This window comes from Hippoglossus stenolepis, chromosome 8 (assembly GCF_022539355.2).
Source record: "Hippoglossus stenolepis isolate QCI-W04-F060 chromosome 8, HSTE1.2, whole genome shotgun sequence".
NCBI lineage: Eukaryota > Metazoa > Chordata > Actinopteri > Pleuronectiformes > Pleuronectidae > Hippoglossus > Hippoglossus stenolepis.
In genome coordinates this window covers 3,479,443-3,551,531 of record NC_061490.1, presented here as the reverse complement: position 1 = coordinate 3,551,531, position 72,089 = coordinate 3,479,443, and the positions used below count along the sequence as shown (strand labels likewise).

The 72,089-nt window shown below is 41.3% G+C and overlaps 2 protein-coding genes across 3 annotated transcripts; one reads left to right on the top strand and one right to left on the bottom strand.

Moving 5' to 3' along the window:
- Nucleotides 1-28,708: 28,708 nt before the first annotated feature.
- Nucleotides 28,709-30,762, bottom strand: LOC118113919 (transmembrane protein 74). Of its 2 annotated transcripts, none has more exons than XM_035164043.1 (2): nucleotides 30,547-30,762; nucleotides 28,709-29,916 (listed from the first exon to the last, which is right to left on the bottom strand). In XM_035164043.1, the coding sequence occupies exon 2, from the start codon at nucleotides 29,847-29,849 to the stop codon at nucleotides 29,004-29,006; it is 846 nt and encodes a 281-aa protein (XP_035019934.1). In that variant the 5' UTR covers nucleotides 29,850-29,916; nucleotides 30,547-30,762; the 3' UTR covers nucleotides 28,709-29,003. The 2 variants fall into 2 exon arrangements, with proteins under 2 accessions (XP_035019934.1, XP_035019936.1); XM_035164045.1 differs by lacking the exon at nucleotides 30,547-30,762 and adding an exon at nucleotides 30,316-30,531.
- A 10,366-nt stretch (nucleotides 30,763-41,128) lies between these two features.
- Nucleotides 41,129-56,185, top strand: trhra (thyrotropin-releasing hormone receptor a). Its single transcript, XM_035162792.2, has 2 exons — nucleotides 41,129-42,373; nucleotides 52,649-56,185. The coding sequence occupies exons 1-2, from the start codon at nucleotides 41,564-41,566 to the stop codon at nucleotides 53,066-53,068; spliced, it is 1,230 nt and encodes a 409-aa protein (XP_035018683.1). The 5' UTR covers nucleotides 41,129-41,563; the 3' UTR covers nucleotides 53,069-56,185.
- The last annotated feature ends 15,904 nt before the right edge of the window (nucleotides 56,186-72,089 follow it).

Genomic DNA, 72,089 nt, shown 5'->3' with positions numbered 1-72,089 from the left:
AAAATGTGACGTCACACATGTCAGAACCCTTGGAAGAATTGACCTTAGTCCGAAAAGTGAAAGCCTTAATATCACTCTATTCTATTCTTCTCTTTCCTTCATTGAATTTTTGAATCATGCATGGACTGAATACAGGTTTGAAAAATATGAACAATGTGCAATTAATCAAATGAAGAAAAATTGCGTCTCGTTGGCAAAGACCTAAGTCTCGACAAAGCTGAACATTGTTATTCACAGGGCAGCAGTAGAAGGTTCTTAGTTCGATTGAACTGGATCTCCTAATGTTGTGGTTAAAGTCAGTTGGATGAAATCATAATTTGAAAACCAAAGTGGTTTCTTTTTTCCATTGATGAAGACTGATGAGACAAAACTAACTAAAATCATCATGGTGCTTTTTGTCTAGGGCCTGAAACACACTTTAAAAGTAGCTGACTGCTTTTATGAAAAGTAAACCTTTTTATACAAAATGAGTAAAATGTTTTCACAAATGATCTTATTTCAATTTGACTTTAATAGGGAGAAGGAGATTGCTTTTTTATGACTGAGGGGGTTGAGGGGTGTTCCAGGCAAAGAGGAGTCATCCACACTGCAATGTGGCTTCCTGTATCTTCTCGACATAATAATCCTTTACCACTCATTGATCTTTATTGGTCTTTTTATATTGCCTGTATAACACCAGTTGTAATGTTTAATTCTCCAACATGTGCTGGAGACTCTTCTGAATCTATTTATTTTGTCACTACTGTAGATTAGACTTTAACGTTCTTTCCTTCAACGGTTACGGATTTATGGAGGAGCCACTGTAACATCCACGAGACATTTATGAACCCCAGTAAAATGTTATTTTGTTCTGTCTTCTCAATGGTCAGACCACAAACCATCCAATCGTAGCATTAACAGTCAGTATTGACCTGTTATTCTGCTGTGGCCTGCTCTTGTGGCACACTGTCAAGACTCCGAACATTTGCTTGGATGAAGGGATCAAGCGTTTCTTATTCTAAAATTGTCCAACTTCCACTGTCTTTTAGTAGCTCAGGCCCTTTGCGCTTTTGGCTTGAACAGCAGCAAAGTCTTCTGTGAACCAATGATCAGACGAGGTCGGATATTTTAGAGCATTCCATGTGGTGTCGGCCATGTGTGTTTGTCTAAGATAGAATCGTAGTTCAATGCGTTTATGTTTATTCTGACTGAGGTGAAATTTGGAATTCAACAGTCATCCTGACCCACTGACGTTCATGATTTTAACATTGAACAGAAGATTGAACTCGATAAAGTTCTCAGAATATTACATTTCAATAAGTAATACCTTCTGCTCTATCATTATTTAATTTAAACGCAATGTTCTGTCAGATTGGACAATAGAAAATATGTATTTAAGTTGTCAATTTGCATGAGTTTCATAGTTATTGACCGTTACTTTTGCCGTTTGTTATTGCCTTACTGCTACAGACTCTGTTTTTTGCTTTGAAACCACACTGAACCATATCTTTGCACAGCTCTGGCTCCAACATGACATGACTGTAGAAAAATAGCACTGGGTCTCCATTCACATCCATTTCAATCAAAAGGAACAGCCTGTGCTCTCGATCCAGCTCCACAAAGTTAAAGAACTGCTTGGCGCTATTCCTCTCCTTCGAATGATTGACAAGCAACGCATCTCAGCCTACCTCTGAGTGAACGAATGTTACATAATAAAATCAGCTTTACAGTTGTTTCTATCTTGGGGAAATCCCAGGCTATTCTTGTCCATTTTAAATGGCATCAAGGGCATGAAATGAACTGTTATCGTTTCCAATGAGCAATAAATCCTGTGAGTGTGGTGTCCTAAAATTTGGCAGAAAGAGTCCAACATCTTAAACTGTACAAGTGAGAAATACATTTTCCCACCACAAAAGGATTACATGACAAGAAACAGGCAGTGGTTTGACATAGAAATAGCACAGTGGAAAGTAAGGCTGTTGTGGTTGGGGCGGTGGAGGGCTATGTACTTTTGCATTTAATAGCAGTGACCCAGGTTCAATTCACATCTTGGTCATATCAGGAGGGCTTCAAATATAAGTGTTTTTTATTGTAATTAACTTTAGTATTTATTTTTTGATATTTACCTTACTGCCCTGATCAATGACTGAAATCGTTAATTTATTATATGCCGGGCCTTACACCCAGGTCACACAAGGTGCATGTGCAGTGTCTGACGGCAGTAAATTGCCGATCTGCTACGAGAGAGAGAGAGAGAGAGAGAGAGAGAGAGAGAGAGAGAGAGAGAGAGAGATCACATAGGAGAGATAGTCTACTACTCATCACCTGTTGTTCTTTACGTTAACATTTACTGTAATATAACTACATCCTATAGATATCTGATATGACTGTTTTATTTCCTCAAATAAAAGTAGCCTATGCACTAAATGCCACATTATGAAGCCGTGCGTCTTCCAGTCCTGCATATTTTACAATAAAAGCCTTGTAAAAACAAATTAATGGATTCAGTCAGCTGAAACACACGAGTGCTTTTACTTTGAAACAGGTACAGGAAATGTTGCAAATATTTATGTTTATGACATATTAGACAGACAGACATTGAAACTGTGGTGAAAGATCATTTTCACCATGTAATGTGAATCACGTGCATTATGCGGGGAAAAAAATAGGCGAGACCCTAACTCTCTAGAAGAGTGGCTCATGGCACAGCAGTGTGTCTGCTCTAACCCAATAACATGGGCGCCAAAATGAAAAGACATTTTTGAGATCAGGTGCGCTTTGGTATTGAACGTGCATGCATGTGGGGGGTGGAGCTTCTGAAGGACCAGTGAAGGGAGTGGTGTACTAGCTTTGGTCTTGAATTCAAATATCAACAGTTATTCCCCCACAATCGCTTACCCCACCTTTAAGTGTTGGTCGATAGTTATCAACAATCAACTAATTTTGCAAGATAACAGGTTCAGGAATTGTCCAGTGTCATATGAATTTATTTCAATCAAGCATATCTCACAAACTGTTCATCTAACCTTCTATTGTAAACCACATACATGAACACTAATGAAGCAAATTTGAGTTCCTTTTCATGAAAAACATTGACTATAAAATCTTCTTTGCAGATAAACCAGGTAGGATGAACCCAAAGTTTTCTAACTCCGCTCTGCACCATAGAGTGAATATAAAAATCTCTGCACACAACATCCAGCATGCAAACAATCTAATAGTGACACTGCATTGGAGGGCTCACTGATGATAAGGAATAATTCTGAAGTAGCTCCAGAGCTTTAACGCAGGCCAAAGAGAACAGCCCATTCCAAACAGGCAGATTTAGAATGGACACTGCACAAGTTCTATTATAAGAAGCAAATTATTTTCACGTTTTTGATTCTTCGGCCGTGTTATTGTGTCCATAGACCTTTTGTATTAATGATGCCAGTTATTAAACAGAGCAGGATGGTGAAATGATGACAAGCACAATGAAAGGCAAGTGGCGAGGTGCCTGGTCCGAGCCAATTGATCTCACTATAATTAGAAAGCTACAAGATTTATTCACACAGCTGTCACATGTGACCGTAAACTGCCAGACAGCCGGTTTATTAGAAAGTCCCCAGAAACATATTAAACACCTTCTTGCTCCGCTACAATAAAATGTATTGAAATAAGTTGCATTTTAATAACAAAATGTGACCAGAACACAAAAGTCACAACATGAGGAGCAATATGCTGTGAGATGTAATGTATATAACTGACACCTCCCACTCACCTCTTATCTTCCATGTTTCCAACCTAAGACACACATTTGGCACTGCGTGAGTAAGGTTAGTCTTTGGAAACTGTGTTGCCATGGACACACACTGTGACAAGTACATTGCCATGTGTTCTCTCCTCAAGGCAGTGAATCAATCAAGCTTACATGCAATAAAAGCAAAAGGGGTGCGATTATTATCGCACTAAATATTATGTTGTCACAGCGCCATTTTTTTGCTCTGCTGCCTCTTTTACTGCTGGTCGCAGATGAGTGTTTTATGGCCCCCATGGCCCCTAGCGCATGATCTTTATGCAGTAATGGGGCCCTCGCATTCCCGGTAGACTACTTTTTAAACAGACTGACATTGTAATTATGCCTGACAAAGGGCTATGACGCAGCAAAAAAGTGGTGTGGCTATCTCCTCCTGGAAGTCTGGGGCCACATAACTGGAAGAAAGACCTCTGCACCAGAGCTCACACGACTTTCACTGATGGCTCGGCCAGCGAAAACCATCCTGCATATGTTTTTTTTTTAGGGTTTGAAATAACAATGAAGAACAATGGAGGCGCCAGGCCGCAACCCACGCTAATCTGGACAGACTTAGTACAGTGTTCAACTGACTCGCAGCACCCTACTGCAGCTATGTGGTGTTTGTATTCCAAAAGAGTGAGGAGGACGAATGAAAAGAGTGTTAGCGAGTTATGGGGTGGCTTATTGGATGCTGGTTGGAGACCTTGGCCTCAGCAGAAGTCGGAGCTGTGAGGTCATCCACACAGAGGGTGGGATTTTACATGCTAGTGGCTGCCGCTCTGTGGGTGGTGCACAGCGAGGACGGGGCCAACATATTAGCTGTCATACTTGTACCCACGTATTGGATTTCTGTGAAACAATATTTGGGTTTCCCGGTGACTCCTCCTGTCCAGCATTCGGTCCAGATTGTTTGCTTGGCCCCAAAACCCAAGAGAAGCATGTGAAAATATCAAAGATAGTGCCTCAAAACCAACAAGAATGTATAACAATACCCAGAGGCCAAACTTGTGTTTCCTTCTATTTCATCCGTTAAGTTTCTGTTGCAGCCCAACAGAGTTTGATTTACAGCATTTGTAATTCATTCTGAAATGACACTCAGAAAATAAATGATTATGTTTTCTGAGTGAAATAAAGCATGTCAGCGTGATGTGGAAATTATAAATGACTTTCGTAAGTGGTTACTCAGGAAAAATACATGTCTGTATGTGATCCAAATATGGCAGTGTTACACTTATTTTCTCCTCATAAACAAATAGGTAGAGAGGCAATAGACTGCCACAAGTCATGCACTAAATGTGATCTATGAGGAAACCTCATCTGAGGCAAAGGCAATATGGTAGAGGTGCACTGCTCCAAGTCAAATTACAGATGTGATCAGGCAGCTTTGGGCAGTCATGTCTCATCTTACAGAATGTTAACGCTTATTAGACGGAGGGAGGACACGGACATGGTGTGAGTGTGCCGCTCTACCTTTCTAACTCTCCAGAAACTATTCAGCACACCCCAGGGTCACTCCTCAGTAACTTATAGTCACTTCAGCAGCTGAGAGCAGTTGGATTTCAGTGAAAACATATTCATGGCTTCCCATGCATAAATCTCAACAGAAATGTCAAGTTGTTGATGCTACTGCAGTAATCTTCCCAAAAGAGAGTGAGTATAGTAAATTTTCAAACAGGATGCCAGGGCTTTATTTGACCCAGAGGAGCCTGGCCGTCATCTGGCTGGTCTGAGGACTTTCCTTATTCTCCCTCTTGTCTATTTTCTCAGTTTTAATACAGAAGCATTTTGGATTTATAATCAGCCTCAATTTGCCATGTTATCTCTGTTTTAGTGCAAGTTCAGTGGTTCTTCAAATTGTGCCACATTATTTGTTTTCACATTGCTTTCCTTCTGTGCCTGCGTGAAATGTCTCCTCTCGGATTTCTCCTCTGCTCTTGGATTTTTTTCTTCTGCACTTTATTTTTTTTTGCAATAAAATAACCAATAGAATGCCTTGAAATTTGTCAAATGCTATTGAGGGGTTTTAAATGAGAGCATTACAAAATCTAAAAGTGAAATTAATAAGTCCTGTTCTTAAACTGAAAGACCATGCCATGAATAAAGAAAACCTATCTGTGTAGGGGCATAATGGCTCTGGAGTTAGAAAGGGTCATCCACCGATTAGTCAAAGTGTCCTTGGGCAAGACACTAAACCCCAAATTGTCCCAGACGGCTGTTCCGACAATGCATGAATGGTATGTGATAGCAAAAGTGCTGTGTATAAGTGCTGCATGGATATGTATGTGAATGGGTGAATTGTACTGTAAAACTTTGAGCAGTCAAAAAGACTAAAAACGTGCTATTTTAATACATCCAGTTACCATTAACATTTAAAATGTGCAGTTTGGAAAGTAAAACTACTTTAAAGCTTTATGTCTCTGTACACCTCAAAAGGTCTTAAGGGATGCTAACTAGCCACTGCTAGCATGTTGGTAACACAGTGTTGAAATTTATTGTACTTTGACTTTTTAGTTTGGTCCATGTCCCATCCACTTAAAGGGCACATATTGTGTAAAATAAATTTTCTGGGCTTTTACTATCCGTAATTAATTGAAGGGGGTCAGTAGGGACCCTCAAAGTATGAAAACAGTCACTCTGCAGACTTTCTCACTCAGTCCATTCGAAGAAATATGTTATTGAAACGTCTCGTTTCGTACTTCCTCCCCCGTATGATGTCATTCGGGATCGCACTCGTCTCTCAGCCCCACCCAGCCGGTACCAGTCCAGCCTCCGAACCCACCACCCCTCCACACCAAACTCGACACCACTCAGACTTGTTGCTGAGCTAGCAGCTTGTTAGCTACCACACTCTAACCACAACAAACAACACTGAAGAAACACTGCAGCGGGGAGGGATGCAATGAACAGAATGTGTCCGTGCACATTCCTCCTAAGAACGTTACTGTTCGAGACCAGCGGTTACGCTTTATTTCTTCTGACGTGCCGTGTCGGTGTGCTCACTACGGAGTAAAGTCTACGTTACTCCGTATTGAAACTCCGTTGTGAAACTCCGTTCTGTAACTCGGGACGTTACTCCTACATTGGCCGACTGTCCTGCTAAAACTTGAACAAACATGAGGACGGTGTAACTTACCGTTCAGAAACATCCTGTTGTAACCAACTGTAAATATGTGGCTGGTCTTCTATAGCTGCAAACATACCAACATGTCTTTCAGCTGTGTCTACAAGAGAGATCGTCAATGCGCCAGAATGAGACTGGTGAAAGTGCAGTCAGCCAATCAGAGGAGGGGCTCAAAAGGCAGGCGAAAACATCCTGTTCTGTCTGCAGCTCCAGAGAGTGGCAGAAGAGAGGACATGGAAATACACATTGCAGCAGTTTTTTCGACTTTAAACCACTGATATATCATCTTAGGGGTACCAATACCTCAAATTAAATCCCAGAAAGGTGTAAAATATGGGGCCTTTAACATAGACGAAACAGGATTTGTAACCTATACTGCAGCCAGCCAGCAGGGTGTGATCAAGACAATTTGGCTTCACTTTCATGTCGTCCATTCTTTATTTACAGTCAATAAACGGCAGTAATAACGAACCTTATTTGCAATTTTACGGTTGTCTCTTTTATAATGGTGGTCTGTGCCATATACAGCTCTCTACATTAACTATAAGTGAATCTTAGTTATTGTTAGTGACACCTGGGTTTCTCCTACTATGTAAAGTCAACATGTCTGCTGTGAACATGGCCTGTAGTTACAACTGGCCTGTCAGCAAGCTTGTCACCACAGCTGAGTTAGATGTCCAATCTGATTTCCGTTGCGCTGTGATTTCAGTTTTTGACAGAAATGCCACCCATTAAGTTTAAGACTGTCAAGAAAATGATGCAACTAGACAAATCATCCCAGTTGTCAAAAGCTTTTATATTAAAAACTACCGTAAAATTCAGCTTCTGCTCTGTGAGTTCCCCAAGTTGCCTCTGCTGGAGCCAAAGCCATGGTCCAGAATAATTTCCCATATTCTCTGTAAACGTTCTGTTAATGCTACCTAATTAGTGCTTGCTTATTCATTGAAAGAAAGTTCTGGAAATGGTGTTGATTACACTCGTTTGAGAAAAACACAACAATGGAGTACATAGACCTTACCCTCACCCCCCAACCAGTAATAATGTCAGAGAATTACCTCAGTACTAACTGACTGACTGTAAGCAGTAATGGTCATGGTCAGCAGTCATAACAGAACCATAGCAAACCTCCAGTCATAATTCTGCCTCAGGGGGCAACAGAGGCAATAGCACGAAAGCAGCCACTGAAGATGATTAGAAACGGAACCCCGACAAGGTCACGGTGCCACAACACACTCAGCCCATTGCTTTGGGAAGTGGGAGATGTTGAAACAGATGTTTTTCATATTGGCTTTGTGGCGTTCAGTTGACGAGTGCTCTGTTACATTAGCACAGCATGCTGTACTGCTGGAGGAATCGCATTCAATTTCATCTCTCCCTAATTACTCACAATAAGCTCTTACTTGCTCAGCGTCGATTTACACAGATCCCTCTGAGGACCTGCACAGCTATAAGACACTTCAGCCACCCCATACCCTGCTCCGACCTTATATCGGTGTGTATGAGTATCCTCTAAGGTCCATTAAAAAGCCCCTTCAACAACATCATTTAGACAATTTATATTTAAGAGAAAGCTACTTGTGTTTCATTTTTTGAGCATAAACCTTTCCCATGAGAAATAGAATTGGAAACCAAACATCGGAACTCTAAAATAAATAGCCTTTTATGATTAACTTTATTGACCTTAAGTGGAGTTAGTACTTTCCGACCTGGACATCGTCAAACCTGCTCAGTGCGTGATTGCCAGGATATTTTATATTTGTCCTGCTGTGCCCTCGGTACACCTGGCTGTATAAATAAGACAGGATTTGTACTTGGTTTGTTAATGATGTTTGGAAGCTTGGTATGGTCATGAAAGCAGTAGTAAAGTAATAAATAATGAGCAGGTCTCATCCAAAGTATGCACTCTCATGTGGATGGGTCTGACATTGTCCAGAGCTGTCAGTTAAATTTGTGTTTGTCCTTTGTCTCCTTTCTCTTATACATAGTACATGCTCTCTCTCTGTCTCTCTCTCACACACACACACACACACACACACACACACACACACACACACACACACACACACACACACACACACACACAGAGACAGACTGAGAGTGCTGTCCAAGCCAGGAACAAATGAAAATGGACAAGCAGTTAACAATATTAAAAGGAGTCAAACACAGGCTGTCTCCATTGCCCTATACCTCTGTCTCCCTCCGTCCTCGGTTTCAATGATAAAGTGTATTGTTCCCCAACTACACCAATGCTTTCACTGCACCGAGGCCAGAGCCTCATCCATGTTCATTTATTTTGAATCAGTGTCCAAGGCACATATGACATGCAACACTTGGCAGGAGTTAATGGCTGTTTTGTTATTGTAATAAATGAGCGATTTAGCCACTCAACCTGTATCCTGATTGCTTTTTCCCAGACAAATTCTTTGGTGCAAAGAAAATGATGCATTTATAAACCATCATGAGTTGAATTTGATAGTAAAGCTAAGAATTGTATTCAATCAGACATGACAGGACGTCTGTAGAAAAAGCCACGATGGAGTTTGCATTGAGGCAGATTTAAATATAAGGCGATAGACAGCGTTTCTTTTATTCTGCTTGTGAGGCTTAAAAAAAAATGTATGTGATTTTTTATAGACAAACAGACAGACAGACGGACAGACAGACAGATAGCAGTGCATTATTGATCCCAAACTGGAAAAATCTTTAGAGTAGTGCAACAGCTTATGTGATGATATAATTCAGCTTCAAGCACTGACAATGCTCACATTATATTTTGTTAATTTAATTCACACAAAAGCAGAAGTGTATAAACAATTCAACAGTTTCCCTCTGTAACTGTAGGTTTAGCAAATTGGCTGCTAGCTTTCGCTTCATATTTACTGCACAGAAACGTCTATGATAATCATGTTATCAATATTTTTCAAACCTGTAGCCAGTCAATGTAAGCTTTCACATTTGTGATGGAATGTAGCTTAACGATATTGCAGCTTTTTTTTTTTAAGACCAAGTTCAAGGTTTTGCTTCTGATACAGATCTAACTGATCAGGGAGCGTGTTGCTGCCAATGTCACATTTTGAAGCAGTAGTAGCTCTGATACAGTTTAAGCTCCTGAACCAAGCAGAGAAACTCACCAAGTTCTCCTCTTTATCAATATTCAATACTCAAGTATTTCATCTTTTTTTAAGTGGCACCAGATCAACACTCTGATTCCATCCTTCTTTACCAAAGGCGAGATGTTTTAATTTGATCTCTATAATGTATTGCAATGCATTGCTGTTGATGTACAGATCAAGGCCTTAAGATTCATATAGATCGAACAAATATAACTACTCATTAAACCCTGGGAAAGAAAGTACGTATGTGTCTTTCCCAAAAAGATAAACTCATTTTGAATTCATTTCAATTTCTTTCTGTGATTGACATTGAGTGAATGGATGTATGGAGCGCTCACATCTTTAACTTCCCTCATGTCTATGCATGCTTCAACATTCATGCTTCAACATTCATTTGTGTCCAGGAAGAAATATTACCAGGTCCAACCTAGTTAGATTGCCAGTGTGACCTTTATGTAAGAGTGATTATACAGGACTGACACAAACATGATGAATTTCTATCACATTAAGTGTCGTGGTGCATGTCTGAATGCAGCTTCTTGAAGATTAGCTGGGAGGGGACATGAAGAAGGAGAAGTTGAGTCAAAAATGAAAAAGGTTTAATCAAGGAAAATAATCCCACTGACCACTCTATAAAGGCCAAAAGAAACAAAGTAGACACACAGTGGAAATTGTGCCGTCATTTGGAATAATTCAGAGTCCTGTCTGTCTATGAGGCCATTAGGAACAAGTGCTACCAGGCTCCATGTGATCCCAAAATTGTTGCACTTTTAAAAAATAAAACAGGATGAAACTGCAACCAACTGCTCGGTCATCTTTATATAATGTTAAACTTTCCCATTATCAGGTACACTTGTACTAAGCACGAGTGACTCATCCTTTTTACAGAGAGCATTCCGAGCGCACGTCACAGCACTCCTCCCCTCACCATCACCATTTCTCCCCAGAGGAGGGTTTACATTTCAGTTCAGTGTGAAACGCCAAAAGCCCCTCAAGCCACACAAATGCTTCTTATTTTCCCTGCAATCTCTCTATGTCTTTTTTATGAGCCTTTTGCCAGAGTAGGACGGATCGTTGGGTTTCAGGAAAGAAAAAGCCCAGCAGCTGCCAAGAAGCGATCGTTGGTTGAGAAACAATGGCACGCCCTGTTCGATTCTCACTGCTCCTCGAACCCCAGACGTCCTCTTTGCTTTAATCCTCTGTTCCTCTTACTTGTCAGATCACAGTTGCCTCCTCCAATTGGTCGTGTCAGCTTTGGCCCAGGAACACTGAGACAACCTGACCAACATGGTCATGCCTCTTGCCAGAAGGATGGAGAAGAAAGCAAGGGGGGAATGAGAGAAATGCTTTAATTGCTGCAAGAATCTGGACAGTTTTGGAAAAATTTGCTTGAGAAATGTGTGGGTACTAAGACAGAGGCGAGGTGAAAAGTGGCAGTGTGTTCCAGAGGACTCGAATTTGCTGCAGCTTCCACTTGCAACTTGTGTGGCAGATACTTTTCTGCTGGGCCCAGGCCACGCCAGGACAACGGTGGAGAATTGAGAGTAATTTTTAAAGTGTGGGTGCACATGTGTTTGTCGCAGAGATGGGGGTGGGGTGGTGGTGGTTATGTAGATGCAGGGGAAAGCCATGGGTAATTGATGTTGACAGTTGTGGAAGGGGACTACGTGTCCAAGATGCGAAGAGAAACAATTGAGTAAAGATGACTGAGCGGAGCCACTTCCCATAGATATGAAGTCAGCACACCACAGCCTGCTAATGGTTTTCAAGGGTATGATTTATTATTTTCTTTTATATAAGTAAGTGCGTGTGAACTTTTTTAAGGCTTGACGTAGCTAACTTGGAGTTTGGGATCATTCTGAAATATTTGGAAAATTCAAATCTTGGAGAAACTGGAAATCGATCTTGGAAGAATCATTCACACAGTAGCTAGGCTGTTAGTACTTTCTACGAATGTAGTACATGCAGAAAGCTCCTTCAGCCCCAATGGTTTGGGCTTACGCTGAGAGCTGTGAAAGCGATTACCGCTGTGGTTTTTGTCCGCATTTCAAACATCTGCAGCCGTTTCTTTCAATGTTCGATTCTGACAGCAAATATTTGAATAAAGCACAAAATTGTGTCAGCAAATACCTACACACTCATTCACATTGGAGAGGTTTTAAGCAAAGAGACATTTGCGCCCATTTCAGTGAGTTTATTGGATGGGACGCGTGGGGAGAGCAAGATTAATGGCTTTAACTTTATCTTGGCAAATCAAATTCCAATAAAGCTCAAAGAGAAATTAAAATCCGGCCAGTGCGAGCACTAAACTGTGACTTGATTGATGTGTGAGGGTAAAGTGGTTCCAAAAGCCTGCAGGTGATTCTTTTACAGCCCCGGTATCCAATTCAAACTGGAAGTTTTATTAGCGGCCAATTGCTACTACAGGGATGTTTGTTTCCTAAATAAAGCGCTGCTCAGCTGGACGTGCGTGTCAGAGAGAAAGATTTATAATCTCCTGGTTTAACATTTCCGTGTATAAACTGCTGTTCATGTAATAAGAACTGCTTATTCTTTGCTAAAACATAGGTAATTTGAAGAAACTGAGCCCAACAAGCAGGATCAGATTTTGAACCTCTTTTTTACTTGGCTGCTGCTATAATGAATTTAACAGATGCAATACTGTTACATCAGAGTCAGAGTCATTCATGCATACCAAGTACCAACAACTGACACGGACACTGACTTTTGAGGAAAATTTAACAATTACTTATTTTAGATTCAAGTGTGGTTGGTTGCAAACATTTCGAATAACTATTCTTTTTTTGAGGAAAGTTCAAGCAGTTCAGTGTTTTGTTCTGGTTTTAACATGTAGCTCCATGACGCTTTGTCAGGGTAAATCTGAGGATGCCAGTGTGGGATTAGAACTACCGATCAATCTGACCAAACAGGACTTTGCACAAAGAGAAGCCAGTGTTTGATAACTCAGACTTCTCCAGATAAAGAAACCAAGTCATGTCATTGTGTATCTCTAGCTTTAAGGTCAAAACTCCAGCAGAAGAGTTATGACCATTTCAGGATAAGTTCATCTCTTTATCTTTATTGTTGCAGTGACTCATTTTCTGCTCTTTCTTTCATTCCTGCTGTCCTCCTTGAATCAATGCTGTTTGACATTTAACATTTGCATGCTGGAGCGTTATACAGTAGGTAGAGTCAGGCCTGGCTCTCCTCCACCTTCTTCCCTGCTGGATGCCCTGCTGGCTGTGGGGTTCAGAATCAGGGCAACTAAGTGATGGCTGCACTCGTAGAGGTGTTGATAAGCGAGGACGAGAGCAGACCAGAGGGAGGCCTGATAGATGGAAACCATCACGGGTGAACGACCCCTTCTGGCTTGGGTCAAAGAAGGCCAACAGAGAACCCAAGTAGATAAATATGGATGACCTGACAGGAAAACATGATCGTCACCTCTTTCACCCCACTGAGAACTTGGAGCATTTTGTAATTGGAAAACCCTTTCGGTGGAATACTAGTCGGTTATCACAGTGAGACACCAATCAGCCACAGTATTAAATCAGGTATCTTGTTGTGGCTGCTCTGAGTCATTTTGAAGCCATGGAAAATAATTAAAATGAGAAAGAAATATTTTATATCACATAACTAATGGTTTAAACTAGGGGTGGGCGATACGTCTTAAAGTTAATATCCTGGTATTTCTTCATTCTAAAGTTTTGAGAGGAGAAGATTGTTATGTCTAATTATATTTTTCCATCTAAAGTCTTGTAGTATATGGTGTGGCAGTGGTAAATGATGCTTGGAGTGACACTGGTGTGGTTTTGGGACGTGCTCCACTGGTGCGGGTTGCCTGGACACTGGTTTTGGCCCGGGTGCAGGTTGCCTCTTCATATGCACAGACATGATGTTTTTATTAAGTGGTGGAACCGGTTGCTTGTGTTTACACCTGTTGCCATCTTGACACAGCATAACAGAATGTTGATACCCTAGGCAATTGGGACCTGGTCCGGATTTAGACAACATTTTTAAAACGATATTCAGATTCAGGTTGAATTCTGTGACATTGTCTACTTCATTTTCTAGGAAAAACAAGCAATAACCTTTTGTGTCAGGAACAGGCTAACACAAAATCTTTGCAGCTTATAACTGCATCAGGCCTAAATTTTAAATTTCAAGATTCAAGACTTTATTTATCATGTGCACAACAATTACACACAGCAGTCGTTGGCAATGAAAAGCTTGGGTCACAGGCTCCCAAACTGAAAATCCCAACACTCGGGTCGTGCTTGGTTAGTTTTCTCTTGGGCTTGCGACCCGAGCCGTACTCTTTTGCAGAATACTGTAGTTTTGTCCGTGTAAGATGATTTATAACCAAGTCAACACAGTTTCTCTCCTGCTTTGGTGTCCCCACCTGGTTACGACATTCCACTCATCTCTTCAGGTTTAAATTGCTACATTTTACGTGACCCCACCACACTTTGATTGATCAGTTGGGCTGCACCCTTTCTACCATGCACCCTGCGTGAAGGCCGCGACTGATAGGCTGATATAGCGATAATGTTTTGCTTTTTAACCTGCTAGAAGATATACTGTGTATTGTGTTATAAAGCTTTCAGAGCACAACTAAGCATTCGAAGAAAATAAGATGATTTAATTTTACAGTATATTGATTAATCACAGTGATGAAGGTATTGCACAATCCAAGTGTGGTGATGACTATGACACAGCCGTACCACCCACCACTATTTTCCACACTGATCAACCACAACATTAAAACCAATAACCTGCTTATAGCTTTAAATACAACTGCTCAATGTAGGAAAACCGCAACACACACATTGTCAACTATATTGGCATCAACAACAATTCCATCGATATACCAAACAAGTCCCATGCTCATTTTTAGCTTTATAGATTTAGTAGCATTTCAGCAAAATACCCATTAACCCCAGTGAGGGGGCATTGGCCCAGGGAGATGTGTGGAGATGGAGATGAAGTGGATACCCATGTGGTGGCCTGTGGTTGGGTGCCAGTCAGGCCATCAACAGGAGAAGGCTGTTCCCACGAGAGGAGATATCAGCATGGCCTGGTTGGCTGACAGCTCCATGGCCCTTATTGAAAAATCAATGTCCATTTGTGCGTCCAGCTCACCTGGCTGTCTGCCAGCTTGGCTGAAGTCACCTAATGAAGCCTGATCCCGTTACCTGATTCCTGATTCACTGAGTCAAAGTGACTTTGCAGCTGAAGTCATCCACCCATCAGGGACCTCGGGGGTGAGTTCAACATGAACCATGCAGCATGTTGTTGTTGCTTCTGTTGTTTCACTTTGCATTCTCCTGCTCTTTTTACTGTCGAGCAACATCCTGACATGCACGTCTGCCTTTTGCATTGATCGCACACAGTCAGGGTGAAAGTCGCTTGGCTTCATGTTTGTTAACGCATCATGTAAATGATACGTCATTTTTCATTTGATTCAGATGTACTCAGTGTTCATGTACAGATTTTATATCTAAAGATATCTACTTTAGTGACACTTTATCTCACATCATCGTGCAAGTTGTAATATTAACAAGAACCTTTTTTCGTTTTGGTGAAAGCTTCAATATGTTTGATTTAATAACACAGGAGAAATATGGAGGCCTCACTTAGCCAAAGTTGGTTCTTCAACGGTAATTAAATTAAATTAATTAAACTCTGTAATCCTAGAACCGCCTTTGAGTTGTCCAACAACGTGAATGTTCATTCAGGTTTTTCCAATCATTGAAATCCATTCTATTTGGCAACAGTACATCAGTTAAACACTGTTGAATGGATTGCTTTCTAGAATTCCTCTCATCCCTGCTCATTTACTGGCCATGAAGTCCTCACACACTGGCTACCCTCACACTAAGCAGGCAGCCTGGCCAGTTAATGACCAGGAGGAAAGCAGGACTGCATTGTGGGAAAGCAGTGAATTCGCCAATTGACCAGTTGAGCATATTAGTGCATTATTCTACATTTGATCTGGAGTTTTAGTGACAGAAGTTGAGTATAAAACTAGAATCTTTTTCCTTTTCTGTAATGTTGATAAGATGGGCTGAGGAATTACATTCTCTCAGTCACTGTGTTGCTCAAGCATCGGAAAACTTGGGTAACCCCTCTGTCTAATAGCGTACCGTAAATGACTCATACCAAGATGGATTGCTAAAAGCAAAATGCTGCCTGTATCCTAGACTGTACACTGTGCAGTATACTGTAACTGTGGTCATCATTTCAAGCTTTGTGGATAAACCACCATAATATCACAGCTGAGAGTGAGGCTTTTCTTCCAGTCACTCCACTCACAGTTTACCATTAGATGGATAGCTGGACTACACTATGGTATTGTGTATTGTGATTCATTTTTAGCCCATGCAAGGACTGTGGTCTAATTGTGTCCGGGAAACCTTTCCTGTGTCTAAACGCTCGGCCACTCTGACTGATCATTATGCTAAATGTCAGCTGGCTTTAAAGTTGTGGCTGAGGCAGCTGAGTGGCAAAGCCACCCTTCTTCGGTGGATTACTGCTCTCTGTGAAGATTCATCTGTCCACGGATGAGCGGCCGACAGCGGCAGCAGGCTGTAATCCTTCAGGCCACAACAGCAAGGCCTGATCCAAGGTGGAATGAAACATGCAACTGTAAAACCCCAATCAGAATTAAAATCCCAGTAACTCTACTGGACTGGGGCAGCAAGCTGATCCGGCGGCTGGTGATTACTACGGTACATGACGCAGATATACAATTTCTCTCCGTCCGGCTGGGTGCTGCGTTCTTCCTTTCAGCTTTGGAGAAGTAAAAGGGGTTTTGATGATGGAGTGTTTAGCAGAGCATTCCCGATGTACCTTCACTAAAGGGTGAGTCATATCAATTGGGGGGAGAGGAGGAAGGAGGAGTGAGGTCAGCGAGGGTGAGGAGGAGGGAATGATGAGGAGGAAGTTGCTGGAGGAAGAAGAGGAGGAGGAGGGGAGGAAGGCTTTGCCGAGGGCATTGCTCATGATAGGAGACACCATCGTCCAGGCGGGAGAGTGCTCTGCCTTTTAAGTGGCCGATGCTCTCAAAATTGAGCTGGCATTCATTACCAGAATGACGTAGTCCGTCTGTACACCGTGTCTATCCCCAGTCTGACCCTGAATTCACACTGGCCCCTGCTTCCGCTCATTGAAGGGGAACTGAAAGAGGAGCAATTTTGAGTTGTAGTGTACATTAGGAATTCTTCAACATACATGCAACTCCAGGTTCCATCCAAAATTCCTATAGATACTGGGAATTAACCCACTCGTTGCTTCCAGTTCCCCCCGAACGCCATCCCTGCCACTCCGACTCTCTTGTCCCCCCCTTCCTCTACACCGTGGAGCCTCATGGAGGAGGCAGTGTGTAATGCAATTTGGTTGATTAAAAGAAAACATTAAAGCACTACCTTATTGAATTTGACGGCACGTACGGATCCGGATCTCACCGGCCACTCTGTTTTATTGGCCAGGATAAAGGGGATCACGTCATTCCCCATCACCTCCCACCTCCACACCAGCCTCCACACCCAGCGGCCCCGCCTTCCTCCATCCCTCCCAGCCAAAGGCAAACCTTGGCAGGAGGACATCCTGGCAGGACAGACACTTATTTAGACCCCCTGTCCGACTCCCCGCCCTTTCTCATTGCGCCTCTCTAACCTTGGCCGCCACAACAGAGAGAGAGAGAGAGACAGAGAGCGAGGGTGACAGAGCAGAAGACATTACAGAGAGATGAAAAGAGAAAGTGAGAGAGACCCTTGGCATTCGTAAAGAGGAGTCACTTTGTTGGTGTAAATAAATAGGCTGATAGGTCATTAATCTCTTGAGCTGATGGGTTAGAGGTAGTCACCTCGGTCACTGTCTGCCCAACATGACTCATCCCTTGTTCCTTACAGGTTCCAAGTCCCGTAGTCTATAATTTAGTCTTCGGTGTTCCTCTTGAGGGGTGGGGGCTGGGAGACGCAGAGATGGACTGAGAAGGGGTAGCCTTCAATGAATATCAAATACCTGCCAATCTCCTCAGCGGGGGCCAAGTATGCTCTCAGCTCGCCATACTCAGTCCATTTATTAGAGTTATGGTGATGGGGCTGGTCGGCCCGGTCATGTACGGGAGCAACAAAACAACTTCTGAATGGAAGTCCTGTGTTTAGATGACATCATCTGTGGCTGCTTCAATTACACTGCAAGAAATGAATAACAGCACACAAGGGGTGACGTAATGTAGCGGCACTGTGTTGAGCCACTGAATTTAAACTTTTAATGCGAATTAGTCAGTCAGTGCATTGTTTACTCCAAAGAGTGCATTACATCATCTATAGCACAAGAAAGATAAAACAAAAAACTTTTGTCTGCAGGAGGTGACAGCAGGCTTACTTAGCAGAATTTGGAATTGATGTTCACATTGAATGAAGGTCAATGTATTGTGATTGACTACTGTCGAACAGCATCTGTAAACATTACTGTTTTCTCCGGGAATAATATAGTAAAGTATGATTAAATGAATGAAATGCAGTAATTACAACGATCTGCTGAGTCGTGTTTTCTGTTGCACCACGCCCTGTCCACTAAAGCTTACATCACACAACACTACTTTCAGCATGATTTGAAATTCGCCAACTAAAGCCCCCGATCAGCGCTTGATCGGCAGTCGCCTATCACTATGTGTGAACTCTTCCAAGATGTGGTTAGAGAGGCTCGGCGACGCATCACAGACTCTGCGACGTTTCCAGCCAATCAGAGTGCAGACGGGTTGGAGGTGGTGAAGGTATATGAAGTCGGGAGGTGTCCCATGCGTGTGAGGGACATGGTTACAGAGACTCAGTGCAGTTGTTAACTGCATCAGGTTCTGGTTGGGTTGGGGCTCAGTCAGTTTTCTCCTTTGCTCCTTTAGTCGGGTTCGGACAGAAACATATGTCCTGAGCCTAATCTTTAGAACTGACGTCCACTGAGGCGCATCACCTCTCCTCCAGCCTGATGTGTCCCTCTGTGAGCAGGATCTCACAGAAGAGCTGAAGGATCATCGGACACACCATGTCTCTTCTAGTGTGTTTTTGTGATCAAATATGGTTTGGGGACCAGTCGGCGGTTTCTCCTGGTGAAATATCTTGTAGTGTGTGACCTCCCCACCGGCCGTCAGTTGTGTAGTGTGAACTCACAACGACTGCAAGACTCCCAGACCTTTGTTGAACCCTTGAATTTTTGTCAAATGAGAAGAAATAAAACTTAGGCAGACTTTTTAATCTTGCATGTTTTGTGCTGCTGGTTTGTCACCAGTACATTCAGGAACCACCTGGGTTTAGTTTGGGGTCAAGCTACCTGATGTTGGCAGCTTGGTGGTTGTTCCGGTTGCTTGTTGAAGCAACGGCCTGCTCTCTATCGCTGCATGTGAAATACTGATGTGTGGGAGAAGCAGAGTTGTTGGAGGCCACACTGATGGAGCTGGATGGACTAACAACACCAATGAGCAGAGTTTGGAGTTTTAGATTACTTCTCTACTGTTGAGTAAGTAACATTATACTTGTATGTATGATGTATACGTAATTGTTCAGAGCAGTTCTCATATGGTCATCATGCTAATCAGGAAAATCTAATTTCAGCTCCATTCCTACGTTGTTATTAAACTAAGGCAGAATTGCATTTCGCCTTGTTGCTGGCCTCTTCATGCATCTACAATGAACTGGAACAACATGAGCCCTGGATGTTGAGACCTTCAGTTTGAAACTTTGGCACTGAGACATTAGCCTCTCCTAGAGGACTAACAGCTGCTCCTGACTAGACCCACATGTTCTGCATTGTCAAGGGGTTGGAGGGCACACAGCATCAATTAGCAGAGGAGGAAAGCTTTATTAAAGCAAAATTCCAAAATCATTAGGAGACCGGAGACACCTGCGATTCCACGCTTGACATGTCTGACAAGATTTATTGGCCACGTGGACGACTTTTTCGGTCACGCAATTACACGCACATGCATGATTTCAATTCCTCGCTGTCACTTTTTTGATTTCCCTCCTCAACATTACAAGGTGGAGGGCGAGTGTGGGGACGGGAAATTTGAGAGAGAGGGAGAGGAGAGTTGCAAAAAAGGAGAAGAAAAGCAGATTTGAAGGTTAGGATGATGAGGATGCACTGCCTTGCATCGGTGCACTGTGCCACTGGGAAACTTGAGATGTGAGCAGATATGATTGTATGCTAGAGTTTCCCGCAAAGAGCCCCCCTCACGGCACAGCATCGAGTCGGGGGGGGGGAGGGAGGTGAGCAGGGTGGAGGTATTATTGCGTTAGGACATCAGATCCAGGGCATCATCATCTCTGAGGTATCAGTTGCATAACACTTTTGGTCACCAAGACAGGAAAAAAATGGAATTGATAAATAAAGGAGATCATGCTTGGAAATTAAGAGCAAGTACCAAAGGTCAAAAGACAGGGAAGTCAAGAAGAAAGTGGTTGATGTTTGGAGGAGTGTTTTATAACCTCTCATCATCATAGCAGACTGCTGGTGCTGTGAGGGAGCACAGGCCTGAATGAATTATTCAGTTTCTGGCTGGTTGATCTCCTCCGGGACCACCACTCGCTCTCCTCGAATGTTAGAGCACCACTTGACGGTAAATGCTCACTGGGACAAACAAGAGGTCCTTAAAAAAGACCTGTGCACTTAACTCTCTCATGGACAAACACACACACACACACACACACACACACACACACACACACACACACAGTCCCCCTTCTCTGCTCGCCCCCTCATCTTGACCTCAGCCAAGATCAATACAGTATTAGCCAGATGTTGCACAACACCACGCTGGGGAAGGAGGGCTTCTGAGAGGAAACCTGTATAGGAAGTTGTGTGCCTGCATTTATGAATGTACTCATGGGCATGACAACAGATTGAGGGGGGGTGACTCTCACATCGGTGAGAGCCGGGCAGGGAGGCTCGCTTTAAACTTTCACGTCATTGTTATTTTTTTTTTTAACCGTGTACTTTTTTACAGAACCACAGTGATTTACAGAGCTCAGTGCTGTAATCCAGGGATTTCACACAGCCTATTCTCACAGCATCTTACTCTCAACGCTGACAGGGCAATAAGTGCAGCACTGGGTACGTGGGATTGTGAGGTCCAATGCTGCCATCTTCAGGTTGTCTACAGCCAACAGGGTGGAGTGCCTCTCGTCTCCAGTGCATATTACTGCATGTAACTGATCTTGCTTTCAGGGCTCATGCAGATACTGGTACAAATTGACTAATTAATAAACGTTCATGAAGATGAAATGTTCTTTCTGTTGCAGCTGGCTTTTGCCATATGTCATCATAATCTACAGCAAGTGGATGAGGATAGTTGTTGCTGTTGTTTCTGTATCATTAGTGGAACGGGTCATTTTCTGGCTCTTGCAGGTTAAACAGAGTTGACATTACATACAGGAGGGCACTGTCAGAGTTTCAACTGGTACATATCAAAGACCTCACATTACCCCTGTTTATTATGTCTCTGTGCTGGTTTTGCAGTTTGTTTTTACCCATAAATGTGTACATGACTATTCAATTGATGCACAGATATATGTCCGGGACTTTCTGCTGCTCACTGAACCATTAAACAAGACAATACAACACAACACAACCTGTAGCTCTCGAACCAGTCTGTGGAATTCTCTGGCTCTGAATCCGAGCACAGCAGTCAAGGCTTTCAATTGACTGTTAAACTTGTTTAGTCCATAGAATCTGTTATTACTCATATGTCTTTTATTACTACATTACTGCTGTTTAATCTTTAAACATTATGATTATTTAGATGACACTGGTGGGCCTGGTTATGGTATAGTGGTATAATACTTCAGTTATTTCCTTTTTCATTTTGAACTACATTTTGTGGATAAAAAGTTCTATATACAATAAGTAAACTATTATCATTGTTTTTGCACCCCCCCCCCTAAATTTTGTACTTAATATTACAGTGGTTAAAAATAAGGATTTTAATTTCTTTGATATTTATGGTTAAAATATCGAATATACGTTTTAAATCCCTTCTTAAAACTTATTTTTATAGACTTGCTTTAATGTGATGTCGTCTTTTTACGTTGTTGTTTCTCTTGTAAAAGCACTTTGTAATCTCTATTTATATAGCACTTTTAAAAACTAAATGTATTATTAATATTATTATTATTCAATAATGTAGTGATATAACACTCACCATTCATTCAACATAATATAACTTATAGGTTAATTTTTCTACTCAATATTTAAATGTATAACTTAATTAATAATGGAGATTTCTCCATGGTACCATCCATTTGGTGTTAGAATGTATCGCTTAGCTAATCAATCAAATGAATCTTGAGGACAGCAGATCCCAGCTGGAAGTATAGTGTAAAATGTCCTACATGCATGTAGCTATATGTGCAAGTGTCTGTGTGTCTACATTGTGTTGGTGCGTGTGAAAGTGTGTGAAAGTGTGTCTTACACCCCTCAGCATCCTCCCTCTCCACATCCTGCTGGCTCTCTCCACCAGCCTGTATCATCTCTCAGCAGCTCAGATCCTCGCTGGTAACCCAACACTGGAGGCAAATGAAAACGCAGCACAGACAATCAGCTCTGCAGCGCCTGCTTCTTGGTCTGTTGTCTGTCCAGAGCCTGTCCTCTATCTGCCGCCTTGGTTTTAGTCTAAACAGAGCTGATTGTCTAGAGACGATTTCTGCTCTTGAAGCTGAGGGCTACAGCACAGTGTCTCCAAGGACTACCAGCAGGTAAGCATCTAATAGATTGACTGGTACAATATGTGCAGACATTCACAGTTATATACTGTAATTAAAGATGGATGATATGACAGCTTCCAAAACACCTGGATTGCCCCCTGTTGGCTGGCCGCAGTATAGGTCATAAACCCCACCTCCTGAATGTTAGTGGATGGGACATGGGCGGGGGGAATAAAAGCCTGAGTTAAATAAATGTTTTCAAAAGATGGTTTCTGTAATTTTTGTTAGTTCATCTCACTGATGTTTGCTCAAGTGGTTATTTGAAGGGTCAGGTTATGATTGACAACTGAAACTGACTCACAATGGGTTAAGCACAAGCATTGACAGGACCTAGAAACTACGGCTCCCCTCCATTACCACTGTGTAGATTCCTGACTCTGAAAGAAGTCACCAGGGTGAGATGATGATATTTTGGTTTAATTTTTGTACATGGGAGGAGGGGGAGACGCATCATCCCTCTGTAAGCTTAGCTGAAAGAACAACCTCGCAGAGCTGCTATGGAGTCCACTGATGTGTAACTCAACCTATACGGTAGTGGTTACTGACAAAAGTCAAACACACACAAAATAGGCTACTTTTAAATATATATATTTTTTCCTATCTTTATTCAAGAGCGTGCTCTCAGTTTGAGAGCAGGACTTATTGATTTCACAGACACAATTTCATTTGTCAACACTGCACCTGGTTTTCCATTGGTTTGGCAATTTTAACAGACTTGTTGCAAAAAACCATCCAAGAGCAGAGGAGATCATCCAAGAGCAGACGTTTTGTGCACATAAATAGCCTGAGTGTGATGAGAAGAGCTGAAGCTGGAGGTCAGAAAATCTGTCAAAGGAACAAAATATCTGAGTGGAAGAGTTTGGTCTGAGCACATGCAGGGTGCGAGCGCAGTTTTGAGTGGCAGCCTTACAAAATCTGAAGGTGGAACCAATAAGTTCTGCTCTCAACCTGAAAGACGATGCTCTTGAATAAAGACAGACCCCCCCATAATATGTGTAGGATTGAGCAGCATGCTTTTCCACTGAGTTGTGTTGTGCAGTTGCAGATAAACAAGCTGTTTTCTTGTGTCACTGGCGTCTTTCTAAAGGCCATGTCCACTTACAGAACATTTACTGCAGCAAAGTAGCATGCTGTCATTATTTATTGCAATTAGGGATGGATGCATAAGCATAATGGGGAAACATGCACGCACAGGAGGCCATACATGACGAATAACTGCATTAGCAGTTTGATACAAATTAAATCAATGGAGCCGAGCACAACTGATTTACAACAAGGGGGTAAACAAGAGGTGAACTGAGCTTGTGTTTTGTTTCTGCAATATAACCACATCTGCTAAGCTGGGGAGGCATTTAGCTGAAAATATAATGGTTATATTATTGTTATAGCAGCCACTGTCTGACCACATCACTGCCATTACAAAGAGCCCATTTAAAATTCCCTGTAGTGGATGATCAGGGAGGCCTCCCCGGAGCAGTGGAGTGGTTTTACTGTAAGACCGATCACCTCAATTTCCTCTCTGATCTACCATGGCAGCCAAAGCGCTGATAGTTCATTTGTCTGAGAAAGTGTTGTTAAGGTGCAAAGCGCAACACAGGAAGGTGCCCGGCAGACGTTCTTGTGTCGGGTTATGGTTGGCCTGACTGCCGTCTGCGGGATGAGGCGGCCAAAGAGCCATAAGTGGGGTTGACCAGTGAGTGAATGACGAAGCGTTTCCGAGGACTGTTTTAGAATCAGCCATGTCAAACACAGCTGACCAGAGACATAAATTGATTTGACACAGAGCACCAGTTGTGGTCTTTTCTTGTAAGAATAGGGTATTTGTTCAGTCTCACTACGCGGCCATGGAAACTGCTGAGCCGCTGAGGATTGCAAAATAGTATGACTGGAGAAAAAGGATGAGACAAGAGAGGACTGATGAGGAGGGGGTATCTAATAATAAACTGACTTAAAGGGAACACACACAAGCAGAATATACTAATTTCTCGTGAGCTTTAATGCCATGTAAAAAGGAAACCACCGGAAAGGGCTCGGATGGTGCTAAACGAGGATGTTTTTGTGGGCTAAATGATAAAGAGCCTAGCTAAGTGCATCCTGGCCAATGGTTTTTGCAAACTATATTTACAATACAATGAACTCACCAAAAATCCACATTGACTAAAAATATCCTGCCTGAGTAAGGCTATGGAGCAAACAACCCAGAATACAATCATATCCCTGAGGAGTTTGGCTTTTGTCTTCCCCTCCAAATCAATTGGAGTGGAAACTTTTTTTTTGTTGGCTTCACTGTCCACTGATAGCTGAGGGCCAAGCTCACCGCAGACAGGAATATATCTAATATGTATGACAAAAGAGGGCCTGTCTTTTGAACTTGTAGCTCAAAATGTGGATGCACACACCACACAGATGCGCTGCACACATATTCAAAAGGAAGAGTTTTGACGTTTTTGGTAAATATGCTCAGCCGATTAGCTTAGCTCAGCAAAACGACTAGAAACAGGAAAACAGCTGTGGCTCCGTCCAAAGGAAAACTAAATCTGTTTACCAGTATCTCCGCAGCTCAAGAACAAGTAACCTTATTTATGTTATATTTTGATTAATTGTGGTTCTCCATGTGGACCTATCTCATGACCTTTGACCCCATGGAGTAATGTCATCACCTTTAGGTTTCCAGGCAACCAGCAGAGACTACAGGACCTCACTGATCCCAGTCCAGACATATAGCCCGTACCATAACCCCACATGAAACTACAAGGGCACTCAGTCGAGTTCATACCAGCACCAAGGCCCAACAGTCTACTTATGAAATGACATTTAAATTCACTAGTCTGGATTTTTATTTGGATCTGCATCAAATTTCACAAAATGTGATCAGAATTAAATCGTTTTTTTTAGACCATCATCACAGAAACTGTCTGAAATGAATTTTCAGGTCAGCAGCTCTTTAATCTAAGGTGATACACAACAGTTGTGCAAAGTTAGGAATATACACAGAGTTGTGCACACACACAGAGTATTAGCATTGACAAGGTGAGGGAGTGCAATAACGCCTTTGGGAAATTAGCTGATGGCAGCAGCTCAGCTGCTCCTCGGCCTTACCTGAAGGGATCGACTTACGGAGGAGCCAACCAAATATCAATAAGGGGTGATTTAGCTGTGCACTGCTAAAGGATAAAGAGCTTATGCATGAAACCTCAGGAAATAAACTTGAGCTTGGCGTGTAAAATGCTGTCGCTTCAAGCAAATCCCTGATTAAATCCCCCCCAAACACATCTAGTTGGCTGCATGAGGGGAAGCCTGGAGTTGGCTGTGAGGCACGGTGCCAACCATGGAGGAGGACAGAAAGAAGTAGGGGGGAGGATAAAGAAGGAATAGGAGAGATGTTGGGGGGAGGAATATTATATGTCAGAAAACCTACAGAGTAGTTGTGCAGTTACATGCTGCGGATGAGTCTGTTTAAAGTATGCAATGTTAATGCTTTCCCCTCAGGCATTTAAGATCCTCTGTGTATCAGATGAGTGAAATTCTCACGGATGATGCCACCTCTGGATATGACTTTGATACTGAAGGCAAAGCACTGACGTAGTGCAGGTGTAGTGGAGCCATTACATCACTGGAGTTAATCGAAGAATTTATCGCTCAATGTTTTCAATCACATTTTGTGGCACATTGTCGTTGGTTGTCTCTTTACGTGTTGAACGAGGTTAATTTTATCCAAATGTATTGTTATGAGTAGAGGGAAGGAATGAGTGTCCAGCACTTGGGCGTCGCACCGTGTTTCCACAGCCAGCGACACCAGGAAAGCTCGCTAAACGAAACATGGCTTTAACATCTGTAATACTAGTCGGGGATTTACAGCCTCTGTGAAGAGAACGGGACAACATTGCCTCATTTGGATCATTAATTTTTTATTACCTTTCCTGGAAATCTCTTCATTTTGGCATTTTATTGCCATTCGTAAACGTAATGGGTGTTTTTCAGGGAGCACACACACTTGTCGCCTCTGTGGTGACAGACAGAGAAAATGAAAAGCTTGAGTAACACAGATGCGCATTAGTTCATTGCTGCAGCAAATCCTTTTTGAACGATGATGCTGAATACCTTCAGAATCAGTGATCCGTTTTTTTTCACTTCACAAAAATGAATGTTTTGAAAAATGTTTTTTCTGACTGGCATTTGTAACAGATGTAGTGACAGTGTACACAGAAGCAACGCAACTGAATGAGAGCACAGCAATGGCGCGGCCTGGAGCTGTTTACCAGAGTGATCAGCCCACGCATCTCATTAAGAGAGGCTGACTCACGTCGTTTTGAATGTAAGCCTCGGGGTCACACGGCCTGGAAGACCAAGGTAACATAGTGTCACTGCTGAAGAATCATTAGTACATGTCTTTGCATAATGCAGCATTTGGCTGTTTATATGAATATATGCAAATATGAATAAATTCGAATGGTTCATGCATGATTTATGATCCTTACACAGGGAGCCTACACAAAAAATGATTAACTTTTTGAAAAGAATTGCGTGCCATTCTTTAGCCTTCATTCTGCAGGCTTCTTCAGATTGCATTTACATCCATTAGCGAGACACATTCTCAGTTTAGGCAGAATCTCAAATCTTCTTCAGCCAAGATCCTGATCACCGGGGCGTTAAAATGTTTGGCACATGACATACCTCATTCCTTAAGCTCTTTGTGCCACCTGCAATTTTGGGGGTTTGGCAAATCATCATGATAACATCAGATATAACCTTTTAAAAAGAATGATCCCTCACTTTGGAGAGGTAATTTGCTCTTTGAAGTGGTGACGGCTTAAGGTTTTGGAATTAGGGCGACTCTTTGATGTGTGATTAGAGGTTCCTGAGTCCATCCTTACATAGAGAGAGATGGGGGGGAAAAGACAGAATGGTAAAAAAAAAAAAGGCTGATCAACCTTGAAATGTAAAAACCTCAGTTTAAGATTTAGTCAATAACTAATGTTTAGCTTTTGCTTTAGTTGAACTGTTAAAATAGATTATTACCATTAGGTCTAGAAAGACAACAACTGTAAATCCGGTGCAGTCTAACTCCTGGAGTAAGGCAGACAGTAACCAGGAGAGCACTGTTGTCAGTGTGCTAATAACTGTGCTGCTGGTGCACAAAATCATCAGGAAGATGATTTGAGCTCACGGGAAATGAAATGTGCAGTGCAGCCATTCAAGGAAGAACATCAACAACAACTTTTTCATCAATGAAAATAAAGAGATTGTAGTTTTTTTTTTTTTTTTTTACTTCTTTCTTCATCAACGAATCTGCAGGTTGATGTAGTCATTGTTTGTGTGTAATGAAATTGAGGCCATCTTTTCACTGTCTCATCTCATTCTGGGGTCACTGTACCCTCCAGTTTGCTGTTACCACACTGACAAGACTGTGTTACAAGGGCTCTGCATGCTCACTATTCCACAAACTCCAACTGTACAGTAAGGTGATTTAGTAAGATATAAACTCCATGTCTGTGGTGTCCACCGAGTGTGTACACTGCTCCGAAAGCAGCAGAGAGTCAGCAGAGAGCCGAGGAGAGAGCACAGTGCATGCCAGCACTGTCAAATGTGGCCTATAGTCAAATTGCTCAGTACAATCAAACCGACGTGGAGCTTTGGCTCAGATGCACGACGCCAGGCTTACTGGCTTACCTCAGCACTGCACCAGAGAGGGACTGTCACTGGATATTACCGTGTGGACCGGTGAACTGATTCTCCCACATCACAGTGGACAGGGATAGCTCGGCCATGAACCCCCCTTACACCCACTCTCCTGCCCTGGGGACACACTCTTCCCTGACTTCCTGAAATGTGTCTGTGCACAATTTTGCTGTTGGAAACATTCACATTAAATATGAATAGCCTTAATAATAAATGGAAGCTCTCAGGAGTTTGCATCCGTGGTACAAAAACACATGAACCAGGGTTTGTGACACAAAGCTCTTAACAATCACTTTTATGCTGTGGCGTGGTAAAATCAATTCAGAACAATTTGACACCACACTGTGTTTTTCTACCTATTGCTCACTTTTCATTAGAGTGCTTTCCTGCTCTCCAGTGGATACATAATAGAACATGTGATCTGTTTCTACAGGACAAAATGATGCAGACGTATTTTGAGTGTATGATACAGTAGTAGGATGTAGGATGTTAGAGAATGTGAATGGCATTAATTCCTCAGTTATACACAAAAGGTTTATATATGCAAAGCAGTTTGTTGGATGCACAGCAGCATTTTAAGTCAAAGTTTCCTCCATGTCCTCCTCCAGGGACAAGTGCGCAGATGAGTGGCTGGGACTGGACCTAGTTTTCAGGCTGATAGAGCCGTAATGTTTGGCGGAGCGCTTTGAGTAAGCGATGACCTTTCTCCTGTACATTTCCCCTTTCCACATGGAGATCATCAGCAGCGTGGAGAGCACCACGCCGCCCAGCGTGAGCAGGCACAGTCCCGCTATGACGCACCGGTCCAGGTGGGCACCTATCCGGGCGCTCTCCATCTCCAGCCTCTCCATCTCCCTCGCCGACACGCTGTCCCGGTCCACCACTACATCCCGAGGCACTGCGTAGGAGATGATCACCAGGGAGATCCCCGTCACCAAGAACGTGACTGCACTGATAAAGCCGTAGTCTATAGAACTTCCCGAGCCCTCCCCGAAGGAGAGATCGTCCTCGGACATGAAGGAGAGCTCCGGGAACGTCTCGGAGCAAGGCTCGCCGTTGCGCACGGGTCTGTGCGCACTTCTGCAGCTAGTGTCCGGGCTGGCCAGTCGCAGGTTGACATTCTCATCAATGTAGGTGAAAGAGGTCTCTAATTCCTCATCGCAGCAAACTCGCACTTTCTCGTCGCCGAGGCGACCGAGTTTGAGCTCCGCGCCGCCCTTGCGCGGCGCCGTCCTTGGTGCTGAAAGGCACCTGCCATGGCAGCTGCGGGCCGGGTTACAGCCAGCCTCCCCGGGGAGCGCTCCTCCTGTTGATCCGCCCGACTTGCGGACGTGCGGCGCACCGGAAACTCGGTCAAGGACGTCGGGAGGATCCGACCGCTTCCCTGCCTCATCTGCGGGAAGCGGCGCCGGAGAAGCCATTCGGTTATCGCCAGCCGCTGGTTGACTCTGAGCCTTCCTCCCACGATGTTGTCCCTCCACAGCATCCCTAAGAAGAGGGCACAGCTCCAAGTTAAATGGTGCATCTTAATTAGATCCCCCTCACTACAACGCGTGAAACCGCACATCCACTAATGCGCAAAAAAACTTGTGCGTAACGGTGCGCGAAATGCACGTGTACCTAGTTGTACTAAAATCATCAGCATCACCTAAAGTTGATTAGATCGTGAAAGATAAATCCGTGGACCCGTCTTGAAAGGCGCTTATAGCGGTTGTGATTAGCCAAATACCTCTGTATCCAATTAGGAAAACAATCCACGTATAAACCGAGATTAAGGCTATATAACCCATTCTAATTCTGTTTAAAACGGACACTGCATTTATGGAATAGATCGTGGAAATTGTGAAAGCTAAATCAGATATAAATGTTGGCATAAACTGAACATACCCACAGTCAATCTGCTGTCGAGAATAAAATCTTCTGCCGTGAATACAAGCAATACTCCCATATACGTGTGGTAACGGTCTCTGCACACTTTCTCAGTCCTGCAGGAGCCGTGAGATGCTGCATGAGGGTGGACCAGTCATGCACAATCCGGCTCTTATCTATTTCTATTTCTTTTCCCCCCCTGTGATCGCCAAACAGAAACCTCCCTGAGCCAGAAAGAGGTGAACTCACCGCGCTACTTCAGCATCCCCTTCGCCTTCTCCTCCTCTTCGTCACTACAGATGGTGACAGCGCATAACGGAGGCGGATTTATCTTTAAAGAAGCCTTATCAGTGAATATGCGTTGAATAGCCTATATTCTCTCCCCGCTCGATGCCGTGGAGCAGCAGCTCTTATAGTCCCTCCCACACACAGAGCCTCCGCTGCCCGCGCCGTGGCGCTGAAAGGAGCGCAGCTATCTGTCTGTGAGCCGATTGAGATCACTACCGTCACCATGCGCGGGGATAGGGATTTCAGGGGCTGAGAGATATATAGAAATAGAAAGAGGAATATAGAAATATTTGAAATCCTTGTACAAGACTGCTACTGATGATAGTGTGATTTAATATGCTCCCTACAAACAAAACATTAAATGGTGAAATGATATATATTCTGTATTTTTTATAGGACCCTTGCACTCAAAGTGATTTACAGCACAGTTTTGCCATTTACCCATTCACATACACATTCATATATTGCATCTATGTGCAGCACTTTATCTTTCATAAATTATTACACTTGGACTGGGATTGAACCGCCGACCTTCTGCTTAGCAGGCAGCACCTTCTAATCTATACCTTCAACACCTTCTATACCTTCCAAATTAATTCGGGCCAGATATTACAAATTGGTTATTTCTTGGTAAATTACATTCCAACCTTTCCTTCATTCTTTCTTTCTTTATTTTTGAACATAAGAAAAATCTTTATGGTTGAATATCATATTCATTGTACTAAATATTCCAAGCTTTGTTAAATTCTGCCGGAGGTCTGGTGTGGTTGTTTGCAGGAGTGCATGGTCAAAAGTGTGTTTTTATTGGTGAAGAATCCCCTGAATACACACTGAACTTTGAAGTCTTTGCTCTTTGCCTTGCCTGTGTGTGTGTGTGTGTGTGTGTGTGTGTGTGTGTGTGTGTGTGTGTGTGTGTGTGTGTGTGTGTGTGTGTGTGTGTTTATGCTACATTAAATCAAATACAATTTAAATAAATATGCACCCTTAATCACACTATCCCATAGGCTCCCATAGACTATTTGATCAGAGCAAATAAACCTTTGTGTGGCCACACAGTCGAGGATCATGTACATGCACACAGTAATCTGCACTGATGTCAATTAATTCCATCATCATATCAGAGGGAAAATCTATCCAACTGTGCTACGCAAAGAGTATTGTTAAGCTGCGTGTATCACGTACCATCTGTTCTGCCGTGCTCTCAGAAGATTACTGGTCAGTATGTCAAAGCCATCCTAATCCATGTTTAATCTAGACATCTAATAGGTCATCCTATCTGTGACCCCATGTGGGCTTAATCTTTGGGAGGTTCATCTTGCACGCCTTCAGAGCCTTAAGTGTTGATAGTATCTTCCAAAAAAACCACATAAACAATCAACACAGTATTTATTTTTCTTGTAAAGTGTAAACTAGATGCTTAGTAGGCCCCAAAGGCCACCGTCAGCCATTTCAGTTCTTAATCCCACTTTAAAGTGAATATTCATTTGCAGACTGTTCCACCTTCTTTAGCACAACCAGGCAGCAGCTATAAATATAGTCGCCACTTTTCCTGTAGTCCTAGTGGCTGTGCGAATGGCTTTGGCTCATTTCCCAACAAGACTCCATTTAACAGATGAGTAAAGTGAGAGAAAGAGTGGTGAGGGAGGGAAGGAAAGGAAAGAGAGAAAGAAAGACTACATGTTGAGATGAGAAATTGCTGAGGCAGGCGAACTTCCAGGGTCCTTGACTGATTGATCAGATCGGTTTATGGTGCATTGGGTCAGACTACCAGACTCAAGTCACTGTTATGCAGAGAGAGGAAGCTGAAATCTGACTGTGCACGTGTGAGGGGTTAACAACAGCCGACTATCAGATGCTATCTGTCTGCAACAGTGCACCATTTTTCCTGTTGGCAAGGACACCAGGCTGGGGAGAGGAGGGGCGGCTGGGGAGTCAGTGATTCTAAAGGCTATAAATCCACAGTGTGTGTGTGTGTGTGTGTGAATGTGTCTACTGCCACAGGCATGTAGCTATACACCAAATAAAGATGATGGATGTAGCAGATATGGTGATGTAGAGGGGGGGGGGGCTTCCCTCTGAAAGCACATGGTAAAAAGAAGTAGTGTAAACTAGTATGAAGTGCATTAATGAATGAGTTCACCTCACCTCCAGCTGCTCCAGCTGCTCAGTGTCCGACAGTAGCAGACTGCGTGGCAAATTTGATGAATATGAATGAATAAAACTGTACGAGTGTGAAACAGGCTGCCGCTGGGGAAAAGCCCCCAGGTCCCATAAACCAGCACTTTTAAACCTACACCTTCACATGTCACTAAATTGAAAAAAACGGATTGCATCGTCCTGTCATTAAACATTTACACCCATTGACTATCCAGTGTAAAGTAATGTCATGTTCATGTCTTATTGGAATTATTACAAATACGCCATGTTCAAATCATATCATCCAGACTGCATATATGAGGGATCAAGCAAAAAAAACTAATCTCCACTTGAGTTAAAGGTTTTCAGATTTAAAGGAGTTTTAACCAATTTCAGTGCAGCTACATTTTTTCCCACTTTGAGGAAAGAGCAACAGAAGCATCATCGACAGGCCTAAAGACTTCACTTGCAGTTACATCTAAAGCATTAATTAGTACAGTGCCTCTTGTAAACCTGCCTGATATCTTGGTCTGTGTTAATGCTCTGGAGCTACTTCAGAGTTATTCCTTGTCATTAGGGAGTCCTCCTCCAACAGTTCTATAATATACTGTAACTTTGTATTGCTTGTGTGCTGGACGTTGTGTGCAGAGCTTTTTAGAATCAGTCTATGGTGCAGAGTGAAGTTAGAAAACTTTGTGTTCATCCTACCTGGTTTATCCATAGTGAAGATTTTAAAGTCAATGTTTTTCATTAAGACAACTGAATTTACTGTATTACTGTTAACGTGTGCGGCTCAAATTTATGATTGTATGGTTGACTTAACTGCTGTTATTTATTTTAACTGCTGTTACATTTTGACTATTTTAGAGATCTGTTAAGCAATCAACATAATCTTCAGACCAAAGCTCAGAACTTTTCAAAATAAAAACTCTGTAATTCAGCTTGATGTAAAGCATTGCAGCAACACAATGAACATTGTGCTTTAACTTGAGGAAGTGATTCTAAGAATGTGGCTGCTATAACAGAGATCAGCACTGGCGACTGCCGTGAATGTCTGTGTCAATCTGATATGGTAAAATGAAAATTATCAAAATTATCTGGCGGGATGGATATTATTGCTGACTATGGCTGCTGTTTATCTGAGGACATAGAAGAAGACTCGGTCTGCAGCCTAAAGGATAAATGCCCTGTCCACAATGGCTGCTAGCGCTGTTTGACGGTTCATTAAATTTATATTCATGTTGAACTTTATCACGTGTCTAAATCACAGCAAACTCGACACTGCTCTTCCCTGGGCCATGAACAATAAATACATATGTCAAGTGTGAAATTAATAAGATGAACCGTTTGCGAGATATGGGTTCCACATACAGTACAGACAGACGTTTTTGTAATAGATTTTTTACTTCTTTCGATCTGTCCAGGATGTCATAGCTCAGTATTTCTTAACCGTCACACAAACAACTCTATTACTGCAAGTCGAAAAACAAGAGAATCTTTCTTCCATCTGTTCTTTATGACATGAAGTCCCCCATAACTAAACCAACAGACAAAGTAAATGTTAGCTTGCTAATGTACGACCTGCTGAGACTTAAAAGAGAAAAAAATGTGGTGTACATTTCTAGCTTGACCATTGGATAAAAAGGTATACACAGGAAAGATGATAATACGTTGATGAAAGTAACATTTTACAAAATGACCTAAATACATTATCTGGGTTAGTACATTTTTTGATTTGTGGGCTAACTCATTCTTAACTGTCTGAAGACTAATGATGCTAAAACACAAGACAAAAAAGAGCTATATCTACATTAACAACGGAGGTGCACTTAAACTTTATAATTAAAATAATAAAGTATATTAAGCCTGCAACTTAGTTTTGGTAGTTACAGAACAGTTTCTGATGTTACAGTCACCTGAATCTTTGTTTTGGATGGTTGGACAATTGGCTGCTACAAAATATTTATAATGCGGTGTGACGCAATCCCCCAAAATTCTAAAGGACAAATTTTTCATATAAGATAAACAGAATCGTCAATTTAAAAGTGTTATCACATATCAACGTGCTGATGTCGTATAGGTCAAATCAGTACACTTTGTAACTGTACCACAGACAGCCAGAGAGTGTCCTGAGGTCTCCGACAGGGTAGTGTGTCACGGCAGCAGGGAACTGTGGATTATTAATAAGCATGTGTACACAGTCCCCCGGGTTTGTTTGGCGAGTGTAGCACGCAATTCTCCAGCAGCTCTTAAAAAGCCTTCCACAGAGGAGAGTGCAGGCAGATAGCAGCACGATAAGAGAATTCACAGAAACGCAGACTGAGGTTGTTTTCTGTTTGGGAGGGCATACTGTATGTGTGGTGGTGGCACTTGTTATGAAATATTTAAAACTTGGACCTTCAAGGTAGTTTACAGTGACTGAAGTGATGTGGCTGGCTTCACCACAGACACTGTGGGAATAACAGCAGGATAGTAATGGTTTTCCTCATGCCGTGTGTGTGGTTGTGTGTGCACAATGATTTATTCTTCATTTAAGGATTTTTAAAAATGCCTTTCGTGATTAAGTAAGTCTACTTGGATAATTGATTCCGCCATTTCATCGACCCTTCTTCTTGGTGTCTTCTCTTTATCATAATTAATGTGATCTTATCCCACATGCCACAGCTGCTTTTGCATTAGACCGCCCTCAATAACTCTTGATGATAATTGTCCGTCCTGTCTCCTGCTTCTCCATCTCCATCTGGAGCGCTGATTATTTCTTACAGCCACTCTGATGTGCCCAGTTATAATAGGTTCCTCATTATGAAAAGAACAAGCGTTTGGTTTTAGCTGCCGGATCCCATTCCTTTTGACACAGTCAGCTTCAGTCTAGCTCTATATACTTGGTGCAGTAAATGAAGTAAGACGGACATTTCCGACAACAAAGGATGACTTTCATTAATTAGGTAAGTGAGAAAGTCTGGAATTCAAGCCAAAGATGTAATTTCTATTTGGTGAACACAGTGAGCACTAAGTAATCTGCTGGCACCGCTGCCATTGATAAAATGTTTGCTTCTGAATTTCAGTTGGGATATATTGAATTTTCCATTCAGAACAAAATGACCTGGCTCTTGAAAGCTGCAGTAAATGAATAATGTATCATATTTACACAGAAGTCACTGCTGAGAATTTGTAAATGGTTCCCACTGTAGATATTCAGACATTTGAAGGCCCTCGTATAACATTTCTTTATTGTGTCTGGTAGAACTAGACAAGCAGTATTCCCTTTACAGCTTTAGACGGGCGGCTCTACATTGCGGTTTATTTCATGTCCTCCAGTGATTGCTCAGCAACGAAACAAACCCCCCAGAGGTGAAATATCAGAGTCAAGTAAGTCTGAAGGAATGCATTTCATAAATATAAATGAACTAAGAGGCAAAGGGAAAGAAAACCTGTCCCAACCCCAAATAATATGCTAAAGAATTCAACAGTACAAAATAAGTATTAAATCCAATTGACTTCAGCTCAGTAAAGGTTTGCAGCCCATACTCACATTTACACAAAGGGATTCAATCAAAGTGAAGACTAAAATACAGCCATGTGGTCGCTGTGAGGGTCCATTAATACTCATACTCAAAGAGTTTCATAAACCACACAGATTAATGCCCTCTTTGTAAACTGTGTCATGATCTAAATATGTACAGTAACTCGGCTACCCTGGTTTAATGTGTCAGTAGAAGCATTTAACCATAAGGTGGCAGTAAAGACCCATTAGGAACTTTAAGGGGGGGCAGTATCGACATCAGGGTCCAGGCAGAAAAGTATGCACTGATCAAGTTGAGAGGACATCGAGTCCTGTCTCTCTTTATTATTTTGAGTTGTTAGGTTACGTTATGTGACTCATTTCTGGCAACTAGGGAACTGTTCTGTTGTTGTTGTTGTTGTTGTTGTTGTTGTTATTGTAAAGTAAAGTAAAGGAATTCATTGTTTCCCTCTCCCTCCAGCCTTTATGCAAAGCTCAGCTAAACAAATATATGTACTTTCTACAACACTATATTTGTACTATGTATTTTGTTACACGTTCATATTTCTTTTTACAAATTTAGAAAGTAATCATGAGAGGTGGACAGTTGCTTTAGGGAATAGGATATACTCCACAAGTACCCTTACTACTTTAATAGTAAGTAGTTTTAAAAGCAAGTACTTACTTACTTGTATTCAAGTATAAAGGAAGCCAAAATGTACTCCCAAATACCAGAACATAAATGTGGCCTTGAAGAGATGCTATATCAATACATACATTTTACTTTTTTAACATCACAAAGAAACATAAATGAATCTTATTGCTTTCTGTAAATCCACCTTTCCATTATTTTTTACTGCTTATCCTGATCCGCCATGAAGGGAGCTGCAGCCAATCCCATCTGACCCTGGCCTGGACAGGTTGTCAGCATATCACAGGGCCAACATACAGAGACAACCATTCACAGTCACATTCACACCCACAGCCAATATAGAATCTACAATTAACCTAATCCCAATCTGCATGTCTTTGGACTGTGGGAGGAACCTGGAGAAAACCCACACAGATGGAACATGAAAACTCAACTCAGAAAGAGCCCGATGAGGGATTCAAACCAGGTACCTTCTGGTGGTGACAGTGCTAATCACTGCACCTTATGCTCTCTGTTAATATGATGTGAAAATAACAACCTGTAAATACTGTTAATTGCCCTTCCAGTTTCATTTCAATTGATGTATTTACGTGTTTTACTTATAACTAAAATCATTTGACTCAAATTATCAAACTTAAATGAATGTTTAGCACACAGACATCAGAGTGGTAATACTTTTCTCATCTAACTCTTAGCTGAGAAGCAAACGGGTGCATTTCACAATATGTCAAACTAGTTCTATAAACTAGGAATTGATAACCACTAGCTGTACTTGGTGTTTTCAATCCAGAGGTATTTAAACAAATGAATAAAAGGTTGTTTTTCAGGTTATAAATCAATATTCATGAATCAAAAACTAACCAGCATTCAGCGCACTTGGGTCACAGATGTAACAAACACGTGCAACGCCCTGTATAATAACCATGGAATATTATAGCTGAAATAACTGTTCCCGTTAAGAAAATCAATACGGGCTCTAATTTACTTTGGCCAGCCTGCTGTCTCTGACACCCCAGGTGGATGAATCCTGCAGGCAGTGATCACAAAATGTCTCATCCACCTGTGAATTGTGTTGTTTTTACCCCTTGACCCCCTGCAGGCAGCGAGGAGGACTGATGATCTGCCACCAGAACAGAACACTTCATTTAGCCCTCCGCTGATTTGATGTAACAGACACAGAGAGAGGATCGATATGAGGTGGCAATGAATTAATACAACAATAAATTACGTGCACCCTGACATGAAATCTTTAGAGGGATGTCGGGGTTAACATAGAGAATTGACCTGCTGGAGGGAAGGAGACTAGGGAGCACTTAAAACACAATAATCCACTGCTGATATCGAAAAACACCACAACAGTCAGGCAATCTTAGTTTCTATCCACAGATCCGTCTGATAATCTCTTTACCTCAGTCCTATAAACTGAGACTTACTTCCTTCCAGGCTGGTTTTCCTGCAGACTGCAGGAGCTCCCATTGCAAAGGAAGCCTCCTGGGATGGTTATCATAGACAGTAATATAAACAGCTGCATCGCCTACTGTGCTGAAATCTGAGCCATTTCCATCCTACCCATTTTCACAGAGCCCATGCAGTTTCGCAGGGAATAACAATCACACTTATCTGGACGCGTGTTGAGCGACTGGCTCCAACCGCAGCCAGTTTGTTCATCTTCTCAGGGTCTAAGCCAGCAGAGGGAGGGAGAATACAAGTCACAAATCATGAATACGTATGCCTCAGTTTGTTCCACGGCAGATATCCTGAACATGAACACACACAGCAGAGGACGTTCTCTCCCAACGAGTCTACCTCAGATCCTCTATCTATAATGTTACAGGTGTTTATCTCAAAGGGACGAGAATTGCTACCACAGCAGCCGCGTGTGTGTGTGTGTGTGTGTGTGTGTGTGTGTGTGTGTGTGTGTGTGTGTGTGTGTGTGTGTGTGTGTGTGTTGTAACACTCCTGAGACCCCACACACCTGTTTCTACATTGCAGTGATGTAATCTGGCCTAACAGATTGAACGTTCATTTCTTTTCCTTGTCGATGAGGCATGCAGGAAGTCAGTGGATGCAGGCAGACAACAGAATGAGAGAGAGGTAGAGAGACCTAGAGAAACATATGAGCAACGGAACAGGTAGATTGGGCGGTTGAGAAAGAAGCAAACAGACAGAGGCTACATCCATATACTCTGTTTTTGTTTGTAAACACATCAACTCTTCATCTGCTACAGATATGGACTTTTAGAGCTGCTAAAAGTGAAAAGTTTGAAAACTCCTGCCTTTTATTCTGGACGGGCAGAGACTGAGACGTTTGGAAACAATCACAACAGCTTGCTGGTTGGCTCTTTGTGGTGAGCACGTAGCCATCGAGAACTCGTCAGATTCCCGTCACATGACCCTGTTCCAGAGGAAAACAACCAGCTTTACACTCAGCTACCAGTTTAGAACACAACAAGAATAATCAATAACAAACGTGGCTGACCCCGCTGTCTTTGCTAAAAGCTGTTAGTGCAGTTAAATTCTACATTTTACAATAATACAACTGCTTACATGTGCGTGAGACGAGCTATAATTAAAAAATGTCATTGTCAAAAGAAAACCTACTTCCAGACTTTGCCTTTGTGTTCTCATGCAAACGAGCCTGTACTAAAAAAACACAATATTAATCAAAAGCAGTGCAAACAGGCTGCTGTTGTGCTTCTCCTGATTCCAAGTCCTGCTGTGAGCATTTTGGATCCACCACATAAGATGAAACATTAGAGCAAATATGCACAATAAAACAGTTGGGTAACATTGTGCCTGAGTGATGCCACAAGAAGCTTAGACTGATCTGATTGTGCTTTATGGGATTATACTTTCTCTTACATTACTAACTTGTAGGTAAATAAGCTACAGAAACATTTAAGTCCCTGTCCCAGCAGGTTATTACACCTAGAACTTCAAAATCTTCCAAATTACACATTCAAAAGGTTTGTCATGAAAAGTATCCCCTCATGGCCTTACAATGATTAAGTGTATCTATGCCCCTTCCTTCCACATTTCAAGACTGGGACACGTGACTATGCTGAAATGGCCCCGCCCCACGTCTCCCCACCCTCACAGCTCACCTGTAGCTGAGGAACCTTTTCCCAGCTGCTGAGCTCCACTGCACAAGTTGACAGGATTGGTTGCCCCATACAATCAATGCCAGTTTTCCGACTCACTGCCTCTCTTTAATGGGGCAGTTTATAACTTCCATGTCTGACATCATAAAGTGGTTTGACACAGCTAATATCAGGTTCTCCTCCATCTTGGCTCACAATGAGAACTTAAGGTCCAGTGTGTAAGATTTAGGTGAAAGGGATCGATTGGCACTAATTGAATATAAAATAATCCTAGTGATGTTTTCACTAGTGTGTAATGATCTAAATTATACCAATTGTTGTTTTTTTCCCCCTAAAATTAGCCCTTTATATTTAAATACTTTATATTGACATTGGGAGCCGGTCCTCTCTTTGGAGGCCACCGTGTTTTTTACAGTAGTCCTGAACAAACTAAACACCTTTTGAGTTTTTAGGACAGCTGAAGGCTACCACAGGTTCTCTCTCATGTTTGGAAGGGGAGGATGAGGTGAGGAGTATATATCACAACTAGATGTCACTAAATTCTACACACTGAACCTTTAGGCAAATCGCGGCCAAGTAAGGTCAACCACACGAGCGTCTTTGCTATTGGACAAAGCTGTGATGTCTATGGTCAAACTTCAGGAGAGGAAGTAAACAGGAGTCGAAGGTTTGTTATTGCCACATTTGCGAATATGTGATTGTGCTCTTAAGGTGGAAATACTCTGCCATGGTGTGTTTGCTAAAAATATATGTACACACACACACAAATAAGTACACACAAATAGACACACAAACACACACACACACATATATATACACGCACGTTTATTTCAACATCCTTGTGCAATCATCCTGTATGATTCTCAACTCACAATATTCCCATCTGTAGTGAAAGGTGTATATTATGCACATATTCTCTGTATCTTAATTTGGTTTTTCATTCTATTTTATTGCCCAATTTACATTTTCTCATCCACCTCATTCTGACCATCCCCTGGTGTCAAAGGTGGGTTTCTCCCCTGCGTGTGATCTAAAAAAGTTCATCTTGTCTTGAAATCCAAATGACAGGAGATAAAGTGTGACTTTCTGCAGTAAAACCCGTCAAGTGTCTTTGTGCAGTAAGAAGCACCCGCCTGCACCGGAGGAGGTAAAAGAAGGGTTTCAGTGTGAGTGCACCGCGAGCTGCTGTGTGCACAGTGTCTGAGAGGCAGGGCTGGGCGCTGGGCAGGACGCGCTCAGTCATGACCGGGTGAGCAGGGAGACAGGAGCGCAGCGCGGAGCGGAGCTGCAACACATCCTCGCTCTGCAAACTTCTACCAACAACAGCCGAGGCTTCACTTCACACTCTTTGTTTTGACGCGATGGAGAACTGTGCTGGAGTTTCATGATGCAGCATCACAGGCTGGATTTGGAGCAGACGCAGTGGGACTGGATTACCTCTGGATGAAGGGAAGTTTTTTGCAGGATTTGTAAGCGGGCTCCTGTTGGCACTTGTTGGCTCTTGGGGCCCTGATGATTTGATGTATTGATCTTGAATGCCTGGTGTGGTTCTCGTAAAGGCGCACAGAGTCCCAGCCTCCCGCTGTAATGGCAAACCTCACCATGGATAACATGACAGTGCTGAATGACACGTCGGTGCAGGACAATCACACCCTGGGCCAATGGACAGACTACACTGTAGAGTACAAGGTGCTCAGTGTGTTCTTGGTGTGCCTCATATGCGGGGTGGGGATCGTGGGGAATGTGATGGTCATCCTGGTGGTGCTGACCACCAAACACATGCGCACTCCCACCAACTGCTACCTGGTGAGCCTGGCCGTGGCCGACCTGATGGTGCTGACGGCCGCCGGGCTGCCCAACATCACCGACGCCCTGTACGGCCAGTGGGTGTACGGTTACGCGGGGTGCCTGGGGATCACCTACTTGCAGTACCTGGGGATAAACGCGTCCTCCTGCTCCATCACCGCCTTCACGGTGGAGCGCTACATCGCCATCTGCCACCCCATCAAGGCGCAGTTCCTGTGCACCTTGTCCCGGGCCAAGAGGATCATCCTGCTGGTGTGGGCGCTCACCTCCGTCTACTGCGTCATGTGGCTCTTCCTGTCGGACACCAAAGAGTTGGTGTACGACAACGCGGTGCTGCTCAGCTGCGCCTACAAAGTGTCCAGGAGCCACTACCTGCCCATTTACTTCACGGATTTCGCGGTGTTCTACGTGCTGCCCCTCATGCTGGCCACGGTCCTGTACGGGCTGATCGCCAGGATACTGTTCCTGAACCCGCTGCCGTCCGACACAAAGGACGGCAGCACCAAGAAGTGGAAGAGGGAGATGAGCCAGGGAGGGAGGATGATCAGCTCCGGGGGCTCCAGCAGCACCACGGCGGCCTCCCGCAGACAGGTGGGCCACTGTTTGTTCACCAGCTCCATCACTGTGTTTGTGTAGCGGGAGGGAAAGGCAGCTGCAGCGCGACCTCAGGTCAGCTGCCCCCTTCCACCCCACCCCCCCAGTTTGATCCTCCATCAGAAACTATAGTGTGATTGATCTGATTCAGCTCCCCTGCTTGTCAAATGACAATGTGGACATGATCTCATTCATACATTGCCCACACGTAGTATTTAAAAAAAAGAGCCTTCCTTCATCATCTCATGATTTTCCCTCTTATAATCACTGACTGCTTGATTATTCCACTCGAAACCACTTTAAACTCCAATCTGTCCAACATGTCAAGTACAGTTTGGTTGAAAGACAGATCTTGGCTCCTGAGTGCCGGTTGTGGTTTTAAGCTCTCCTTTATGAGCAGAGAATGACAAACACTAATAAACAGCACAACATTTTATAAATCTGAGGTAGATCACTTGTGTGTTATAACTCCTCACTATGCACAATGCAATATATTGACATATTGAACTTTTGACCTATTGCTATTGAAAGAAATTATACAGCGAGATTTGGGGATATTGTTTTATTGCCTATGGTTCTACCAGTAACTGAAACAAAATCCCCTCCCTAAAATACATATTTTGATTCACAAAATCTGGATCATTATCTGGATCCGCACCAGATGTCACCTGTTCATACTCTACATGTGCCTGTTTCTTTCTCATGAAGATCCCTGCAACACCCAATGTTAAAGAAGATGAAACCAAACAATCCTGGATCTTACTCAAATGAGCTCCAAAAGTTATTCAGTCAAACATCTCATTTACAGCTGGTTGGATGTACACAGGATGCTTTGCCATCTTACATTTTAAATTAGGAAACTGCACAATTTAAGAAAGCTGTTATCTACATGTTCTGGCATAGATCTGCCTGTGTGTAGCTATATTTAGTTTCTTATTTTAATGATCTAAACCAGCAGTTCCATTGGAGAGTCTCCTAATCAAACCCTTCTGAGGGGTGTGGTTTGCAGCTCTACATCACATTTCTTTATTTGTGTATATAAATTAATATCTCTGAGTAAAGCAATCAAAATTAAATCAAAGTAGTCATCTACGCTATGTAATTTCAATCCTGGAGAAACTTGAATTAATAATAAAAAACCTCAATTTCACAAAACATGTTATGAAGCTAAATCTACTTTATAACATTAATGCAAGACGTTTTTCCCATTTGAATAGTTTATTTCTATTAAATTATCAGAGTGGTGACCCTTGCCTCAAAATACAGAAATGACCATAAAGCATGTGTTATTTCACCAGAAGTGTTTCATGTTGTATGTGTGTTTTACATGTAGTGCATATTAATATTACTAAAAAGTAAAGAAAGATATGTACAGTATGTCATTCTACTTAAAAGCCGATAGAGATCTTATCTGTGAGGGGTTGTGTGTAGTCAACACCAACAAAAGATCAACAGTTTCAAAAAATCTCTTGCATTTGCAGCTGAGCTCTCTGAGCCCGAACACATGGGAAATATAAGGAATATAACATCAGTCCCAAATCAGGTTTATAACAAATTCTCATTCAATTAGGAAAAGGAACAGAGTTTAATGGTGGTATACTAAAAAAATTATGTTAACCTTTTGAGCTGTTCTGCTTGAGCTCTTCAGGAGCTGTTGCTATACCACAAGGACATGTAGCTATGTATGAAAAATATGAAAAAAATAAATAAAAACAAAGAAAATATCCAAACAGGTGAAAGCTGACCCTGACTTGACTCAATTTACATTTGAATAGAGTTTAGTGAAGTGCAAAATCACTTTCCACTTTCTCAAAAACATCTTCTTAAATCTCTGACACACATTTATAGTAGAGTTCACAGTAAATAAGAGTCAAAGTAAAAAGAGTGATGAAGACAACGGGACCTATTATTGGGTCAAATCCTGTTCATAATGATGGAACTCAGAGATTAACAAACCTTTAATTGACCTTTTTTACTTTTTGTGAATTGAGACTTTTCTTTTTAAGACACTGCATTATGACAAAACTGTTCCATCCTCCTGACGTAGTTGAAAATAACAGTGGATGCTCTGAGGCACAGACACTACTGTGGCAGACACTCAGGTAGATAGCAGAGCTCGACGTTTGTTTATCAGATCACGAGGAGACGCTCTCCTGGAATGACAGGGGGTGTGGTGCCCCGAGGCAGCTCCATACTCTAAATCAGTTAACCCCAACCCAAATAGGCTTTTGGCTTGTTTTTTTATTATCTTAAACACACCCACCATGCGTGTTTGCATTAAGTGCTCATTGTGGACATATAAGGAACAATCCCTACCGTGTACGTTAGTGAATTACCCAAAGGTCAAGAAATAATGAGGACTGGGTGTCTCTCTCACTGGTGCCCCTTTCCAGTCAAATTAAACTCACCTCAGTGCAGCTCAAACACCACAACATAGAAGCGGAGGATATTTAATTTCAAACCTGAAGTTTCACATCAGGATTATCACCTGGTTAATAATATATAACAAATCCAGGCTTTGTTAAATTTGTACAGATTTGAACAGTCTTCCAATTTGGAAATCAATCTGAATAAATAAAGAATGACTCATGAGGTGGTTTTAAAGTAGCAGTTCTTCCCAACACCTTTGCAGTTGTCTTTTCATAAATGTGATTTAATTTATAAAGAATGCAAAGCTGTATTGAAGCTCTCTTTTTTTACATGTAAATATCTGCTCTATCAAATTATAATTATTCTTCTATCTAGATTGACCCTATTGCTTATTGAAACTACAAGGGCACTCAGAGAGCGCCTCCGCCAAAGCTGACAGGACACTTTATCATCGAATTGCATCTACATGTAGTGAGACTAGAAAAGTTCCGCAAACTGCTCCCATTAAAGATGGGGAAAATATCCATTCTCCTATGAAGTTAAAAGGAATATTTGTTTCACTGTACAGAAACTGAAAGATCACCCTCCTAGAAATATTGATTTTGATTCACAAAATCTGGATCATTTTCTGGATCCACACCAATGGCATCTGTTTTTTTAGATACCAGTGAAATGTCCGTTCTAAACCTACCTGTTTGGAATTGGCTGTTTGTCTGGTCTGTGGTGATGCTGGATGCAGCTTATCTTTCCTGAAAATGTAAAAGTGACCTGCAGTAATTGAACCATGGCAAATAAAGACCTGCTGCAGGACTCAGTCCACAGAATCTTGAAGCTGCACCACCAGCTACACAAATAGCTTATCACCCGTTTATTCAAAGTTCAGTAATGCTCCACTCCGGTTTACAGACCCTGAACTGAAGTGTTGGCTGCTGTTGTCGTTGTGTCACGTGTGTTTATGAGTCCCAGCCACTACCTCTACAGATCGTTGGTCGCCTGTGTGATGGAAATTTGACCTGGTGAGACTTCTGAAATAAAGAGATTAGCAAATAATAGTCTTTTAAGTAAACTTTATTCCTTGCAAGGAAGGTCAGACAATCATACAGCATGCGAAGAGCATTCTGCAGAGGGAATGACAAAGCAACAGTTGCAGGCGTGTGCTTTTTATGCAGATGCAGTGAAGAGATGTGAACTATGTGTATGAACTGAGTGAATATTAAAATCCCAGGAGATAAGACCCAGACACAGGCTGAAGGCCTCTTCGAGGTCTTGGTGGGGGGAGACGGGCACAGTCTCAGTTTTGTGGCTCTGATGTCATCTTGGCAGTTACACAAGCAGAAATAGTATGCATAAGCAGAGATAATATATAGTGTTGTATAATGGTAAAATTTTACACCTGTTTATTTAAAAATATTTATTTTGCAATCTATCACGTTTCCAAATTGCATCAAATTTGACACTCCACTTCGTTGCATGCGGAACAATACACATGCTAAGTGTGAAGGTAATAATTTGAACAGTTCTTGTGATTTCTGAAATCATTAGACAAAAAACTCTGCGTTATTTCTCGAGAATTTTTTTTTTAAAACTCGCAGTGTTAAAGGAAAATGAAAAAAAAAATCCTGGTTCCCCCTATCTTAATTGAATCTGCACGGGAAAGCAATGTATTCTTCCTTGGCCCACAACCAATTCTTCCAAGCTTCAAGAAAATCGGTTCAGTAACCTTTGCATAATCTTGCTCACAGACGGACAGCAATGAAAACATAACCTCAGTGTTGAAGGTAATCGTGTAGATATTCAGATGGGAGTTAGTCGCATGAAACAACTAATCAGAATTGTTAAGCAAAATTAAAAACTGTTTCTTGAACAGCCTTGTCTGATTGTTCAGTGGAGGACATTAGATATTTGCTACTGTCTTCCCACTCAGATCCTTTGTATACTTGGATCACCTGGGTCCTGTGCTACGAAGCCAGATTTGCTTATTCAGGGTTTCTGGTCCTTTGAAGCTCGTTCACTTCTTATCAGGGTTAAATCACCATGGTAACTTCTGCTGAATGGCTGAACTGCTCCGGAGCAGGTAAAGTTGGTGATAAGAGATCAACCTGTATAAAAGCTCCGCCCACTGACCAATCAATTCCTTTGAAACATGACATCAGCGTTCTTACAGCATCCCGTGGAGCTGGGTGTGGATTGTTAGAGTCTCTGAGGAGGACCAGGGTCTTCAGAGACCCACACAATCCTTTGACCTACTCTGATGAGTATCTAAATGAAAGATACAGATCCTCATTGGAGAGAATGATAAACCTTTGTGAGCTGCTGGAGCCGAACATAACCACCTTGACACGTAGGAGCAATGTGCTCACAGTACCACAGACTGTCTGCGTCGCTCTACGTTCCTTTACTTAAATTACTGATATTGATGTACAGGGTGTGTTAGCGGCGGGATAACCAGACATAGTTAAATACTTTTATCCTTCCCTTTAAGTAGGTGAAATTTAACATTTATTTGGAATGGGGGATAGATAGTTTACAGATTTACTTTGTGACAGCCCCCATCCCTCCCTCTCCTCTCTCTCTCTCTCTCTCTCTGAGACTGGTGTAGTCAGCATTCACCAGAATGACACTGTTGCGCTGTGAGTTCTCTCCTAAAAGCGAAGGATAAAGGAAGTTTAAAACAATGTCTGGTTTGTTAAGTCAATGCCTGCTTCTAACACACCCAGTACAACTCAATCTCTCCCTGTCACCTAGATGCAAAGTGCGCACAGTCACGTTCATGGCGCACGAAAATAGGTCCATATGTTTTTATTGACTAATAATAGCAAATGTTTCCACCCCGGTGTGTCCCCAGAGTCAGTGCAGATAGTGTGTGTCAAACTAAAGCTCATTATAGATGCTTGATAAATTACACATTCACACAATAAGAGATGTTGTACCTGCTACCCTCTTCCTGCATTTAGCAGCTCTAACTGTGTTTCTTTTAGTCTGGATAATGTGTTTGCACTCCTCTTATTTTTCTAACATAATAGTTTTCTCCTTGTTGTGAAATATGTGGTCAGTTCACTTGTCCATGTCCGTGATTGGTCTTATGCAGTAAACACGCCCCTTTCATCTGCACGCGCTCAGATTTGATGAGGAAAACCTGGTTTGACTTATCGAGTTGATGACCAGCTTCGTGGGACCGCTTAGCCTGATTGTGATTGTTAGGTTCCCCCGGTGATCGTAAATATATCCAGGGTGTGTTGAACTCGCTTCGTAGTAGAGACCTCTGGGTTGAGTCTACGTCATTGAGCCAGCCATATTCAGAGTACCCCTGGTGTCTCCACAGGAAATCTCTTTCTAATCTGTCATGTTTGTTTAGTGTGAAATCAATTAAAGGGACAAAGAAGGCAGCGAAATGATCAAAGTCTTGATCATTTCTGTGGTCAGCTCATTTGCATCAGGAGCTGTGGTGACATGTCAGAGGCTTTTCATCAGAGGAGCAGTGAGCTCACTTTTTAGAGGACACAACCTTCAATCAGTAATCAACAGGGAAAGAGTTACACCTGGAAAGATGAGCAGCAGGATGCGTTCAAGTGTTCTCAGCTCAGATTGTTCAGCTCAATCAAACCAAAGAAAGAGAGAAATGTGATGAAACAAAAAGATAAAGAATAGCTCTTAGTCCACAGTTTTTTGTGAGTAGTAGAGCATGTGGTGGCAATGACTTCTGCACCAAGTTTGTCCAAGCGGAACATTTCTCTCCAGACTCTGTGATGTAAAAATAAGACATTAAAGGACCAACAGACTAATGAGGGTGACTCATGGTCTTATTCTACATAGAGTCAGGCGGACGACGTCTCTGTGATTCTAGTTTGAATTACCTCCGCCGAGGAGCTCATTCACTCCTGTCCATTTGTCTGTGTGTTTGTAAGCAAGACTACACAACAGAACAGATTTCCATGAGAGTTCATAGAAGGATGTAGTATGGGTCAGAGAGGTACCCATTTAATTTAGGTGTAGATTCGGTTCAAGGGGCAGATCCAGGACTTTTCTTTCCTCTTGCTTTAACATTGTGAGATAGGGTGTTTTTTAACGTTTTCACTTTCTCATCATGAAACTTGATGAGAAAAATCTGACATATTTAGGGAACTGTTATCCATGTGTCTGAGAAATTTGGTGAAGCTTGATTGAATGTAAGACATTGTAACATTGTTGGAATTACAATTATTGATTGATTAATATGTGTTAGGCTTTCTAGGCTATGAGGGGATAGATGCCTAACTTGACTGAAATAACCAGGTTTAGTTTCCAGGATGTCATATGTAAATGATAATATGGATTGTTTTTAAATATGTGACCATGTCCAGAAGTGCCACTACTATGGTTAAGATATCATTACATGTTAAGTAACTAAAATTATCTTTAATCTAAATTTTTCATAAGAATGATGTTTTGAATTCTGCTTTATAAAGACTGAACTCAACCCAGAAGAGACAAGTTTGTCGCAACTAAAAAAAAACGACTTCTTTTGACGTTAGCTGCAAAGTCACCTAAAGATGGTGGTATAAATGATTATCGTGTTTTATCATGTAAAGTGTGTATGTAGACTCTCAACATTGAATTCAGGAGATCTTTGTTGTCTTTCAAAAAGATGGAAGCTTATCGGCAAAATGTAATTTAAAGAAAATTATCTCCGAACATGGGAAGAAACTAGAAAACATAAATGTAAGGAATTTATTAAATGTCAATTTCTTATTTTAAATAGATATGTTAGTTAAGCGTATAAATGAGCCACAGTTTTTGGTGCGTGTGTCTACAAAGGTCATCCCAACACACAATTAGTGTAGTTAGCTGTGTGAAAAATGCAGTAAAATAGACCTGGAGCATAAAACTATGCTTCGGTCTGTTTTCCACAGAGGTATAGTGAGCTGTTACGCGCCCTGTGTAGAACGTTCAGCTAATTGAAACATACATTTGAAGACATGCATGAGACGGACGACTGAACTGCTTTAGTGTTAGGGTCTGTAACAGAATGAAAAACAGGCACAAATGCAGTTTCATGATTAACTTGCAGTTTAACAGCTACTGTATATGAACATAGTTTTACTGAATGAGACCTCTTGGTATTATTTTCATGAAGATATCCAATTTCAGTAATTAATGGTGGTACGGGGTTTTGTTTTGTTAATTTTTTCTTGGAATATTTGGCCTGTAACTTGAGAACTTAGTGGATCTTTGCTGCTCTTGAATGCGCCTTTGTGAGGATGAGGTGTAGCTGCTTTCCCTGCTGATTGATTATTGTGTGAGGTGCCCTTCAAAAGCAGAACTCACTGACACTCTGATAAAGGCGCTGCACCACAAAGACATTGACAAATGAATCAAACGCTTTTGTGTGCTGCCCTTCTTTTCCTAATTCAGTTGATGGCAAACAAACACACTGAGCTTTTTCTGAAAAAAAAAAAGAGAACCAAACTAAATAATAGGTACAGGAGTGTTTTCTCTTTTGATATCTTGGGTTGGACCTAAGCAAAGTCAAGTCACCCCATCAATATTTAAGCAGCAGTGTGGCTGCACCATGTTAATCTGAATAGGCTTAGTCAAGTTGACTCAAGTCAAGGGTTTGGGTGGAGATGCAGCTGTGCTCACAGACCGGACACTGTTATTTTGGTCCGGTGGATTGAAGCTCTGTGACAATAGTTTTTAATGCTGGGCATATTGATCCTTTGAGCACCTATTACAACTTCTTTCGGGCTTAGTTCATTTAGTGACACCCATGGGTGCTCCAGGTAACAAGTAATAATAATAAAGATCCTAATGTTCTCATTGAGCAGCTACTTTTGCTGTCTTCAGATAGAACTCATGAGCTTGTGGTGATGGAAGTTTTGTGCGTTCACATTTCAAAATAATGTAAAAAATGAGTTCCCAACTGGTGAAACGCCTTCTCAAGTCAGACTCTGAATTTTTTTTGACGAATTGCTGACAGCATCACTTAAACCACTGAACATAATCAGCTCTAAACAGTAGTTCAATCAGGAGAGACCCTCGACTCAACCGTTTAGCGCACAGAGAAAGTGATGTCAATGTCATAGTCTTTTGGCGTTTTAGACCCCTATGTGATGTCATCAGGATTAGAAGGGGGTGGAGCAGAACGTAGGATATGAATCCCCCTAGGGTCTATACACTGGGGGTGGTTGAGGATCCAGATGAGTTGATGATGATTCTGCTGAAAACTGGAGGAGATTGGGGTGGAAGTGGATTATGCGCGTAACTGAATGACGGCTGACTGCGGAAGAGAGGAGAAGGGGTTTGACAGCAGCCGCATGATTGGCTGAAAGAGAGCAGAATCAGATTGACCATTTAAAAAGCCCACAATCAGCTGATTATTAAGCAAAGAGAGAGTGAGAGAATTGAGATTGATTGAATGGGGGGAAATCTTCCTGATTGAACTCACGCTGAGCTTCATTTTAGATGTCAGCTTTTCAATTAATAGACTTCTGTAAACTCAAGATGGTTTTACGATTAACATGCACATGTTTTAAATTAATTATATCACACCTGATCCTTTTCCTTTGCTCTACCGCAAATATTGGAAAGAGGTGTCAAGGTGCTCAAAACACATAAATATGAATTTAGTTATTTGAATCACAGGAATCTCAGGAAATGGGACCTTTCAAGGAGCACCTGAATGCAGAGTTAGTGTACACGGTACACTTAGCAGGCCAGCTGTAAGGTAATTTTATACGGCAAATGCAAAGATATAATGATGGGAGATTGTATATTTGCATTTTACTCAGAGGTGAGATAAAATGCTGAAGAGAAACTCTGTGACTTTTATTATTTTAACTTTTAAATTCAACAAAAAAATGTACTCTCATGGCTTCTGCCATTTCTGAAAATCTTAGTGAACACGTCACAACTCATGAACTCAGATCTGTCAGAAAAAGGATGAGAGGGTTGTTCTTACGGACTCTTCTTGTGAGCACTGCAAACACGACTCCATTTGAAGACAGCAAACAAAACAGAAGAGCAACATATGTGCCCATTTACAGTCCTGACAAACTCAAGTTTTGTTTCCCCACACACACACATACAGCAATAAAGGGCACAGTGGAAGTTGGTGTCATTGGTTACATTACTGAGAAACTGGTGGTGTGGAGCCTGCTGGCTGCAGCTGCTTGTCAAAAAGCCAAACATGATGCCTTGTTTCTGTGTGGATTCATTTTTGATGAATGATCGTTGTCAGCGCGAACATCTGTAACAAATACGTTGCCATATATTTGTGATTGCTCGACAGTAAAAGCAGCAGCCAAAGTTCTGTTCAGTAAACTTTGAGATTGTCATGAATTAAATAGAAAAAAACAGTAGTGCTGGATTACAAATGTGTATCCCTTGTGCACAGAAAGATCTCTTGAATACTACAAGTGTAACGGCACATTCCTTGATAAAGAATTTTCATTAATGGCATTTTTACATGTGTCAGTAGGAAAACCACAAGCGTAAATACTAAGAATACTGTTTGCTGCATTCCATTTAGCTGTCATGTGAACACGATATCTCAAGAATGCTTCCAGGGGATCCTTTCAAATTTGGTAGAAACATTCACTTGTATTCATGGATGAAGTGATTAGAATTTGGTCAAAGGTCAAGGTTACGGTGATTTAAAAAACAAAGTTTTGATCTTGTGAACGCAACATCTCAGAAACATCTTGAGTGAAATTCTTAAATTTCTGAACAAACATTCATTTGGACTCAAAGATGAATTGATTAGATTTCAGTGGTCAAACATCACAGTAACCTTACATGAGCCTGATTAAAAGAATATAAGTAGAAGCTTCGCTGGTTGGTGAAGGCTGCAACCACAGGACTGTTTTCTAGTCTGTCATTTGATTTTGTTGCTGCAATTACTAACTCACGACTGAACTTTATTAGGTGACCAAGATGCTGGCTGTGGTGGTGATCCTCTTCGCCTTGCTGTGGATGCCCTACCGGACCTTGGTGGTGGTCAACTCTTTCCTGGACAAGGCCTACCTGGACACCTGGTTCCTGCTCTTCTGCCGTCTCTGCATCTACTTAAATAGTGCCATCAACCCGGTCATCTACAATGCCATGTCCCAAAAATTCCGTGCCGCTTTCAAGAAGCTGTGTCAATGCGGCACCCAGCGCATGGAGAAACCAGCCTCTTACAGTGTGGCACTCACCTACAGTGTCATCAAGGAGACGTCCAATGGTGAAAGTCCCGACCACTTCACTACAGAAATGGACGCGTTCAACACACCAGCAGATCAGTACCGACCCACCAAGAGGATACCGTATGTGGAGCCTTCCCCTGGCGGTGATGTCAAAGTATGAATAAAACCAAACATGCTCCACCGATCAGCAGATATCAGAGACTGACAGCTGCAGTATGGATTAAGTCACCCAGTGGACAGTCCAGTCAGTTCTAATTTATCTGAGGAGTTTTCTCTCTGAAATGTTTCGTTTACTTGACAAGCCCATTTACCAGATGCCAGATAGGTAGGAGAAAAATGAGCTGCTTTGTAGTTTTTTAGTATTCTGTACAGAAAAACTAAAAATTAGTTATCATGAGCTGTTTGGTACACCTGCACAGCACTGAAGAGCGGAAAACACCTTTTTAATGAAATGTGGCTGGAAAATGGGAAACATGCACCCAACCCTAATAGTATATGATGTAATGCAGAAACATGTTTTGTATAAACATTAACCCAAACTGTCACAGAAAAAACTTGCATGAGAGCAGCATGAGAGCAGTTAATCATCACCTTGGTTTGGTTTAAGCAGACTTCCTCCACATTTACAGTAGCAGCCTCTGTTGAACCAGTGGATATTTTAGGGCTGGGTATGTCAATATTTATTAAAATATAAGTTTAGTTAATCATATTCTGTTCAGCTTGAAATTCAAATGTAGTAAGGAGAAAATTTGAATCAAGCACATAGTGTGGTTTGTTGCCTCTGTGTTTTCTGAATATCATATCTAATGGGGAGAGGTGTAGCCAAAGTATCTCCACACCACACGTATTTCTACCTCGTGAGCACTTGAGCTTTTGTTTTCTGTGCGAACACGGTTTCCTCGAAGGCATCTTTAACTCAACCAACCTATTTAGGGAAGGTTTGTATCGTTGGGCAGTAACACAAAACAATTTGCAGTAACTTGATGGATTTGTGTGTTTACAACTCGGAATTACTAATGAAAATTCAAAGGGATTGCATTTGTCACTAACTGTCTTAGTTGGGGAGGCAATTAGCTATTAGGAAGATAATGCTCTTCCCAGCGACTGACATTATTTTACATACATTCCTTTATTAGCTACTTTGCTCATGTCAATCAACTGGGTAAGGCTACATTCAGGAATCAGTTATTATAGCTGCAGAGTGTTGAACAATAGACTATATATAAAGATGGACAATGGGCCACCATCTTGCACATTTGGTGCCAGAGTCTGCACAGTAGTGATAGGGGGAGGGAGCCGAGGCAGCAAGGTCCAGTCGCTCAGCTGTCAATCATGACGTTTCACTCTGATTTTATCGCATCGAATAACTAACCAAAACCAAACTTACCCACAAATAAGATAAGAACTACCTGAAATGACAGAAACCATCTTTGAGAAAAATCTGTATGTACTTTGACTTTGCAGTTTGGCCCATGTCCACTAACATGGAGGATACAGGATTTATGACCTATACTGCAGCCAGCCACTAGGGGGCTTCTGTGAACCATGGAGCAGTCGTGTCATCCATCTTTGTATACAGTCTATGTTTTGAACCCTGCGGCTCCCCTGTGAGGACAGGACTTTCACGCAGTAATGGTAGCGAATTTTAACTAGCTGTTGATTGTGATTAATTACAGGCTTTTTGGCAAAGCACAATATCTTATTTTCTATATTTGTTTGAGCTTTTAATTGTTTTCTTTCTCTGCACTTGGTATATACATAAAATGTATTATGTGTGTGTGCGTGATGTAACTAATTAGATTTTCTTTTGAGTAATTACTAAAGAAAGTATTTTTAATATGTTTTGTGTAAATGTTTACGCAAACTGAATATGACAGCTTTGTCTTCGTGTTGGGTTGTTGACAAGCAATGCAAGTTATTGCCAGTAAATCAGTGTCTAATGTTTTTAATCATGGAAATGTTCTTTTCTGATCAGTGTTTATATTGTTTCCATCACCCAGCCCTAGGATATTTTTGTACCAACAGTACCAGTGCTTAACAGATTACTTGTAGCAAACAAACGTCCTCTTTGTTCATGTACCTCCCCAACAGAAGCCATGTAATCCAATTGACTCGAAATGCTCAACACCGTGACATTTTAATCTTGCTACTAGAGAGAAAAGCACTGACATGGAATTACATGACCTTTCAAAAAGGTCCAAGCAAAGAAAGGGACGGACATCAAGGACACATGAACCTGCTTTGTTGATCGCCTAAAATCTTATGATTTGAGAGAAAAAAACGACATATGTTTGCTTTGGTCTCTCTGAAGGCGACCACTGTGGACTCTCTGAGGAGCCAGTGAAGGACCGTGACCAATGTATAATAAGGATATTAATGAGGAAGAAATGTGTAACCCCAATGTGCAGATGGCGAGGCTGGTTGTAAAAGGGTCAAATAACTCTTGTGGCAGTAAATCACGGATATTGTGTTAGAGTGCAGTACTTTTCTGTGATTTATCTGCCAGGCTAAACCACAGAGCAATGACGGAATGTGTAAAAAGATCTCGACAAAGTGCCATTCTTGAGCTGGTGCAATTCAGTTTCTAAGTAAAGAGCTCACCCTGCCATTAAAAGAGAGAGAAGTCCTGCAGTTTCTTTAGCCTGGTACAGGTGTAAATTGAAGAGCACTCAGAGGGTATGGAAACTGAGTGAACTTAATGAAATGGAAATGTTTTCATACAGAACAGCAAGCTTTTTCCATCTTTATTGTAGTTGTCTGAAATTGATTGTGAAGTGCAATGTGAAGTTAATTAAATATTGTGTTATGTGGGTTTTTTCATGCCAGGGAGTGCATTTTTTTAATATCTCATTTAATCCACCATTCCATCGATGTGTTTTCTATCATTTCAAACCAGTCAGTGGAAGCTAACAATCTCCAGAGTGGAACGACTGAGAAGATGTTGTTGTTGATGGTAGATTGTAGCGTAAGGTACCACTACTTTGTGCACCTTTTCCTCCCTTTTGTTGAGACATAGTTCAGCTAATATTTTGGGGAACTAGAAGCTGTGTTGGAGACATTTTCTGTTCTGCATGGCACACAGTCTCCAGCATGAACACAAGATTTTGTGATGTGAACACAAAGATGAGAAAAAGCTGAAACCTGGTGTATATCCATCAAAGACCATGCTTTGTGCACATTTCAGTCTAAATGTAGCTTTTTTCTGCTTTTTGCTGTTTGATGGATTGTTTTGTATTTTGTATTGTTCCTTGCCTACAATAAACCCACAATAATTGCAGGGCCTTTTGAGTGGTGTATTATTGCGTCATCTCAACATCTCCTACTGTGACTTCTTTTGTTCCTGACTCTCCGCCACCAGCAGCCATCAAGGAAACGGTCTCCTCCACAATGCTGCAATGAATCAGGCAGATGGCTTCTGTATGAGCCACAGCGGCACAGAGGGCATCAATCAGAGGGTCGATGGCTTCATTTTGAAGTTACTTAGCATGTGGTGGCTTGCTTCAACATAAATTCATCATTGGAGGCTAACTGCACTGTCAACAAACAATATGACATCCCCATGAGATTTATGCTCACTGCAGATCTCTGACTCATCAAACCTCCCTCATCTTGAAGAAATGATAATGCCTACCCTGGTGTGTATATTACAGTAATTACCAATGCAAAATTATGGATCTGAAAAGAACTTAATGTACTTGGAATAACTTAAGAACATAAATTAGCAGCTGTTGTAACATGTCATCAGCTGTGTGAACAGCCATACATTTCAATGCCACACATTGTGTTTCAACCTACTACACTACTACACTGATAGAGTGGTGTTCCTTTGGCAATCACACATTACATTGCATATGTGTCTAAATGCCCCTGGGCAAAAGTATAACGCTGGATAAATGTGAATGATGTGACTTTTAGTTTGTATGTACGAGGAGTAGACCTTCCAGATGAAACAGCAATATGATTTATATTGCATGACACCGGTGGAGTTCATGCAAACCTCTCAAATGTCACCAGATATCAGACTACACAATATCAGTGCAAAATACGCAAGGCTTTGGAACAAAAATGAGAATCAGAATCAGTTATACTTTTGTAATATCCAGATAAATAAACCCGTATGTCAGAACTTTTGGCCGCGCCAGTGGCAAGACCCCTCATTTATTGATGTCTGTCAGTCTGTGGTTCTACCACTTGAGTCCTATCTAAGCTGTGATTGATTTAATTTTTTTTTTTTTCAGACATCCATCAGAGGATGAATCTTTCTGTCATTTAGCTGATCCCCTGACTTTTCATTTTGGACCAGCATCCGTTTGTCAATTATTGGATGGATTTCAATTATTTGTGTCCCTTGTCCCTCTAATCATAAATTGTAATATTGTAGTGGTTGTATTGCTGTTTAATCTTGTTCAAAGAAAGCAGAAGTTGGTAATCCTGGAAAAGTTAGCCAGAGCAGGTTACACTTTAGGCTAAAATTACAGAGATACATCCCACCCCCTCCCATTGGCCCTCTCGTCAAAGTTACGCCCCCAAAACAGCTGAACAAGCACTGCCTAAAAACTGCTAGAGGCCTTTCTATGACACACTGGCAATCATCTCTGCTTCAGGGTCCCCAGGTGAAGACTCCAGTCATGCGCAGTGACACCAGCCTATCATTTCATTTGATTTAAATGACGCGATTTGCTGTGTTTGGTTGTTTGTGTTTGGCAACAGACACCAACTTAAAAAAATTAAAAGTCAGATGTCATCAGGACGAGAAGTGGATTTGAACAAATATGATAAAAAGTGTTTCAGAAGCTGTGGCAAAGTCCCATGCTCCCGGAGTCTCCCACACACAGCCAGAGACGAACATGCTGCTTTTCAGCATATTTTATTAATCACACAATGCAAACATAACTTCCCACAGACTCAACTCAAAAGTGTCTCTTGTGTCTCAGTCCTGAGTGTCCCAGTGAGGCAGCTCAGCTGCTGCCTTTTAAACCTGAGGATCAACCAGCTAACAGCTCTGACCTGCGCTGATAGATCCTCTGGTACAGGTGAAGGTGCTCTCCCAGCTACCTCACCTCCACAGAAGAAATTTAAAACTTCCAAAAAGTGTCATGTTACCATGCTGACTTTAGCCCTGAGCTCAGAGCCCTGTTGGGCCTATAGGCTACAGCTTCACAGACCTGTTGGCATTAGATAGACTCCTGTTGGTATGGCTGTAGACTCCTCCTACTCTTGCTCCTCTCACATAGTTTGATTAATGTGAAAGTTCTATTTTATTTGGTAATCATGTGATCTTTGAGCACCACCTTTGGGTCGGGAGTCGACCCCGGAAAATGACAGCAGGCACCGTTTTAACAAATTTAACAAAATTCTCATTTCTTTTCAGTTCAAACCTGATTGAAATCTCCACTCTGCAGTTGACTTATGGTGATTTAACTTGTCAGTATTCTGTAATTTGGTGCTTCCATTCAGAAAAGTATTCGTCCTCAAGCAATACATTCATACTGAAACTCTCATGCATGACCTTTAAATCAAAGATCTACCACACGTGGTTTGCATTGCCCTGCACTGAAACATGATTGATCCATTGGAGACACAGCTGAATGGAGACGTTCCAGGTGCTAGGAGCATTTTGGGCAGAATTGGAACTCTTTGTGTTTCTAATTCAAGGTTAATGAAATGCAGGCTTCACCGAATGGATAAAGTAATATTGGTGTACCAATTACAGTTTTCTTTACTAAACCATGTTTTTCCACTCACTAGATTTGGAAAAATCTATCAAGGCAGCGATATCAAAAAGGTTTACTTGCCAGGAAAAGCTGCTTTGATTTTGCTAGACTTAAAGATCTAAAGTGTATGAAAATGAGCCATTGACCAGAACTGGAGTGGTCGAGATGATGAGGCATGAGAATAAAAGCCTCAGCAGTGGACAGCTGCACCAGTGAAATGGCACTGGCTTTATAAACCTTATTTATTGGCCTGGCTCTGCCTACCAGCCCCATTTCATTTGAAGCGCTGTACATTTTTATGTTCTTTTTGACGATGACAAACAAGAAGGGAAATTATGCTTTGCCAGCAGAATGCCAACATATTTGCACGAGCAAAGAACTCTACTGTGATAATTCAACATTTTCCTCTTGTGCAGGATTCCAGCCATTGGCTCTGACATCGAATTATGGCTTTTGTCCCTTCCTTTCTCTTCATTTACATGCTTGTCGATGTCTTCAGAAGTTCTCTATGTTGTTATTCTTGGACTGAGAAGATATACCATTTGAATGAGTTTTCCTTCTGCAGATTTATGTTTTACCATTAATGTGATGGAGAAAGCGACACACAGATGTGTAGCTTGAATTGTATGGAAAATATTTTTAGAGGTAGGCTTTTTCCCTTTATACACTTTTATAAATCTTTCAACAAGGTAAAATCATGATGTACATACCTTCAACTTCAGTCTGTAACTATAAAATAGTTTGCTGCTCCGGGGGTTTATTGACACAATCCAAATCAATGAAGGTGGAAATGCTGCCTTAAAATTGTTGTTTTAAGTGTAGTTGTTGAGACTGACAAGCTCTGCATTAAAAAACATCCTACCCTTTAACAGCAGTGCCTTGTAGAGGAAAAGCCTTCACGCTTGACTTCCCCAGGTCTTCACCAGCACACAATCATTACTTTTGGATGAGTTATTGAGCCCCTGTGTTCAAGTGTAAAAGCAAAAGAAAAAGCCAAAGTGTGATTGATCAAGTTTCTGAACATGTTGCGTGTTCATCATCTCACCCTTCATCCTGTACTCTGTCCCTTCTGCTTTGTCCTTGGTCAACTATGAAACTACTGAACTCAAACTCATTTGGTTTAGTGGAACCAGCCTTGTATGATTTTTATTTTTTTCGGTGCAGCCTCAACTCAAAGATAGTTTAAACCTAATCTCCTCATTAAATATGCGAGTCTTACAGTCTCCTGATCTGTGCTAAACATTTTTACCTACAGTCGAAAGCATTAAATCGAGGAAGGGTCTAAGAAAGGGCTATGTACCTCTAAACACCCTATCTCACCATGTTAAAAAAATTTGAGGAAAAAAAACCTTGATCTGACTATTTGATCGAATCCACTGCTAGGTCACCCTCTACTCCTTCATAATTTTGTGGAATTCGATACAGCAGTTTTTTTTTATATAATCCATGCAATCCAACAAATAGAAAAACACAGAGGATGTTAATATGTTTTTACTATGATTTTCTACTGTCAATAATCAGTAAACTGTTGAAGGTTTAATTTAACTTTCAATAGCAGGGGCAAACATTATGGGAGCCAGCTCACCAGCTGTCCTAGCTAATGACCTTTCTAAAAGCAGTGACACCTACTCCCAAAACAAGCTGTAGTCTATCATCTTACAAATAGATAATGCTTCAAAATATATTATACATGTATTTATATAGCATTTTTCCAGTCTTATAGACCACTCAAAGCGCTTTTGAGTACAACTCGCATTCACCCATTCATGCAACCATTGATATAGTGCTTTTATATGCACAACCCTCAAGGGCAATTTGGGCTCAGTGTCTTGCCCAAGGTGCTGGGTATACAACCACCGACCTTCTGATTAGTGGACCCTCCTGAGCCACATCCGCTCATGTACATGTATTTACAAAGAACATAGAACTAGAGGATAAAAGACATTGGTTAAATCTACAACTCCTATACGCAGCAGCCAATCACAGAAGGGTCATGGAGGTCAAGGCTACAGAACACTTGTTGGTGATGTCTGCCAAACCAATAAACTCAGCAGTGTCAGTTAATTTACCTGCTGATTGACTGAATGGAACAGACCTCATGGGATTATGGGCTGATCCTTTGTCTGACAGCCTGCACTCGTTTTGTTCTGACTGAGCATTTTCAGAGACATTTTCTCTAAAGTCCATGGAAGAACATTGAATTTAAAAACATTATACAGCACTAAAAGGCAAGAAAACAGTCACTTGTGAGTTTCTCTGTTCACAATCATGTAGAATTTGTTTCTGGTGAGGATGCACATCAATCTCATGTAACTGTCAATAAAGAGGCTTCTGCAAAAACCCGAGACAAAAGCTACAAACCAGGATAATGCATTCAAGAACCAAATCAGCCATGTTAATCCTGACCAAAGATTGGGAAATGAGACCGTGCAGGCGAATGTTTCCACCACCTCGGCCAATCAAATTGTAAACAGAAAGAGAGAGCGTGGCATTAAAGAAGCCATGTAATCACAGCTCATCACTCAGGAACCCCAGGAAATCTCTCACAGGAGTGCAGCCTGTATGAAACATGTCAGCAGTTGATAAGGCCAGTGGGGAGGAGGCTAAAAACAATTTGTGGCAGATGAGCTAGTCACACATGAAGTAGGATGTGTAGAGAAGATTGTTACAGGGGCGTCATTTACTAGATTTTCTAGATTTACCCAAATTTGTCAAATTTAGCAATGAAATTGATAGCCTTACATGTGTTTATAAATATATTAACCTTGACTGTCACAATAGCACCAATACTGTGATTGGGTAGCAGCTATTTTCAAAAACTTTAACATTTCATATGTTCTGCTAACTCCATCACAGCGAAGCATGTCTGCTTCTCACTTCTTCACTTTCCTGCTCAAAATAAAACTTTACACTAACTAGACCAGCACTCGGTAGAGCGCATATCTCTGCCCAGGCCTAATAGTTCCCTTAATGTCAATCAAGTTGCACCAAATTGCACATGCTTATAGAAATCAGTCTCCTAAATATGTCAGATATTTTCTATCAACATGCAAGAAATATTCCCTGGGAAAGTGATGGAAATGTCTGAAATGTCCTTATCTAACAATGTTAGGGAAAGGGATACAAAAATTCCCGGATCTGCCTCCGATCTGCACCAACATTTGACAGATTTCTCACTGACCCACCTGATCCCTCCACTAAGTCTCATGGTAATCCATCGAGTAGTTTTTGCGTAATCTTGCTAACAATCCAACCAACCAACATACAATCCAAACCATACAAACCCAATCGACCAAACCATTACAACACAAACCAAACCATACAAACCAACCAATACAAACCATACCATACCCAACTAAAGTACACAAACCAACCAAACCAAATTAACCAAGAAGTACAAACCAACCAAACAATACCAACTGCCTGGGTTGAAGTAACTCTCTCAGCAGTATTTTAAGATGTACTTACACAACCCTCCTGTTGGCCTGGTATTGGGCACACCTGGCTCTCATCTACCTGTGCTGCCCACAGCTGGGAACGTAGGCAGTTATTTAGAAACCTTATTTGAACCATCTCCTTCCTCATCCCTGTGGAAGAGGCGGTGGTTTATTTTATTTTTTTATAAGAAATGTTTTAAGTGCTTAATTTAAAGTCTTATGCTTTCTAATTTCAGGTCCTGCTCCTTCAATATGTATTTCAGTTTATAGACCTCCAAGGTATAATAATTTTCTGAACTTTTATTTATTGTTTTAGCCAAGTATGACAGGGTGATTTTGATATTCACGTCTCAGTTATCTTGTACCGACTCAAAACTTTGTTTATTACATGGGATTATTACATGTCATTTAGCAGATCCTTTTATCCAAAGCGACTTCCAATAAGTGCATTCAACATCTATGAGGGGCCATTCAGCATCTTGCCCAAGGACACTTCGGCATGCAAATGGGGAAGACTGGAATCAAACCTGCTCTACCCTCAGCCACAGCCGCCCTAAAGAGAACAGCCCTACAAGTCCTACGTCCCTATCTCACTAATAGAACTTTCTCTGTTGTAGTAGAAAATGCCTGTTCCTCAGTTGCCCATTTTAAGTTTGGTGTTCCTCAAGGGTCTGTTCTTGGGCCTTTCTTATTTTCAATATACTTGCTTCCTCTCAGTCAGATCATTAAAAACCACGGTGTCTCGCACCACTGTTATGCAGACGACATTCAGTTATATGTCCCTCTTCAGTCCAGCAACTCCAGCAGTTTAGACAATCTCCTTGCCTGCCTCAAGGATGTCAAATGCTGGATGTCGCAAAACTTTAGAACAATTTAATGATGACAAATCGAAGATTATAGCCATTGGCCAAACAAACTCCACCAGCCTGGTTCACAGCAAACTCGGCTCCCTCTTTAAAAATATGAAGCAGACAGCTAGAAATCTTGGTGTAACATTTGATGCAGACCTCTGTTTTGATGCGATCCGATTTACATAAGGTTATACATGCTTTAATTATTTGTTGCCTGGACTACTGTAATGCACTTTATGCTGATATCAGTCAGAAATCCATTCACCAACTCCAACTGGTGCAAAACACTGCTACCTGAATTTGAACAGGCACAAAGAAATATGAAAACATGACTCCTGCGTTAGCCCACCTAAACTGGCTGCCCCCTTTTAAGATTTTACTAAAGCTTTAAATGGCCTCGTTCCAAATTACTTAAAAGATTGATTGACTCCTTATGTCCTCAAGCTCTCTCTGACCAGTGGATGCAGCTCTACTGGTTGTTCCCAGATCCAGGCTTATGACTAAAGGTGACTGGGTCTTTGCTGTTCTAGCTCCCAGACTGTGATACACTCTACCTATTGCAATCAGACGGGCAACATTGTTAGCATCATTTAAATCTCATCTTAAAACTTTCCTTTATCGCAAAGCATTTATGAATACTTAATACATAATACGGATTTTGTCTTCTCACTCTTGACATTTTACCAACTTAAGTTTATTTCACATCCTAATGTTGTTGTTGTTCTTCTCTGTAAATTACTTTGTAACCTTGTTAAGAAAAGTGCTATAATTTTAAACAAATGACTGTTGAGACCTTTTACAAATGTTGTCATAATCTTTTGGTTTTATATGCAAAATATTTTCAAAACAAAAATTCACCTTAAAACCCTTCTAAGACAAATCAAATGCTAATTCATTAATGCCTAATAAATTGAGTCACATAAATATAAGAATTAAGAAAACAAGTAAAAAATCAACCCTGCAGCATTTGCTAATTAAATCATTTACAGTGTAGGAAACAACTAAAATGATTTGATTTAAACTAAATTTAGATGATTGCTGATGATCTTTATTTAAAATCTAGGCCCAAGTATGTTTCAATCTCAGCAGAACCTCTTATGATGAACAGGTCATTAGGGTTTAAGGTAAATTAACTATCTAGTTAAGAGCTGCTTCCAGGCAGCACTACTTTCTTCAAATAATGCTTCTGAGATGAGAGTGTAGGAGGATGATTTACTTCACATTTAATGAGTGGTGCTTTGAGATTAATGCTAATGCTGCCATCATGTTATATTGTTTAAAGGTTAAATTGCTTGTTTCATTATGAGTAACCGAAAATGAAAAAACATCTACGTCAGTGTCTGACTCGTAATTTTTAGACAGGAATGTTTCATGCAGACAATATTTCCCACTTAGAGAAGAGAACTAAAGACGTGTCAAACTGAATCGCTGCAAATGCACCAATAAATAATCCAATATTTACACAGGTGCAATCAATTCGGATAATTTTATATGAATTGTACTGTTTTTCAACAATGTAACACTGAAAAGGTTTTGTGCTGATTGACTGTGGCTTTCCTTTTACTTCAGCACGGCCGGCCTGTGTGTTTCCTCAGCTGCTGTTCCAGATTCTGTTCCTCACATGTGAAAAGTGTCATATGGCTGCCTATTGAGCCTCGGGTCATTTAGCTCCTATCTGCGAAGATGCTCTTGGGTTGTACAGTTCAAACAGCGCAGACCTGTTCCTCATGAACACAATGATTTGTGGGTATTTGCTTGACATTGTTGCTGGCAGTGGTATTAGCCTCGTGTTGACAGAGTCTGTGATTAGTATTAAAAATTTCCAGGCGTTAAATGACGGAAACTGTTAATTAAAGAATGATAACTTTTTACATCATTGTCATTCAACGATATAGTGCAGGGACTCTTACAAAAGAGAGGGGCATAATAACATGATGAGAATGAGGACGTCATTGAAAAATTATCAGATGATTCAAATATTTGCAGATAAATAAGTAGTACGTGTCGATAAGAGACACAAAAACAAAGCAGCTCTAACAGAAGAGAGCTGTGTAAATTTCCCTTTTGACTTGATGGGATCAGTGTCAGGTGTGTGTGTGTGTGTGTGTGTGTGTGTGTGTGTGTGTGTGTGTGTGTGTGTGTGTGTGTGTGTGTGTGTGTGTGTGTGTGTGTGTGTGTGTGTGTGTGTGTGTGTGTGTGTGTGTGTGTGTTCAGTGCAGCACATTAAATGTCCAGCTCACATTCCTGTCATATTGTTGATGAGGTGAGCAGCAAGGTGCCCAGTGACCTTGGCCCTAGCTGTCTGCTATTGACAGGTGAAGGAAATGTTGCTGAGCAACAACAGCAAGCTAACCCTTCCTGTCAAAGCCTTTAGCTTCCCACTAATCTTTTAGGAATATTAATGACCTGTTGTTAAAGTTTTTAATTACATCCTTGAGCCTTAATATATCCATGAGGACGGTATTTAAATTTGAATAATAACCTTTGATGGATCACATAGCTTGGTGACTATTTCATGCAAAATAATGAAGACTACGTCCATGATCATTTCTTCATGAACGTTCCAGTTCCAGTTATTCTAATGATTAATTGATTTCCTTACCCTAGCCATTTTCTGCATTCAATAGCGGAACAATAGATGAAAAATGACAGCCCCCCCAGGCAAGAAAAATGATTCATTTTATAATCAGTTGTGTACAAACAACACAATAAAGATAATATTTGTTTAATGTGGGTTTTATAGCAGAATCAGTTGTTTTTAAAGCTACCATAACCTTTTTTTAACAGACTGCATAAAATATGAAATAAACTATGATTAAGGTGGGAAAAAAAGGTGTTTTTTTTTTCTTTTAATTGAATGAAGCATAGTTTAAAGATGGGCCTTTCTATTGTGAAATTTATTACAAAAACAAGACTTAAGAATTCAGTGGCATATCTAGTATTTTTGTAAATCAGGGGTCATTAAAGGGCCACAATTTACACAGAGGGAAAAATTATTTATCCAACATCCATGCACAATGCCTGACTCGCAGGACATCCCTTGTTTACTGTTTATAGATCTCTAGATTTGAGCAAAGCCACACATCATTGAAAAAAAAAAGTCCTTTATTTGAAAGGGATGTATAATTTAATTAAAATACATAAAAAATGTCTATCATAATAAACTGTTTGACCGTCTTTTACTTACCCATTATTGTATGAGCCATGATAAAGTCAGGTCAAAACAAGATGCACTCATGACCCTTAAAATAGTGCAGGATTAATATGATGCACTTCTGCACTTCTGCACTTCCATCTCACACACACACACAAACACTTTACAGCACTGAGATGGTGGAGATAAAAGGCAGGAGCAGGTGAGCATTGAAGAGCTTCTTTCATTTAGTCGACCACTAATCCTTAGATGAACAGAGCCCTGGTCAGACCTCTTCAGTCTCTCCCTGTTAGATTCAAGGCCATGAGAAGTGCTTTTTATTTCACATTTAGCTTCAGCATGATGCTAAAACCATTTTAAATAAAAGGTTTCCCTCATTCGTCTATACTATACACTAAATGAAGACAAATTGAAATGGACTTTTAGAATTTTTCTTCCATATAATCCAAAAGCAAAAACTAAATATCACATCGACGACAATATTCAGACCCTTTATTCAATACTAGGATCAACTTTGTTGTGTGATACAAACACAGGACATCAGCATCACCTCCTATGCTGGGATCATGAGGCCAACTGGCTGCGAGGTCATGGCGTATAGATGCTGGTTGATCATATGACATCACCCATCATTCCCAAGCCTTAAGAACGTCTTCCTATGATGATGTGCTCACATGTTTTTATCAGTTACACCCAAATGGCCAAAAGCCAAATATTGATATGACTCTCATTGCCATTTACACAGTCTGTTTATTCACCCCAAATAGGTGTTCCTTGTGATGAGAATCCTTTTTAGGCTTATCGAAGACCAGATGTCCCAGATGCATTCTGGACCATCTGGTGGGCTGCATACTGGGTGACTTAAGGCCTGATTTTTCTTATGTTGTAAAGTGCAAATAGGGGCTGGGGGACAACAGCTACAACATGGTCAGAAAAGGATAGCAGCTCATCAAACATGACACCCAGGTTTCTTGCAATCTTAGTAGGGTGAGAGATGAAGGGCCAGTATTGATGTTGATATGGTGTTGACAGGTTTAGAAGACGGAGGAGAACAAATGACTTCGTCCAAGTCCAACACTCAAAACACAACATTTTGTGCAGGCCACCATCTATAACACACTGATGAAGACGAACAGCACACCTTAAAGGGGAAAAGGACACTCAGACAGAGCTCAAATTAAACTCAATGCTCAGTGAATCGTTGTTACTCTTTCGTGGTTATAATCTATCCGGAAAAAAGTGGCAGAAATGCTGCAGCAGCTTTTCTCACCATCAAACATATTTTGAGGCCACTCAACTGCAGAAATTGCAATCATCATTATTGTTTTCAGCATGACTTTCTGATTACTTAACCATGCAACTACTGAAAATGGTTGTTAACTTGAAATTAGATCAAATAACAGTTGAGATTTGATTTACTTGAAAGTGTGAAATAATATCATTTGGACTTGATATGGTTGCTTTTGATAACAAGAATTTATCAATCCACAAACTAAAATTAGACTGAACACAATATGAAATCATTGTCAATACACAAAAAAATCACAGTTGTGATATCCAGGTACTGGCGAGAATATATCCCCATGTATTGTTTTGTTAATATTGGCCAGGAGCCAGTTCAATGTAGAGGGGCTTCTCTACGAGGGCGATAACATGAGGATATTTTCCATCTTTATCCTCTGAATTAAATTGAATATCAAGTGTGACTGAAGAAACTCTCTGCATAGCGCCATCATTTGAATCTAGGCTCAGTTTATGTCACAGAGATATTTTACAACACAGACAGAGCTGTCCCTCCCTAAGCATCATGTATTCTGCTATTAACGACGACCAGAGGAGCTGTAGAGGTTATCAATTAAAGCTCGGTAACATTAAGTTTTAACAGGTTATCAAATTCAAATATGTTTGAAAAAAGACTACACAGGATTCAGCTGATGTTATTGGTAAAACCCTCACATTTCTAAGTGTTGACAGAAGAATTATCCCCACAGCACAGTGTGTTTTAATAATTTACGTAGAATATATGTACATGTATTCATCTTTAAATATATTTCGTCCGTGCAACTTCTTAGCAACTACTGTTATTAGCTATATATATTCACCATTATACTGACTTTTCACCATGTTCATTTTCTGAATCACGTTGTATAAAGTCTCAACCGTAACTTGATATTTAGTTTGTAATGGTTTGTTTGTAGACCAGGCCTGTGTTGTATCACTGATGTACTGGCAATGAGAACTCTGTAGATCTGTGTCTCGCAGCTTGTGCCTCAAGTCTGTATCAACTTCCAGCAGCAAACTCTCTGCAGAGGCTGCAACACATGAGATCTACAATACCTGACCAATGTGTCTGAATATTCTTTATCTTTTATGTAAATACGTGTTCTTCCTCTTGAGAAGACCACAGGAACAAGATCACATATAAGATCACATTGGAAGTAAGACTTGACCCTGGTTATTTAATTCTTGACAACACATTGTTGCAGATTTATATAGCCACTGGATTCACACATCTTTTATTTTTGTTTTGGTCAATTTGCACACCCCATACTTCCAACAGATGAAATCAGTGCATATTCTTATCTACTAATGTCCATCTTCTGAATTTTATTTTCAATCCAAATATTATAATTATTATAAAATACATTTTCAGTAACTGTTTGTTACCTCTAAACTGGATTATTACAGTACTTTTAGAGGTCTTTCATATTCCCATCAAGACCCTGACATGTGTACATGAAACCGGACATGTACTTTCAGGAATCTCTTCCAGCCTCCAAGTTAGTTATTTCCTCATGAAAATACAAATCAAACATGTCACAGAGGGGAAGCTGGATCAGGTCTAGACCTGCTAACTCCCCTCCATCACAGATTAAAGCTGACAGTATTCCTCTGGATACCTTCCAACCACACACAGATTGACAGTAATTGCCTGGATGTGTGGGAGTCAGGAGGGGTCTACCTCATCCAGAGTTAAACGAATGGTATTGACAGATTTGTTTGTCTGGCTCACTGGAAATCAAACTATTGACTGTATTACCTCAAGGAACTATCGTACACAAAAGGCCACATTGTTACTGCTCCGGTTGAATTTGTTATTGTCACTGAAGTATATAACACAACATAGACGCAGTTTGACCTTTACTGGAGGTGGAATATCCGGATAGGGATGACTTTGTCAGTTTTCCGATATGACCTTTGATTTGTTCATAATTGAATACACCATTTTTGGCCTTTTGCCATGAGCAAAATTGAATACCTTATAAAACACAAGACTAAGCAGCTACACCGTAGGATGGTGAGGGATTCCCTTGCTCTCTGTCTTCTTTATGTTGCAATGAAAAAGGAAGTAAAATGAAGTGCTGGTTGATTTGTGAGCCTTGTTACTGATAACCCACCTCAGTCAGCAAACAGCCCCTGAAATTACCATGGAGAGAAATTACAGCAGTGCAGAGGTGGCCTGTCTGACAGGCTTGACTCGTATATCACAAAAGTCAAGTTTGAATAATTGCATTGTTCCTGTATCTTCTCTGTGCAGTAATGTCAACATTATGAGTTTGGCTGTTCCAACTCAAATAACCATTTCAATCTTAAAGCACTTAAATTATCTACAATAACATGTTAACAGCTCAGACCTAAATCTTTAAAGTGCACTTATTAATGTTTATATATAGCCTAAAGAAGTACACGATGTAGCAGGATGAGGGGGGTGCCGTCCGCAAAAATTCAACACCCCCTGACCATCTCCTCTTGTTAAAAGAGCAAAGTGTTTTGAATGTTTGAATCATCCTCCGGGAGCAGAACTGGCTCACCATGTATTTTAAGTAGAAATTGCTCACGTCCCGTCAGTAATCATGCCCAGACATCCATTTGGTAAAATGTTGTTTGAAATGACTTCGCTTAGTGTTGGAGGGGATGTGATCTTCACCATGAAAATCATACAATGGGAGGATTTTAACAAGGAATCTTGCCAAGGGCAGTTCTATCATTACTGAGGTCTGTGTGATCGCTTTGTAAATAGCCGACATAACATCTAACACAGTCTATTGTGTTCAGTCTGATGAGCAATGCCTCACTGATCATTTGCTTAATGATGTCTTCACTACTATCAAATATTTTTTCTTGACATTTTAGTAATTGCAGTCAATTCTTTGAATGGCATTAATGCATTCAGGATAGGCCGCATGCAGCGTCATGATCTGATTGGTTTATTCAAATGACTCCAAATGGCCCTGCCATTTCATTTCGTGTAAATTACCTTTTTTTGAATTACACCAAAGTAACAATTACCCAAGGAGGAGCCTGCAGAAAGGTCTTTTGACTGTGTTGTGCCATAATGCATTAAACGTGATACCATAAAATGGTTTGCCTTTCGGCATTCAATAAATTTGGTTATCAAAATTAAATATTAAATATTAATATTTAATTATTAATATTAAATAATAACTTTAATTGATTAAAGTTACCTCGGGGCACCACCCTTCCAAGGAAGGGAAAAGATAGCCAATTTATTGATTAAGTCTCATAAAGGTTCTAACTACAAATTTGGAACTCTGATTAACAATTAAATTAATAACTATAACCAAAATTACCATATAGATAGTTAGCTAAGTTGAAGGATATGGAGTTCTTGACAGTGTAGAGGTTGGCAAAATTCACTTATGCAACATTAATGAAAACATTTGTGAAAGAAAAACATTTATTATGAATATAATAAAGTATAAAAACACAAATTACTAACGGTGTAATTACTAAACAAAGACAGGTATGTGAGTCTACATGTGTGTGTGTCGGTGTGAGCCAGCGTGCTTTCAAAATGGCGGCTGGCCAAAGAGATAACACCCTTCCCCCACCTATTGGAATGTTTACGACCTGTAGAGATAATAAGGTGAAGAGTTATGCGTGTGTCTGTGTGTGTGTGTGTGTGTGCCAAATTAGAGAAAGTTGCTAGATGCATGCACGGAAGGACTGAAGAGCATAACTAACATTAACTTTCTCAACAACTTGTAACCACAATATCACAACACCACAAATCAAACTTATAAACGTCACACAGAATCCAATAAACAGTCTTGCTTAGCCTAGTATAATTATTAAGCCCAGTTGTGTTACCCGTCCGTGGAAAGGGGAAAAAGAGTTGCTGTGCAGTTCGCAGTCCTGTGAGGTCGTCTTGCTGGTTTTGTGTGGCTCCCGCCTTAGTGATTCTGTTGAGCTGTGCAGCTCAGTTGCTGGTTGAAGTTTTCAAGCAGGACATCGAGTCGCTGCTTGAAGGGTTGGTAGAGCTTGGAGGGCGAGGAGGTTTCCTTGGTGAGATGAGCTGGAAGCTGCACCTTTGAGCTCCTCTCGAAGAGTTGGATGGGAAGAGAAGATGTGCGCTGGAGAAGAGGCTCGACAGCCTTCCCTCCTGTGGAAGGATCGTAGGAAGAGGACAGAAGAGACAGAAGAGGGGGAGACCTGGCCTTATATTGGCCCGGTGACCTCACAGGTCAGGGTTGAGTTCTCAGCAGTGACCCAACCCAGGAAAGATTCTGAAACAGTATTCAGCAACTACTTCAAACATGGGCAGCACTGCCTGATTTAGGAATATTTAATAAACATTTAATAGAGTGTTTCTCTAATTGTAACTGAAACTGTAAGCATTACCCCCATCTCTGTATTTATTAAACCAAAGACTCTAAAGGCCCTATACTCAGCTCAGGTTGAAGGTGGACAGAGGAACACTAAGCATCACTTCAGACAACTGGACTCCATGCACCAATAAGAATGATGAGGTGTAATTTCTTGAACTCTGGTTGATGTGACAAAGCTAACAGCAGAGAGAGGAAGATACTGACACTCCCACACAATCTTCTCAACAGCTCTAATCATCTCAAATAGTAGAAATCCCCTGTGTGGTTGCAAGGCCTATCAATTTGAACTCCCTGATGTTGCACTGGCAGTTCAGCAGCACTTTGGGGCTTATTAAAGTGTAATGCAGTTTTAGTATCTGGATTTGATAATTAACATTGTTATGTTTGTCTATTAG

What these genes read in the sequence shown, in the direction of transcription:
- trhra (XM_035162792.2), top strand. Translation starts at nt 41,564, where the DNA reads ATGGCAAACCTCACCATGGATAACATGACAGTGCTGAATGACACGTCG. An exon ending in CGGCGGCCTCCCGCAGACAG is followed by an intron (nt 42,374 to 52,648) that starts GTGGGCCACTGT and finishes GAACTTTATTAG; the next exon opens with GTGACCAAGATGCTGGCTGT.
- LOC118113919 (XM_035164043.1), bottom strand. Translation starts at nt 29,849, where the DNA reads ATGGCTTCTCCGGCGCCGCTTCCCGCAGATGAGGCAGGGAAGCGGTCG.